The sequence below is a fragment of the Haemaphysalis longicornis genome, unplaced genomic scaffold, assembly GCF_048455015.1.
Source record: "Haemaphysalis longicornis isolate Haplotype H1 unplaced genomic scaffold, Haemaphysalis longicornis Haplotype H1 scaffold_58, whole genome shotgun sequence".
Lineage (NCBI taxonomy): Eukaryota > Metazoa > Arthropoda > Arachnida > Ixodida > Ixodidae > Haemaphysalis > Haemaphysalis longicornis.
The window spans coordinates 1,230,780-1,296,332 of record NW_027526401.1 but is presented as its reverse complement, the minus strand read 5'-3'; the positions used below and the strand labels follow the sequence as shown (position 1 = coordinate 1,296,332).

Genomic DNA, 65,553 nt, shown 5'->3' with positions numbered 1-65,553 from the left:
ACGGTCAGACAATGCCGAAATGATGCCCGTATTCTCCTCGGATTTGGGATTTTTACGTGAATTCGTTGCGCTCTCTGGAAACTTTTTTTGACTGGCTGTCATGTTGGTTTCCGGCATTCGCAAATTTCGCGTTTCATTACGTTTGACGGGACCGGTTTTTAATGTGGGAGCATCGATCAAGCATTCCGTGGCTCATTTGGCAAGATCCGCGTAGCCTGAATCGCTCTGTCAAATTCCCATCGGCTCCGTGTAACCAACACGTCAAGCCTAAATATGTCGGCAAAATTTCCATTGTTCGCGACGGTCATGTGCTGCGGACGCGGGTATTTTTTCCCATCATTCTGTGGTTTTTCCAGGGACTTTTTTGTTTAGTCTTCGTCGTATGAAGGTGATGTTTAAAAAACATTTTTGGTTTCGTTCGTTCGTTTTTGTTACTTTTTAGTTGTTTTTGCATTTTTCATTTTTTAAACATTTCTTTAGGCCACTTATTTCTATTGATGATTAAATGTGTTAACTTCGCTAATTATGCATTTTTGTGAACGCTGTTGGTGTATTTTACGGTTTTTTAATTATTCGGTTTGTTTTCAAGACTTTTATATTTTTTATTTGCCGTTTGTTGGTGGTGTATAAGAGAGATAGCTTAAATTTTGTGAGTTCACTTTTTATAAAAGTTTTAGTTTTTTAATTTAATTTTCTTCGTATAATTTACACTGATTCGACTTCGACTCTATTCGACACTTCCGACTCTATTTACATTGATGTAACGATTAAATGATTTAGCTTCGCTGAGTGGGTATTTGTGTGTCTGTGCAGAGCATTACGCAGTTGGTGCTGGAGGTTGCTCGCAAAGAATGCTTGCGCATTATTAACCATACAGCATCTAAAGCGTTCCGAACATGAGCGCCGTGTTTTTCATTGGCAGAATGTTCGTGACGAGAGCGAACGCTTGCGTCTCGAGATGTGGGGGCATGCCACAAGGAGACAACAAGGCTTTCCTGCGCCAGTTTTAGGGGCGAAGCACCTTAGGGGGCCGGGCTGTCGGCGTCTCCTGTCGTCGCCTCATGTCGTCATGGTAACTCAAGTTGCCAAACGATGGTAAAAAAACAAGCGTATAGTGGATAAAACGAGTTCGAAATAAACTAACATGATTTAAACTATTTTGAAATACAGAAATAATCAGGATTTGATTGCATTATTAACATACATTTGCTATATTCCTTCTCGAAATTAGTTTCAAACGCCACGTTTTCTTCTGTAAAGCATACTTCTCAGCATGCTGCGGCGTTTGACACGAAGGCAACTTACGGCCAGTCTGTCACCCATTTACTTGCTTAAATCCCGTTCAACGCAAGAGAGGGCGCCACTGCCTCAGCAAGCACGCGATTGCTCCTCCCACCGCGCTTCTCCGGCGTCCAATCAGCGCGCGCCGTGTGGTAAGAGAGAGACTTGCAATCTTTGAATACACTTATACAGTGAATGCTTCGCCCCTCCCCAGGTTTCGCGTTAGTAAAGACGGCCTGGGATTTTAAAGCAAAGCTTTCTACCTTTACCAGCCAACGGTTTCGTCGTGGCGTTCGCCACAAGAAACTCCCAACCAGGCTAAATAAAAACTACTGGCACCGCCAGAGATCGAAACTGGGCAAGGAGAGAAGCGGAGCGAGAGATCGTTGTATTAGCAACTAAGCTACGCCCACACGTGGAGACGGGGGAGACAGACGCTGGTTTTGATTCAGTGGCTGAGGAGGGGAGGGCGCTTTTTGGAGGCGACACATGAAACAAGAGTCAGGGGGAGGCAGTGAGAGAGATGATGCAGTAGCCGCGCGTGCCGCCCTCCTCCTCACCATTCGAAAGACGCTCCTCTCCGTTTTCGGCCTTTTGCAATTTCATCGGCCCTTTTGCAATTTCATTGGGGAATAAATTACAGTAACAGTCGGAAAGTTATGCGCAGTACGACGTCACCTCGGTGTCTCGGTATTTTTCATTTGTGTAAATTCCGTTCTTTGACTTTTTCTTCTTCTTTTGTGTTTTTTACCTTTTCTCTCGTTCATGCTTCCCGCCCCTTCCCGCCCACCCCCACCCCACCCCGATATAATATCCTGCGCACGCCATTGGTGACATGAATACTTCAGGGGACGATTTTGCGCAGCGAACCAGCACCACCTCAGAGTGCGCTGGCCTGAGCTGTTTTGTTGTTGTTGTTGTTGTTTTCACCGAACGAGGGGAGTACTCCACCCGGAACATTTTTTTAAAGCGAAGCTCTAGCTTTCAGCCTCTCACCGATGTCATCTGCAGTCCACCCAAATCGCATTGGAGGAAAGCCAATTTCTCTGACGATGATGATGATCGTGGGTGAAGTGAAGATAGATTAAATCGCTTCCCGTGGCCGGAACCGAACCTGGGTCCCTCTCGCCATGAAGCCGACGTCCACCCGACTGCGTCATTCCGGCACAGTCGGAGCAGTTTGTATTCGGAGAGGGGTGCGTGGACGTGCAAGACTGGGCAGAAGGTGCCCCCCTCCGTCTAACGCGACGATGGACCCGCCGCGGTGGCTCAGTGGCTAAGGCGAATTGTGCCACTGAGCAGGAGGACGCGGGTTCACTTCCCGGCCGCGGAGGCCGCTTTTCTGATGGAGGCGAAAAGCGAAAACGCCCGTGTGCACGAGATTTTGGCACACATTAATGATCCCCAGGTGGTCAAAATTAATCCGGCGTCCTCCACTACGGCGCGCCTCATCGCCTGCGTCGCGTCGTCGCGTTAAACCCTACAATCGATCAACGGCGACGATAGTTGAACGCTAGGGAAAACCATGGAATTCCCGTATCAGTAAAGCACTAGCAAGTGCAATCGCAGTGCAGCAAATCGTTCCGACAAGAAACAAGTGTTCGCATGAAGAGCGCACAGGCGCACTGTCTTGCGCCATACTGTCAACCTCTATCTTCTGGGTTGGTTCGTTTCGTGTTCTGCTTGACTCTGAAAAGCTTCGCGTTGCCCCATCGTTGTCGCTTCGACAGAGGTGCTGTTGGTTTTGTTTATCCACCCAACTATACTGTCGTTAGTGCGGAAACCGTTGAGTGTATTTAGCAGGCGTTTGTGGGGGGCCCTGTAAAATGCCTTGAAAAAAAAAAACGCATTTTGTTCGTTTTGATGAGCTATAGGTGGTGCAAACGTCGGTGAACGATTCGGAAACCTGGGATTCACATCATTTTTTCGTGTTGGAAGTCATGCTGGTTATAGAAAAAATTGAATTATTGACTGCGCGGAACTGCGTGATGTTACTGTAAAGAATGGGCTCCGGTAGTTTACGTCACGTGGAAGTTTTAAAAAATAGGTCTGATTCACAGTCATTGCGGTCACCAGAATCCTATAAGGTGGCCTTCCAGTCTTGAGGTGCAATGTTCTCTTGTGGCGATTGTTGGAATAATTTGAATAAAAATGATGACGACCGCGCAGATTTACGAGTCTAGCAAATATGTCACCAGGGCCGGGGAGCATCTGTTGACAGACATTCAATTGCTTTCAGATCACCGCTTGCTGATACGTTGAAGTCCAGCATTCACACGAGTATTTGGTAATGAATAATTTATAGCATGCGAGAGGGACGTCGGGGCATGGTTTTAGGCGTAAAAATATTCTCAAAATCCTCATTAATTTTATTAGCTGTTCAGATGTGGCGAGGGTTTTCTCTTCGTTAACGAGAGCTGGAGCGGGTCTAGATTTTGGAAGACTAAAAATTTGCCTGTTCATCGTGTGAATACACCATTAACGATCTGAACAGCCACGACACGTCAGTCTGCTCTTAACTGTCGCTCTGGTCAATTTATTGAGGTACAGCATTATTTTCACGCTGCTGCGTTCGAGCTGGGAAGTTCTCGACGCAAAATGGGGCATTGAGTGCGCCGTCGTTGCCATTTATCGTAGTTTTTAGCATACAGAGCTGTCACTTGGAGAGATACAATAATTTTATCGAGGTTAGCTCTTAAAACATTTGTAAAGGACTGTTTGTCACCCACAGATTTTTTTCGCGTGTACAAAAGCAATGTCTCCTCCAGTATTCATTAACGGCAGGGTTTCGCTGTGCGTACGGCAAACAAAATGTTTGAATCATATATAATACTGCACTTGCAACATTGCATTGCAATATAATATTGCACAATTTATTAAATCCTTGAAGCATGTTGTCGAGTGTCTTATAACGTATTGGACTAGCCTCGTATTAGAAATTCAAAATTTAAACAATGCGGGCTTTCTGACGGGAGGTCTGGGCATATTCCCGAAATTAGTCTATTCCATGCCTAGATAACCTTCATAAATACTCCCAAAATTGCAGCACACAGCTGAAACACGGGACTATATATATCTTTGTCTAGTGTTTATTTGCGTTACTTCGTTTTACGCCAGTACTTATGTCTTATTATGCCCCATACCAAAACTAGCCCAACTTTCTGTCCAAGTTGACATCGATTTCACCGGCAGCAGAACGGGCTGACTGCTAACGGGTGTCTAGTACAATAATATTTTCGACTGGATGGATAAATGAAGCTAGGGAATAAGAAAATTACAGTCCCTTTCTTAAGAGAAAGATAGTCGAAGCACGAAGCTTTCTACCATGCATCCTGAGTCAAACTCAAAGCCCAAAATTCAAACAAACTTCTTCGACCTTGTCGGAATGTCGCAGCCGAATAGACGTCGGCTTCATATCGCGAGGGGCCCAGGTTCGATTCCGACCACGCGGCGCGTTTTCTTTTTTTTTTTTTTTTCTTGTGGCGATTGACGTGTTCGTGTTTATAATCATCATCGTTTTGTGAAACCCATTGTGGAAAGTTGGCTTTACTGCAGCCCGTTTTGGCGCGACATATCGAACGCCATCAGTGAGGCGTAGAAGGCTTCGCTTTAAAACACGTTTTCATTCTGCTGTGAAACGAGAGGAGTCCTGCCTCGTAGGACCTCCCTATTCCCCAATAAAATAAAAAAAGCTGAATATTATGTGCCATCCGGCATTCAGACGCTTATATTATTATCCCTACGAGTAAATAATAGAATTTCATGAAAAAAAAATTGCGTAGATGGAGGCGAAAAGCAAAAACGCCCGTGTGTACGAGATTTCGGCGCACGTTAAAGATGCCCAGGTGGTCAAAATTAATCCGGGAGCCCTCCACTACGGCGCGCCTCATCCCCTGCCTTTCGTCGGCGCGTTAAACCCTACAATCAATCAAAAATTGCGTATGCGAACGCTGAAACGATTGCCTGCCGTGGTAGCGCTTAGCGGGTAAGGCGTTTTCGCATGAGGTCCCCGCTTAAATTCCCGGCAGAAGGCTATGTCTGTCACTGAGGTGACATACCTGTAAGAAACTCTCTTTGGAATTCCTGGTGGTTTAAATTAATCTGTAGAGCTCCGTTACGGCGCGTCTAACAGCCCAGAAGTAGTATCGGCGCTCTAAATGCAGCATGCCGTTTTTTTGTTCTTTCTTGAAATGTATAAATATTTAATCTACTGGAACACAGCGTCGGGCTCTAAAATAAAGCGCTGCTAAAACTACACGTTAGGTCATTTTAAAGAGCTAAATAAATAAAATTGTTATTTATTTATTTATTTATTTATTTATTTATTTATTTATTTATTTATTTATTTATTTATTTATTTATTTATTTATTTATTTGTTTGTTTTTTATTTATTTATTTATTTATTTATTTATTTATTTATTTATTTATTTATTTATTTATTTAATAAAAAAGAATGAATGAATGAATAAATGAATGAATGAAAAGGACTCGTAACATTGTCCAGATGTTTGCCATATCTTGCGTGTTAGTTGCCAAACAAGCAAATGGCATCGTTCTAAAAATGCATTCCTGAACTTTTGCAGTTGCATGTTTGCGGATAATTTTCCCAGGATCGTCGACAGAGAGCATGGTAGGGTAAATGGAGAGCCTCCTTTTTATGCTGAAAACATTCACTCTGCCGGAGATGGGTCGGTTTCGTGCCGTGAGCAGGATGCCATTCAGTGCGTGGAGAGAATCCTGGTTCATCCACTCGCACAATTGCAACAAAAGTGGAAGGAGCCCATCAACTGATCCGTTCAGTAAAGTTCGACAAATAATTAAATCTGTGCTTAACTCTTCGATCTGGAACATCCCGAATTCGAATGAACATCAAGCCAACTTAAATTTGACATCTAGTTGTCTCCCTCACTCCCAAAAAGATGTTTCTGTTAAAAGAGGTAGAAAAATAAAAAAAAAGAAAGGCAATGCAGGGCGGCCGGCCTCTCCACGGATATTCGGAAGATGGGGCGCCTCTCCGACGTCCGAGCTCTTGGGCTGTAAACGTCAAATGTCACGTGTTGAAATCGCCAATCCATGACGTTAGCGTGGCCGCCTGTCGAACCAACACCGTCTAGGCCAAGATAATCTTTTCTAATCGGGCGTAGGTGACTCTACGGTAAGTGAACGTTAAAGATAGAAACGTCAGCAAAGGCCAGGCTTGCAAGAAGGCACCGCCAGTGAATCGCCTGGCGGGGACAACGAGGTGGGTGTTAAGGGAAGGCCTCTGCCTGCGCTTAAAGGTCCCCTGCAACATTGCCGATGAACGCCTACACTCGTTCCTTCGTGCCCGAAAGGAGCAGTTCTAACACTACAGTTATCGCCACCACAGAGATGCACTGCATGATTTGCTCGTCACAGCAGATCGTTCTTTCGGCTTTCGGCAGATAGTTTCGGCTTTCACTTTGTTGCGATGTTATTTTACGGGACCATGAAGACAACATGGAAGTTTGGTTCATTGAGAGGCTGCTTTGTCATAATAATGAGGAAACTTTTGACGCTAACTCCGAACAATTAATCGATATATTAAGAAAAACGGACGGAGCAGTGCGAATCAATGCCCACGTACTCGACCAGTTCTTATGCCGTCACGAGGATTTGTTTTGTGCGATTGGCGGTCGTAACCAATGTCACCGCCAAGAAACGTAGTATTCGTAGCATTTGAATAATAACATTGAGTTTGCATACTGATAGCTCTAGTTTCAGTACTGGCCCTATTACATTGCCGACGTCGTGTTGCGCGAAATTTGAAAAAAAAAATTGAGCGTTTCTTATTTTATTTGGTGTAAACGTCCGTCGAGGTCGGAATGGAGTTGAGTGAGTTAATAGAGATTAGTCATTTTAAATTAAAGAAGGTTGTGTTTGATCGTCACGGTCTATTTAAAGGAGCCATGAAGAGAAAATGCAAGTTGGTTTTATTCTAAAGATTTCGTGTTTTATAGTGCCCCCAGCGCTTGTCCGGATACAAACGGTGCTTTATTAACTGAGAAATTAAACAATTTAGGTTAAAATTTTGATTTTCCCGCTCAATCGTGCGTTTTCGTGGTCCCAAGTGACATCACTGGAACCGACCGCTCTGCAGCCTAGAGTACCTTCATTCACGCATCCGCCGTACAGGGTAGAGACACGTATACGCTGGAGCCGCCATTTTCGGTTGCTCGCTCGCCGCCGAAGCAAGTCATTGTGTCAAAACCGCGCTAAAATTATCGCCGCAATGCGGTTTACTGAAGAAGTTTAAATCATATTGTCTGTTTCGCGTTGCTAGGTCTCGTGGGAAACGAAAAGAATAACGCGTTGAGCCCGTTGGCCCAATTGCGGCGTCACGGGACCGTTCAAAGGTTGTCTCCACCCTGTATAGCGGTGTTGGTTTGTTCCCGCGTTTCTTTACGTTCCGTAACCTAGATGGCGCCACCATACCGTGGCAAGCGTTTGGTTTGTTTTTGCCCGCATTTAAACCTGGCTTGTTTTTGTTCTGGGAGAAAATATTCGTTCACTGAAACAGTGCTCGCTCGACGGGTCACGTAAGACACCGTTGCTTGCGTCAATCGGCCAGTGTCGTCTGAGACAACCCCAAGCCCCGTAGTGCTGTGCAGCTAAACCAAGCATGCTGTGCGCAGTACGAACAGCAGAACGCATCAGTACTTCTATGTTTACATGTGCTTTCGTAACTTCCACTGTTTGTCCCATCATTCTTGTTGCTTTGTAAAGATTGTGTCCTAAATTTAAGCGCAAATCGCTCGTTCGTCTAGTTTGTAAGTTCTACCTAATTTGCGTCTGCTTCTGCCAGCCTCCGCCAATCGCAGAGCTTAGCTCATGTGACGACATAGGTTCTGTTGCGGGAAATGAGCTGGTGGGTCGCATGACCATTCCCGTTTTTCCTAATTATGTAGCTTATTTGAGCGAAGTTTACGTTAAAAGTGGTGTCAGTATGATTCTAACGAGACAATCTTTTGAATGAACCAAACTTGTGTTTTCTCTTCATGGCTCCTTTAAAGTTGTAGAATGCGTTTAGTGCTGCAACTGAAGGAAGGCCGGCCAATGACAGCGATATGGCTTGAGTGACGTCGCTAAAGCTCTCCAACAATGCCCAGACCGACAACAGAAAAAAATCGTTTGAGCGAGGCTTTAAGTGTTGCAGGAGGACTAAGTACCACTGCCGAGGCAGCAAATCACAAGTATGCATAAACACACACGTTTCCCAACTACTATCCCCTGGGGCACGGTTCGTGCATGTCAACATCATTTAGCTCATAGAAAACCTTACATACATTTGATGCAAAGCAGGAGTGCTTAAGAGGTGGTGAGTCTGTTCTGTCAATTTAAAATATACAATGCCTTAATTGTTACGAAAACAAATTAAACCATCGCACCTAGGTTAGAAACAAAACTTCATAGAAAACAGGCGAGGTTACTTACATACACGCACACGCACATACACACTTTTATTTTGACTGCACTGATCTTGAAAATGGTTCCTATTAATAACTAATCCGCTCTACATGCATATCCAAGGAAGGTGACCGCGTTCTAATAGCACAAGCACCGAAACGTTCGATTTACAAAGCCGCGTGATTGGTCGCCTTATAAGGCGCACACTACGTGACGCACCACATCATGCACTACGTCATACATTCACTGAGACGTGGCTCCGACCCGACTGACGATATGCGTTTGCTTTGGCGATATGAGTTTGTCTCTATTGTTGCCTTTTTTATTCTCAGTTCTTATAGGAGGGTTTCCGCTCCGGCGAGAGCCGCGATATGCATTTGCTGTGGCGATAAGCTTGTTCTTTTGTAAGGTGGCTTTACCACATTGCATTTTTCCTCGCGCGCGCTGACGCCATAAAATCCATCCAGGATCCTAGGCGTAGAAGTTTCTCCGAAGAGATGGCTGCGACACGCCGTAGGCAGGAACGGTGCTACTGCGCTGCTGATGGAGTTCACCCCCCAACCCCCAAACTGACACACACAAACACACTAAAGAAAATGAAGTCAACAACAGCAAAGAACTCCCAATCGATGGTTTAAACGTGAGTGGACAGCGAAGTCAAACGAGTTTACGACACAAAGCACGATTGACCGGGGCGCAACCTTGACGGCGGCAAGAAACAGGACACGAATATTTGTAATTTGTGATTTAGCACAGTTATCAGTTAATTACCTTGAAGAAACCCGCATAAGGACTACAGTTTTATCCTAGCACACGAGCGTGTTCGTGTCACAATGGCTTTGTGAGGCTGCTGGAAATGCTTAGGAGCGGCGACGTATGTGATACCTGCTGCAATTCCCGTGGTTATGTAGTCGTTTGAGCAATCCAACGTCATGTAATTTGTTTAGGGGTAATTCCGATAAAACGCGTGTTACAGCCGTTTTGTGTAATGCCGAGTTGTTTATAACTCCACGGTAAACTAATTATGGCAATGGAATGAGACTCGGTGTAGGGAGGGGGTCGTCTAAGTTGCCAGTGCGGTATGATTTTTTTTTACAAGATATCTGCTTAAGATTGAAAGCTACAGATAATACGCAAGAAAGTTGGCTTTGCCGCAAAACGTATTCTGCCTACTCTAGGCTACGCACGCCACACACGATGTAGCCGTTATGGGGTTGGGGGAAGTCGCCGGTATGCAGCTCCATTTAGGAAGCCTACATGTGCGCGCCTTCATGCCTACGTGCCTAGGCACGGAGGCGCGCTCATACGGGCTCTCTAGCTACAGCGTAAAAAGGAGGCCCTCTGGCACCGCCGAGGAGCCGCGCAGGTGGCGTCCCGGTGAACTGGCCCGCATCACTGCTGAGACTAACCACGCCACACGTCTTGACGCTGTCCGGAAGTTAACATTGATCAACAAATTGTGTGCTCTCCGGTGTTTGTCAGCATAATCGGGCTTGCCTAATTTTAATGCGAAACATCCTTTGCCTACTAATCCCAGTTTTGAAGACCTGCCTGTTTGACTTTCTGACCCTTCCATCACAAGTATGCTTCAATGCGTTATCACAGCTGCCGCGTTTGCGCAACACGCGCACGCACACGCGCGCACACCTGCGTGCGTGCGTGCGTGCGTGCGCGCGCGTGAGAGAGAGAGAGCGTACACTTGTCACCTGTATTGTTACAGCAGAGATGACTGGAAACGTTTTTCATGGAGGTGAATGGGCATGGGAGAGCATCCACGGGGTTAAGAACGCTCCACAGTGCAGCTGCTAGAGGAAAATTAAAGTACAATTCGCAGCTATATAACGAATATCTGTGTTGAGAATTTTTTTTATGGCGGTGGCGAGGAAAATTGATATAAATTCGATGCATATATGTTTCCCACCGCAGTGAGCATTGCGTACTTCTCCCTTTTTGTGTGTTCTTATAGAAGACACCTGTGGTGTTTATCCAATGATCCTCGAACTCATAAAATCTTTTGACCTTACTCTGAAAGTCCGTAATTCCTTCGAAACGGCTGTTCTGCCGCGATAAAAAAAAAGAAGGATCATCACGCAATCAATTAAACAAGCAAAACACGGAACGATAAGAGGAACGAAGAACACTAACGAGGGATAAAGGTAGCAAGAAATCAAGAGCCATGCAATTAAGCGTGAAATCAGGCGAGCAAGCCGTGGAGCTACAAAAGGCGACGCTATATGGCCACGACCGCGCGTAATCCCGGGTTCATCGGGGCCCGGCCGGCATTCTCCGTCGCCGTAGCCGGACCTAATCTCCGGCCGTGTTTGTGGCAGCCAACAGCTGCCGCTTGCTGCCTGATAGGCGCGGAAGGATGGGACACGCTCTGCTTTCGGCCCCGGTGCCCGAGCACGCGCGGTCGTGGCGGCGGCCTGGCAACTGCTCGCGCCCTGTGCGTCACCGTCGCGCCGCCGTTAATCACCGCCCACGCTCGTCTTTGCCGCTTATTTTCTTCGATCGTTTAGACGAGAGAAGCTGCGCGTCAGCGCTACGTCGCCTCGTTTCTCCTTACGCCGACCATACTCCACTGAGAGTACACGCCCCCACCTGCAGCGACCGGGATGAGAGCAGGATTTGAGGCTTCCGTTCCTAAATAGTCCTGTCCTTTTCTTCTTCCTCTGCTCGTTTCTTTTCTACCTACAAGTAGTTGCATTCCTCTCTGAACACGTCCTTTTGTCTAATTCTGGCCCTTTCTAATGGTTCGATAATACAACTGCAAGGCCTACGTGTGTTTAGACGGTGGTGCTACAGACTGCCTTTTCGGTGTGCTCCCTTTCGTTTTCGTTGCTTACCTTTTGGTGTACTGATCGTCTTCATATATCGTCTCTTCTCGCTTTCTCCTACAAACACACGTGCTGACGGAACGCACATGCGCATATTTTTTGTTCATGTTCTCTTTTCTTCATTTCTTCCTTCCTTCCTTCCTTCCTTCCTTTCTTTCTTTCTTTCTTTCTTTCTTTCTTTCTATCTTTCTTTCTTTCTTTCTGCGCCATTCCGACGCGGTCGAAGCAGTTTGGATTTCGGAAATTTGACTTCGACTTTAGTTGCATGAGAGAAAGTTTCGCGTTTTAATCACCTTCCTCTAACGAAAGGGGATTTGATTTTTTTTTTCCATTTCCTCTCGAGCACGTACGCGCAATACGTTCCCGGTTACCCTACTCTTTAATTTCCTGACATGTACAAAATCGTTCGCTGGAAGCTGGAAGCTTTTTCGCCGTGCTGCTGTCACGTTTGCTGTAGTTCAGGTATTGAACCTGTCAGGCGAAACATTTCGCTTCCGGATGAACGCCTCGGCTGTGTTCGCATTTTGTCTGGCAACTTGTTTCTCGTTTACTTTACAGCGACAATGTCAATAGTTTCTAGTGGGGAGTACTTTTTCTTGGCGTATGTTTGACATCACGATGAATGCGCGGCCAAACGCTCGTCTGAAAAACAAAATCTTTTTTGCGAGTTCGCAAGTTTTGGCGATCGAGCATTTTTCCCGTCGCACAACAGCCACTCGGTCACGGGTACTCTCAGATAACAAGTTATGTCTGCGGGGTTTTTTTTTATTTTTTTTAAGCGAAGCCGTATAGGCCTAGGGCGCCATGTATTTTCCTCTGCGTATGCGAAACGCCTTGCGGCAAAGGCAACTTTACCGCAAATGCTAAGCAGGAAACGGCTGTAACTCTTGTTTTAGCGGAACGTTTCCATAAACAATGTTACAGACAACGGCTGTAACTGACCAAAGCATTCTAAGCAAAAATTATGTTGGCCGCTAAGACTACTCCATTATTGCACCGAGTTTGATTTGATTGTCGTAATTAGTTCACAATAAATGAGTTCGTAGCTGTGCTCAAACTTCTGCGACGCCCGTGTGTCGAGTGCTAAACAGTTTAGCTGGTCATCCACCCCCGCATATTGGAATGGCTCATAACCTTTTTATTCGCGTTTTGTGCCCTGTCCTAGTGCCCAGGTGGTAGAAGAGAAAGTAATCGTGGCTTATTGATTTTGCTTATTGATGTTGATTTTGTAATTGCCCACCCATGCGGCAACACTGCCTCTTCAGAAACTTCGTGCAGCTCGCAAATGGTAGTTCATATTACGCCGCAGGGAAAGTTCTGAATAAAAAAATGTAGCTTCACCCTCCACCCCTTTCCAACTGCGTCCCTCTTTTTATGTTGAATGTTCTCCGAAGTTTCCGGATTGAGCTTCGCTTGTTCCCAACCCCGCGTCATTCCCGAAGCCTGGTCTATCCATGGCTTTGAGAAGTCACGGCGAATCGGTTGGTCGTCCAATTAAGTTGCGCCAAATGTTTTATCTAGATCGGCAGTCGTTTATCTAAGTCGCTAACGACGACTGCGCCTACACAAGCAGTATTTATTTGAAAGTTACCTCTGATTACGGTGTCTGTCCTCGCTGTTTAATTCGTGTGCATGCGGGATTTAATTGGTTACGGCTTACAAGAAGCTTTGCGTTGCTGGAAACCGAAGATTTGTTTTCCAGCTGCTTACCCTTTCGAGCTCAATTATTGCCCGTAGGGAATGTATACCTTTCCCGTTTATTTTAGCAGCGCGTTTGCGAAGAGGTGTCCTCTCGTTTTGGTGACTATACAATGCGTTGGCCTCGATCCTAGCCACGACGTCACAGAGCCCATTTCAAGCCGCGTTTGCCTATACTGAGACGGCAGGGAAACGCAGAGGTTAATATTCTACGATTTTACGTCAGTAGCTCTAAGGTATCCCTCATACGTGCACACATCCTCTGTCAGTCGAGGGGCGACATTAGGAAGCTTGTTTCAAAGGATGGCGCAGGGTAGATATGTTTGGAAGTATGTCTAGAAGCAAGTATCTACTTATTTATTGTTCTTCAGGAAAAGTGGAAGGTCCACCAGCAGGCGTAAATTGTCTCGCCTAGGGGCGGACACCGGAACGCCTGCTGGTGTAGAGGAGGCGGGATGGGGAGGAAAGAGTACAAGGAATAGGGGGATAGGGTAGAGGAGGGTTAACGTGTAACATACATAACATCGCTTGGCGGTTATGAGCAGGGTGATGATAATAGTAGTAGTTATTATTATTGAGCGAGCAGTATATTGGGCATGTCGGCAAATGTTTGCCCTCGATCCGTCCCCAAAGCGGCAGAACAGAGAACGAAAAAGTGCGTGGCTGCGATGATGTTGGCTTTGTTCCGCTGCCACTGTTGCTTGAGAGACGTCAAGTGCAAGTCAAGTCGCCGCCTGCCTCTGCCGATGCACCCGCCTCACGCCGACTCGGCGGGCCCCGTGACATACCTCCGCCGCTTTTAAGCGTTGTAAAATGGAGTGTACAGTCAGCGCTTGGCGACAAAAGAGGAAGGAATGGAAATGAGCGACGGCGACGACATGCCGACGCTGGGGGACGACAAAAGGAGCGACAGCAGCCAATGCCGCTGCTAGAGCGAGCAAACGGGACCACTGAGAGGGTACAGCGCAGTTGGCATAGTGTACGAGGAGCGTGCGAGAAACACCGCATTGAGGGCTTCTGGAGCCGGAGGAAAGCATAAGCACAAGGCGTAAGACTATATACTATTCCATCGTTCCGCATTATGTGTTTCTGTAGGTGGCTTGCTGTTTTACTGCTATGTCGGCCATGTTAATTATTTTGGTTCCCACTTTTGTAATGTTTTCAAGGTTTGTTCCAACTCATGGTTGCCGTTAGTAAATACTTTTGATTTGTTTGACGAAACTCTTCTTACCTCCTGTTTCATTGGATTGATTGACTGATTATTATGACGGCCTTCTTTGATAAGTATTTTGTACGAAACTTTCGGTTTATTTTTGGTTAATGAGTATTTATATAAAATTTGAGCACCCTTTTTCTTCTGAAAATTATATTTTACCTATGTTTGACGTATTTTCTGTGGCCTTTGTCTTAATTTTTTAGCATAATTGCAATTAGGGCAGTTACAAAAAGTCGAAGAGAACTGATGTTTCTATTGGGCTTTCGTAACATTAAACAACCATATGGAAGCGTCGCGATACAGCAACTAAACGATTGAGCACGGATTTCGTCAAGGAGATGGATACATAAAAAGTGTGTTTATTTACCAAAATCACGTGACTTTGATGAGTAAGGACACATTTTTTCTGTGCCGATTACGTGGTGCCGAATGAAAAACAATGACAGAGACTATGACGTGGTCATGTGCACTCCAGACTCAGCCACCACAAGCCTATAGATATCTCACCAATGAGGCAACGCATTTAGTTTAAGGTATTGAACGTGCACTTTTCGAATATTGGTTTCAATAATCATGGCTTTTGCACTCGCTGGATGCCTAAAGTTCTTGAAGTGCATAATCAAAACTGTTCTGCAACGACAGCGCTACTCATTAATGCTCCATGTGACCGTTCGATAAGGAGGCGCGTGAGGGTATCAGGCGTTGAAGAACCGGCCAATGGACACCGATCAGCTCGTTGGCCGTACATTGTACCATATCCCCATATACGAGCTTATGACAGTTAACTGAATGTCCCGCAAAATGGATTCGGTGCACAGCTAGCTGTTATTTTAGGTTTTGTTAGCCCGAAAGGTGTGGGAGCGAAATAAGTGGTTGCCTGCAGAGTTCATGCCGCTTGGGTACTGGTTAGAGGCATCGCCTTGTTTGCTTCGTATACTTTCTTTGCGCGTATTTGAGGAAGAAAGCGTAATTTTTGGGGATCTCTAAAATGGGTCGCCCGCGCAAAATCCGACTGTCGTCCTGAAAGTGGCTATGTTAGGCCAGGCGGGAGGCAGCCCAGTGCCGACGCATGGACTGACCCAGGGCAGACACTGCGAGAGACCTAAGTTAAGCGTTCAAGACATCAGCTACGCGAAGTATGTGCGGTCACGTGCACGACTCAGTGGTTCGACAACTAGAGGCCGGAGGAAGGCACTCATTGAATTCTTCGTAGAAATCCCAGACACGTGCTCTCGCCAAACGTATACGTTCGAGCTAATCAGAATATGATACAACTAGTGGTGTGTCTCCGTGTAGTTCGCGATAGCAGTGTCGAAAAGCCACGGGGTTCTACTTTCGCAGAGGCAGCCGAGTGCGCACATGCTATTCTTTGGACAAGAGAGAGTGAGAGAGAGAGAGCTTTTTGTCGCAGCGGAAGGCAATGTGTTGCGCCATTAGCCGTTATCTGTTCTCCGACATGCTACCGTGCGGGGAAGAGTTGGGGAAGGTTTTATGCTGACCCTGTTGCACATGTCGCCATATAAACAGTTCATGAGGGAGTACTCATCGCAATAGATAGCGTGTTCCCTGCGCAACGTCACCACGCGGCTACGCATACAGCCACACGAGGCAGATCAACACGCAAGGAAACGTAGAATACCGACCACGAGAACACACGACGGTGGTGCACGAAAGGCGAAGTTGGGAGTGGACATCGCTGTCGTGAGAAGACAGCGTCATGCGTTTCACTGATATGTCCAGGCGGGCCAAAGAGGCGCTTGCGCATAATGTGTGCCCGCCTCTGCATGCTATTCGAAAAAGGTGCTATGAATCATGTCAGGAAGCCTGCGAAAAGTGCAGTCAGCATGTTCCGCGCGACCGATGATAGATTTCAGAATGAACGCAGCGGCGGGACTGAGCGGACGAGGTCGCGCCGTTTGGCACCACTGAATAAAGGGAGGAGCAATCAAAATCTTCGGCCGGGGCTAAAGTTAAGACACGCGCTGTAACGTACGTGCCCAGTGGTTGTGTTGTGGTGCAGGAAAGGACGATGAGGAGCGGACAAGCAAATACCGATATGGGGTCTCGCAAATAGAATACATGCCCGAGAACTGCGACTGCCGCATGATTCGCTATGAATTTCAGAGTAAGCAGGGTCATTTCAGATCAGATCGAACAAAGCATGGCTGGTCGACCTCTTCAATTCGCTTGAAATTTTTTTACCTCATTCCCGCATGTATGTAATGTGCGGATTCACAAATATTTTCGGCGGAAAAAATTTTGGCCGACTGAAAAAAAATTTGGAACCCACCCGCGTGGACCCCGGCCGCTACCTGCCCATGCGCCGCGGCCAAATTTAGCGACGTCTAGCAAAAAATATACTAATCAGGCGGGAATGGTAATTTTTATGCTTAATCTGCGCCTGGTGTACATTTCGCGCCCAAAATATCGTTGGCTAGAAGAACATATATTTTTTGTAATAAATTTCCAAATCTTGCTCAGAGCGCATTTTGTTGTGTACTTCGCGGGCCAGTATTATCGTACGTAATGGAGCTAGAGCGTTAAAATTTGAGTGAGGGCTGCTCCTGGCAAGCACAAATAAGGGCCGTAAATATCGTGTCTGTGCACACTACGGTTAAAAAGTAAATGGAGCACAATTGTGAAGAAAAAACTAAAACACTCCGAGTTCAGAGGCTTATTAAAAAAAACACTTCTTCGATTTTGCTGAAATTCTCCCCAGATATTAACCTGTGAATTTACTTCAATGATCATTAAAAACATGTTGCATCATTTTGTTCCTGACGCGCCTACAGCGCGAGAAAAAAGCCTGGTCGGCCAGGTCTTCACAAGATCCTGAGACACGAAACAGTGAGAGAAACTTCCAGTGAATGTGCAGACGTTTGATAATTTTTTTGTACCAAAGGCAAACTGTTACTTATTGATAGTATTACAGAGAATTCAGAAGCAAAACTGAAATGTTTATGTGAATTTTGGAACGAAAATAAACAATCTGCGCACCGCTAAACGTGTACTCTTCGAAGAAAAAACGGAGGAACTCCAGATTCACGCGCATTTAAAAAAAAACCCTTCTTCGAGTTTTATGAAGCTTTCCACTGATATTTTCCTCCTACTTTAATTGCGTGAGCCATTAAAAAAGCTCGTATCATTTTGATCACTCAAAAGCAAAAGAGCCCTGTCAAGCATGCGCGTCACAAGGAGCTGAGACATAAAACGACGATTGTGACTTTCTGCAGATTTCCCTTATTTATTTTGTAGAAAGGGCAGAATATCTTCTGAGATAAGGAGAATAGAATAGCCAAGAAACATTAACGAAGTCAACGTTTGAAATGACAGCGTTCCATCGGCACTCCATTGATACCGTGCAGCTACTAGCTGTTTATTTACACGTCGCTTGCTGCATCAATGTTCACAGTTTCCTCAAAGGGGCACAAACAGTCCGCGCTGCACATAGTTTGCATATATCTGCTTCTCATGACTTCCTTAAACGCCACACGTGCCAGGACTGTATGCCGGGAAAGGCACGCACTGTTCGCCATTCTTCCTTTTTTGTTTCGCGATGGGAACTTCATATACGGCGTTCAGATAAGGGCGTTCACTTCATATACCTCGAGGGGAACTTCGTTCCCCTCGAGGTATATGAAGTGAACGCCCTTGATCTTCTCAGACAACACAGTTACCATGTCTTTTGCCGTCTGAATCGCATTTCTTAGTGGTTCTCTTAGGTTTTAAAGTGTCGCCTGGTGTTTGATGATTCCCCCAACTCCGTCGCAGGCATTCTTTCCGCGCCCTGTTGCGGAGAATATCCATTGCGTTTCATGAAGCTGGTGAAACGCAATGAAACTCATGAAGCTGGTGCCTGTTTTTAAAGTGACTGGCAGCTCCGTCACTCACATAAGTCACATTGGAGTACAGTGGCAGATTGTCGTCTACCCACAGCCTGATTTTTGCTAAAGCCAAGCAGGCATGCGCAGAGTCATGGCAGACGTCATCGCTTGCAACCACAAAACTATGACAAAAGAGACTGAGTAACAAGCTAAATATATACAAAAAGAATAATAAAATCAGAATACTTAAAAGGAATAATAAAAACGTGATGAAATGAAGATTAAAATGCGACCGTAGTCAAATAGTGGGGAGGTAGCGCAAGGCACTCTCCCAATGTGAGAGAACTGAAAACTTGTAACCGTTCGAACGCATGCAGCCCCTTTTCTTCCAGTCCCCTCTTTCGCTCTTTCTGTCAGCCAAGACCCCGCCGCCGCATACGGTTGAAAAAGCCTAAAAAACACTCGACTCAAACAAAAAAATGAAGATCCCACATGTGTCGTCCCGGACCCCACCGGGCTCAAGGGCGTTTGCCTTCCTGTTTGGTCGCTAATTCGGTAATTGAACCAGTGTGTCCGGAGAAGGACCGAAGAGGGGCGTGCTACCTGGAGACGTTACCCGCGCCGGGGTCGTGTGTGGCCGATGTCCGTTTTTAATACTTGCCATGTGTGCTGCCGACCGGACGGGCTTCCGTTGAACCTTTTATTTCAGGCGAACGAAAGTTACGTCCAGGCGAGTTAAAAAACAAGACTGCGTGCACCTTGTCAAATAGGTGATCTTATGAACCAAATACAGCGCATCACGGCAGCAGTGCGCACAAAAAAAAGAGCGTTGATAATGTAAGACAAAGAGTGACCGCGGTTGGGGAAATCTAGAGGAAGCTATAAAAATAGGCCCGAGAACCTTCAAATTGCGTGTTTTACCACCATACATTGCAGCGGTTTCGCCACCGCACGACTGTATCCGCGCTGTGCTTAGAATGACGCACGATATTTCTAGGGCTCACACAAGTACGTTTAGAGGAAAATATCTGTGGAATGCTTCATAAAACTCGAAGAAGCGTTTTTTTTTTTAAATGCGCGTGAATCTGGAGTTTCTCCGTTTTTTCTTCGAAGAGTACACGTTTAGCGGTGCGCAGATTGTTTATTTTCATTCCAAAATTCACATAAAAATTTCAGTTTTGCTTCTGAATTTTCTGTAATACTATCAATAAGTAACAGTTTGCCTTTGGTACAAAAAAATTATCAAACGTCTGCACATTCACTGGAAGTTGCTCTCACTGTTTCGTGTCTCAGGATCTTGTGAAGACCTGGCCGACCAGGCTTTTTTCTCGCGCTGTAGGCGCGTCAGGAACACAGTGATGCAACATGTTTTTAATGATCATTGAAGTACATTCACAGGTTAACATCTGGGGAGAATTTCAGCAAAATCGAAGGAGTGTTTTTTTTTTAATAAGCCTCTGAACTCGGAGTGTTTTAGTTTTTTCTTCACAATTGTGCGCCATTTACTTTTTAACCGTTGTGTGCACAGACACGATATTTACGGCCCTTATTTGTGCTTGTCAGGAGCAGCCCTCACTCAAATTTTAACGCTCTAGCTCCATTACTTACGATAATACTGGCCCGCAAAGTACACAACAAAATGCGCTCTGAGCAAGATTTGGAAATTTATTACAAAAAATATATGTTCTTCTAGCCAACGTTATTTTGGGCGCGAAATGTACACCAGGCGTAGATTAAGCATAAAAATTACCATTCCCGCCTGATTAGTATATTTTTTGCTAGACGTCGCTAAATTTGGCCGCGGCGCATGGGCAGGTAGCGGCCGGGGTCCACGCGGGTGGGTTCCAAATTTTTTTTCAGTCGGCCAAAATTTTTCCCGCCGAAAATATTTGTGAATCCGCACATTACATACATGCGGGAATTAGGTGAAAAAATTTTTAAGCGAATTGAAGAGGTCGACCAGCCATGCTTTGTTCGATCTTATCTGAAATGACCCAGAATGATTTCGAAAACTATACATTAAATTATCGATACACTTTCGCATGCGCAGTGGACAGCATCTATATGGTGCTGGTGATAGGTGCGCTGCTAATTTGTCCATTGTTCTCGTGGATACAGCAACGCATGTCTCACGTACAATGCTGGCGCTATGGTGGGAGGTCACTTCTGATACAAATTAATCACTTCTAGCTCCCTGACCCATCTCTTGCGACGACTGCTGTGACCTCGTGGCTAACGCTGCCAATCCCTCACAACCCACAGAAGACAGACGACTCTCCCGGAACGCGCCATTATGTAACAGTTGACGGGGCAGGACACCGTGAAGTGTCGTAGCTGTTTAAAATCTTCTCTGCACCACAACACAGACGCTGGGAACGTCCCTTGCAGCGCGTCTTAGCTTTAGCCCAGGCAAATAAATTAAGGTAAAAAACTATATTACGCCCATTGCGCGTACACTGCATCTATCGTGCGACATGTCCTTAGGACGCTGCACACGCAAAATGTCATAACTTTTTTTTTCTCGTTATGATGCTACATCTTTCTTACTTCTGCGAAGGAAAGTTGAATTTTTCTTCAACTGTGAAGTTTCTGAGGAAGCTGTATAGCTTTCCTTTGTAGCCGTATGGCTGCATTGAGGTGGATGTCAAATTTCCTTCGCAGAGACTTAATCCACCTTGGGGATTTCCCCTAAATCTGGTCGATTAACATCTTTCTTACTTTTTACCGGCCGTGCAGAGCTTTATAGCGCTCCGAAGCTGTGAGCAACATCGGCAACCCAGTCAGCGGCCACTGCATTCCGGTTGAAAAAAACGCGAAATCTGACATCTGGAGCCATTTAATGGTAACCGCACCGCTTCGGTGGAAATTTATTGAAGGCGGCCGTCAACTCCGTCGCTTTCATGCCATACGTCTGCCAGGGTGCTTTCTGGTGCCAAACTTGAGTACTACTAAGGACGACCCTCACCTTCTACGGGATAATGCCCGCGATTTGTGTATAGGTCAATAACTACGCCCGATAAAAAAAAATGTACACCGCGTGAGGTCAAGGTGGTCGTAAGCCCCGTGCTACCCGTTGTAGGCGTTGGTGGGTTTTTTGTGTGCGCGCCTGTGCATACAGTTTCACTAATCACGCATGTTCTGTATTCCGTGGAAGAAGCAGCTGCAACCTGTCACGCAGCGTTCAATCGAGCGCGGCCGGGTAAAGCGATAAAGGGCCTGCATAGAACGGTCCTTGCCCCATTCTTCTCCGCGGACAGCCATTGTCTGCAGGGCGAAACGGAGAGTGATGGAAGCCGTCTCTGCAGCTCTCTCTCTCTCCCCGATATATGAGCGCCGCAGCCGGTGTTCAGTCCTGCTATTATAAGCCGCCAGATCAAATGAAGCGCGCCTCTTGCATGCGTGGACGCAGTGTCACGCCGCGCCCGTGCATAGCGAACCGAGCACGGGTTTGCGCGCTCTCCGCACGGCTGTTTTGTGCGACAAAACACGTCGGCACAGAGGTCGCTGTAATTGAAAATCCGTTTCGAGTGCGACTAAATTTCACTTTTGAACAGCGTGAGCGTTTCTATTGATCCATGCTCATCGCAGAACGCAGCTGCGGTGTGTGGGTATACTAGTGTCATGTGGAAGGGGAGAACGACAGATCGGATGTGTATGTTCGGAGAGGAGCAAAACAAAAAAGTCTATGCCTTATGCGGCTCAGCAGGGTACACGTTATTGCGGCCAACGGAGGTTGATGACAGCAAGCGGGGTGGACGTGCACTGATCGGCCTGACAAAATTACAAAGTCGAAGTAGTTGCGGTAAATCAATAAGCGCCATAAAACTCAGAGCGGTAAAATAATACACGCTGCAATGAGGCCGTAACAACAAACCGTTCAATGCATTCCGGCTGCCGGGTACAAATGATGTGATGCACGTGATAGCGAAGGGTCGGTTGAAAGAGGAGGGGCGGGGGTTCTACGAGGGAGTTTACCGGTTGACATGCATTGTGCCGCCTGGCATCGTTGCAACTCAGGAGGGAGTCATAAAAATATACCCTCGACTTCAAATCGTCTCTCATTGGCGCAATAGATAAACTACGAAAAACAAACTGCGACTGGACAAATGGCGCGGGGAAGTTGTACCAGGCAAGCTGGCCTCCGCGTATCGCGCCCGTGGGGCTGCAGGTGACTGGCGGCGGGGAAGGGCCACTTCATGCGTGTATCACGTTTCTGGCCAGCGGGAGCATCTTCGCTGTGCGAACCGGAAAAAGTAAACGGGACGGTCGAGGTGGACCACATGGTTACCACCCTTCCGTGCGACGTTTCCGACGACAAAGAAATCAACGTCCGCAGTAAAAACGTGCACGTGATGATTGAGTGTAAAAGCACAATTGCAAAACTTCGCTTTACGTTCGTTACCCATATGTGTGGGATCCGCCATTTTTTAAGGCAAAGGCTTACGACACAGCTTATCGACATCAAATTTTGCAGGGTATATCTGAAATGGGAATCAGAGGGCGAATGCTTTCTTGCATAACGGAGATTTTCTTCAACGAACATCTGAGACTATAGCGATGTGCTGTCACGCATACATAGAAAAGTGGGTTCTTCAGTGCAGCGTAGTGAGTGTGACCCTTTTCGTCGTTAAAATAAATTATTTAGCGAAGGTTATTCCTCTACCAATCATTAAATCTCTTTGTGTAGACGACTTGCATATCGCCTTTCGATTGCGTAGCTTGCCGGTCTGTGTAAGACATGTCCAAGCTAGTGGGTTTTGGTTATAACAATGGGCGGCTGGAAATGTATGTGATTTTTCTCCCGAGTGTGCATGTGTGCGCTTCACGCGAATACGAGGTATTGGTCCCAATCCTGAAATAAAACTTAAGGATTCACTCGTTTCATTACATATAGAGTACGAATTCTTAGGCATCACATTTTGCTCATAAGTTCACATTTAGGGCATACAAAAACTCGGAATGGATTGCATCGGAACACTAAACATACTGAAAAAATCGCAATACAAATATTGGGATGCAAGCTAAGGATTTCTGGTCCGCTGGTATGGTTTCGTCTTCACTGTCAGCCCGCCAGTCTATCCTCACCTCGCTCGACCCAGCCCACAATCTGGTCCCCAGACGTGGCCCAGGTGCGTGTCATACCACCCCTGTTTTCACGTTGAGTGCAATGAGTGACGCTTGCACTGTCGTAGAGCACACGAAAGTGGAATGTACACAGCCAAAAGAGCATGCATAAATTGCCATCTCTGTGCCGGCAATTCGTTTGGGAATAGGTTCTTGAAGCTGTATGACGACAGGCCGAGAGTGGTCCGCCCTCTTTTGTCTTATTCTGTTGGAGGATAACATGTCTTGGTCGGTAGAACATGCCCGTGGGCCGTCTTCTCCACAACGCTCCTGAGCGACCAATCGAAGGGATTGAGTGTGCAAACTCGGCGAATGATGAGGCGGCCCAGCATTTGATTTGACTGATACAGGGCATCTGCGCTGGGATGCAAAACGCCGTGCACGGCTTTCGTGTTGTCCCTGCGCACATTCATTGCTTAGTCCCATCGTATTCTGGGGCTCGTCATTCGCCGAATTTGCACACTCGGTCACTTTGATTGGTGAGACGTCCCACGCGGATTTTCACCGCCTGATTTTCTTCTCTCTAGGGCCACAGTGCCGTCGAATCTGATCTGGCTTCGTTAAAATACGACAGAAGGTTTTTGTACAGCAATCTTTTACAAGAATTTCTCACGCTTAAGGACAAGCACAGAAGCTATTGCCACTATTTCACTGATGGCTCAAAAATTCCCGGTTACACTGGTTTTGCAATTATAAATTCGGCTGTTACAGTAGCAGAGAAAATAGGCGATCAGAGTAGCGTATTTAGTGCGGAAATATTTCGTATAGCCTCGGCCATTAAAGGCAAATAGCAAATACAAAAAGTCGACATTTTTCACATATTTCTTGCGACAAACTCTCTTGTCCTTTCAAAGGATGCAGGTGTAGGTGTGTTAAAAATACACTTTGCGGCCTTACATCGGCCCGGGTTAGCGTCGCTTTTGCTAAATACTAGCCGTATTGGTATTCTAGAAAATGAAACTGTGATGTTAACACTGTGAAATATCTATATATGAACCGAGCGCATTGCACAGCTTCGGGCTCAGCCTCACGCCGGAAATGTTGATAAAACGTCGTTTATCGCAATTACTTTACTGCCGGTAGCATGTTGATGTGAACCTATGCAAGCACCTTCTCATTATTCTATTGTCGTTAGCCTTGCCAACGAATGCCTCGCACAATAAACGAAGGTCACCTCAAAGCTGTTCGGGAACAAAAACCAGGTGCAAGTATATTTGCCGCTAGTCTACCAAAGAGACGGCGAATGACCTCTTTAACCGCTAACTTGCCTCAGTAAATATCAAGAAAGGCTTCGCGTAAATGCGGAAATTCTGCGCCGCCTGCATCTGCATTGACGTAATAGCATATTCACACCGATCGGCAGACGTTTTTGCAAAATGTTCGAAAAATTACGACGAATTTATCAATTTTGCGCAGTTTCTAGTTAGCGCTTACGCTCGTAGACGAAGAACTTTTCTATGCGAAAAGAATACCGTGCAAGGGCCCATCGCAATTGCCTTACTTTTGTTTCTTTGAAGGGGACCACATGCATATGGTATTGATCAATTACGCACCCCTGGTCACTATAATTTGAGATCATCGGGGGATGACTTGCTAAGGTCCTTCACCGTCATTTGAGCCCAAGGATGCGGGTTCGATTCCGGCCGCGGTGGCTGCTTTTCTGATGGAGGCGAAAGCTGAAAACGCCCTTGTGTCGAGATCCCCAGATGGTCAAAATCAATGCGGGGGAGCTTCGTGGCCCAGGTGAGGCTTCGGCACACTAAGCCACGCCATCTGATCATCCGTTCCTCTCCCGGCATCGTCAAGGGTGCATGCGGCCCGCGTGCGACGGTTGGCGGTGTGCGTTGCCAAGGGATGCGGCGTCCGCGACGGGAAGTGCGATCCCCGTAACCCTGTCGGCGGCGGGGTCTCGCAGTGGAGCCCGAGGCCAAGTACGTGGCCAACATGCACGGCAACGAGGTCCTGGGCCGCGAGCTGATGCTGGCGCTTGCCTGGCACCTGTGCGAGCGCTACCAGCGGGGTGACCCGGAGGTGACCGTTCTGCTGAACACCACCCGCATCCACATCATGCCGAGCATGAACCCCGACGGCTGGGACACCGCCGCCAAGGTACGAAGGAGGAGACTCATTCACTGTTGTCCGCGTTCACTGATTTGACGAAGTAGACCTATTGGCAGTGCTGTTTATGCGCTTACGTATACTTACTGAGTCATTCATCGATTTATTTATTTATTTATTTATTTATTTATTTATTTATTTATTTATTTATTTATTTATTTATTTAACGATTAAATTATAATATCCTTCGCAGACCTATCCCACAACACGACGCCACCGTGATGCAGTAATGCTGGCATCGGTAGTTACCAAGAAAGGCAACAATAAGAACAAACGCATGTGCCATAACGAGAACAAAATGTAACAAAATGAACATGGCCTAACGACGAAAACGACGCTGCGTACTTTGCGATAGCAGCGGCATACCGCATATATGGGCGCTTCTCAAGCTGCGGGCAATATAAGGGCAAATGCCTATACAGCTGGTCAGCTGTCCTTCGTAAAATCTGATTGAAGGGGTACGCAGAGCGTATGGCAAGTCTCGGTAGTTCCGTGTTACGGGCTAGAAGGCTGCTGCAAATCCTGGCCGAATCCCGGACGTCATAACCGGAAGCGACGCCACTTCCAGCGATGACCCCGATTTCCGTCAGCCAGCACTCGGCGTTAGATACATCTCACAAGCCGTGCTCGTCATAGTGTTTCATAATGAAATACAGGGTGTTACAAGAAAAAAGTGAGCGTATTTGAAAACGTTCCCTGCGAAAACCGCTTTACAGGAAGGTCGCATTTTGTGGTCCATTTTGTTTGACACCGCGAACGGCGATGGCACGTACAGTACGTACCTGCTCATTCAGAAAACGAGCTATTGGCAGAGCCGGTGGCCATCCAGGATAAGGCGATTATCATGGAACTGCGGTGCCCCCTGGGTCATCCAGAACAAAGCACGCGATTTTTCGTTCTGGATACCCCAGGGGGCGCAGGTTATATATAACACGTTTATTCGTGTCAGTTTCGGTTTCGACGGAACGAACAGCTAGGCGGCCGCCATGGCGGCATGACACTCCTGACGTCACAGTTCTCGTTGCACAGATGCGACACACGACCCTGCGCACGTGCCCAGTTTATGCATGTATGTCTTACCTCCGAGGCTGGCTTTGGTCGAATTCTAGCAAAACCGTAGAACTATCCACTGTCACAACTTCTGCATTTTAAAAAGCTGCAGCTCTGTTAAACTCGACGCAGTTGTGACCGGCTTTAAACATTTGCTCAGGGGTATAGCTAAGCACAATAAATTTTCCACATTGATAGAAAAAGCGCTTTCAATACAGTCATTTGACTGCATGAATTCAACCACCGCATCTCAGTTTTTATAGTACCAACAACGTCATTGACCTCAAGTGACCTGCAGGAGTTTAATAAAAAAAACGACTAACTTCACTTTGCGAGCTTCCGCTTTCACAAACAAAAATTCTTCTAACGGCTGACGAGCATCTCCACCTTGCGCGTCCTCGCATCGCAAAAACATGAACTGGCTGTTCCATTTGCATTTAGTAACACTGAAGGCTGTTTTTTTTTTTTCGTCCGGCTCATAACATAAATTGTCTGCTTTAGCCTTCATGAGTGGGGCTATGAAAGTTACTAGCGTAAAGTTTTTCATAACTGTAACAGTTTCCTTAAAGCCGCTGAGGTAGTACAGCAAAGCTTGCTTTTTATCGTGTTGTACTAGTCTACTGCATTTCACGCGAAAGAAATGAGATGGTGTACTTGCTGCGGGATCAGTCTGAGCCGGGTAGCGGAGATGGTTCCCGGCCTGCCTGGTGGCCTTCGTGGTCCGTCTAAGGTGGGACTTAAAGGGGCCCTACTGAACACAGTGCAGAACAAGAGAAGTTCTAAACTCTTTCATCTCTCCGAACGACAAACGTCTCGCTAGCAGGCACAATTTGCAGTTCGCGTCCGTCCCCATCTCTGATAGCTTCTGTTATCTTGAACAACAACCAATTAACGGAAACGCGCAATCGGACTACCACCTCGACGTTTATCATTGTAAACGATGGCCTTTTTTATCAAGTTGATGTTGCCGTGCAGCGTATATAGCTAATAGACAATTTCTCTCTTTCCTTAGTGTCTGAATGCACTGCTAAAACTATACTCATCGCTGTCACAGAACCTCACTCCAGGATTTTCTCGCCCCCAGCATATACATAGCCTTTTAAAATGTCTGATCATTTCTACGCGGAGTCAACTAGAAAACCCGCTTTCCCGCTTGATGTGTAACGTTTTGGCCGCACCCGAAAGGGTTACTAATAGAAGGCGGTAGGTCCTTCAAACTTCGATATGAAACTCCTTATATTGCCCCCCCCCCCCCCTCCCACTTCCCTACAAAAAAAATGTATTTCCAATAATGCATTTGTGTGCAGCCAACTCTGAAGTGGTTTGGTTTATAGCGCTCCATAGGGATACGTGGGTCCTTAAGGAGGTATTTAAAGGACTTTCATATTTTCGTATGCGACATCTTGTATATCCCCCGAAAAAAAATGTCCTCCTTGCAAAGCATTTCTGCGTAAGGGTGAAGTCGACTTTAAAGGCACTTCGTACATAGCGCCTCATAAATTGGACACCTGGGGTAGGTATGTATGTATTTAATAAAATGCCAGACGGAATTTCTGCTTTGGTATAAGATTGCTATATGGTGCCTAAAAGAAATGTCTTCCCTACAGTGCTTGTGTGTGTAGTAGGGAAGCCGGCGTTAACGGATTCAGTGTACAGCAGAGTGGCTTGAAGAGAGTTTTTTAGAAAATTTCCATCCGGGAGTTTCTGTAAATTTGATTAGACTCTGCGAAGCTTTGGCGGCGGTTCTCTCTAAAGCGCCTATCGAGTGTTTTTATTGCTCCGACTGAAAGGAAGTATACAGATATCTGCAGTATCTCTTGCATGATGTCACACGAGCCCGCGTACAGAACCCCGACTTCACGGTTTGTCGATTGCGCAGTCTCCTCGAGAGGACTGGGTGAGTGGGAGGACCAACGCAATGGGCGTTGACCTGAACCGGGATTTCCCGGACTTGGAGCGAATCCTGCGGGAAAACAAGGGCATCCGGCGAGTCAAACCCGACCACCTCTTCAAGGGAGAGCTGACGCACCCGGTAGGTCCACAACTGCCCCCAGGTTCTCTCTAGTTGCAGCTTCCTTAGCTTTAACAGCACCCGCGCGAGTGCGGTGCCGACCGATGCGCGTTTTGAACCGGGCCGTACACTGGTTTTCAGGGCAAACTGCAGGTCAGTGTTGGTGGAAGTCGCTTATGCGAGAATAGAATAATAGCCGCTAAACAACGCTCTCTGAAGCCAAGCGCCGGTAAACGTCGGACATCTTTCGCCGATAATATGAAACGCACAATATTCCTAAATACTCATGCAGTTGTACTGCGCCACGACGCTTATCCACTATATATTCGCTGGAAACAACGTATCAAATGACACAATGCAAGCATGACACTGCGCAGTGCCCTGCCCAGACGATTTAGTTTTGTGTCAAAGAGCACTACGCTGTTCCTCGACATTCTCCGCGTAGTTACAGCGACTGTTCATTTTGTTGCGCTGTGGTGAAGCAATGCAGTGTAAGGAAGCAAACATCCTAGTTCAGCTGTATAGCTTTGACCGTAGTGTTCAGCAGCCAGTAAAATAGTAAACTTTGGACTGGCGCGTCGCAGGTACAACCAGAGACACAGGCCGTGATGGAGTGGATCTTAGCGCTGCCGTTCGTTCTGTCCGCCAACTTTCATGGTGGCGCTCTTGTCGCGAACTACCCGTTCGACGACACGCTCGACGGCTCACAGAAGAAGTACACATCATCGCCCGACGATGCAACCTTCAGGTACGCATTGTCCCCAGCGGCTCCTACGGCTGGTGAAGCGGTGCGACCATTCGCAGTTTGTTTTCAAAGCAGTGGAATGCAGCATTGTAGGACTCACATGCGCCTCCGTTGCTAACGAACTCGTCTGGGTGACCTCGGCTGTAATTGGAAATCATTGATAAAAGCGCGTAGTTTCGCGATGTAGGCCATTTGCAGACCCTCCGCAAAGGAATGTGCGCAATGTTCATTTGTGTCAGATATTTACAAGGACCGAGGCCACGGGTGTAAGGAATATGACCAACAGATTGAATCCCTCGCTACAATTTTGCAGCTGCGCGTCGAGTTACACCGGCGAAAGCTATCAAATGCAGAGAACGGGATGCATCAAAATAGCCTCGCCATCCGCGCAACAATCCGCTAAAATGCCCTCAAGTGCGTATTCGCTTATTTTTTTCTGAGGGGATGCCTGTTGTCAGGCGTAAAAAACCCAGTTAAGTTCAGGCATCATTGGATCGATCTCTACCTTTGACTGACTTCGGCTCCTGCATACGCTGGGGTAGGTTAAAGGGAAATCACAGGCTGCGGCCTGCTCCAAGGAAGAAGCCGGCGAATTCGACATCAAGTTCCTTTGACGAGTTTCAGATTTAGTGGCGCCGAGGTTTCAGCAAAAAAAAAAAAAAAAATCGGTGTTAGGGCAGTGCGCTCGTTATTAACCTTGTTTATCTTTTATCCTGGGGGGCAAGTTTCTCTGAGTATCATTCCGTAAAACGATGTCGCAATGCTTCCAATATATATCTTGCGGGTTTTTTTTTTTGTTTTTTTTTTTGCATTTGGCATTCAGCTATAAGTTCCGTGGCTTCTACCTGAAGGTCCCGACTTTGCTAATCATGATTTTTATTGATTGATTGATTGTAGGGTTTAACGCGCCGACGCAACGCAGGCGATGAGGCGCGCCGTAGTGGAGGGCTCCGGATTAATTTTGACCACCTGGGGATCTTTAACGTGCGCCGAAATCTCGTACACACGGGCGTTTTTGCTGTTCTCCTCCATCAGAAAAGCGGCCGCCGCGGCCGGGAATCGAACCCGCGACCTTGTGCTCAGCAGCGCAACGCCTTAGCCACTGAGCCACCGCGGCGGGTGTCATGATTTTTATTGCCTACTTAATTATGCCAAGTGGTTTGTGTACGACAGTATTTTATGCAATGCAAGCTAGGAAAATCACTACAGCCCGAGCAGGAAGTCCCACGACAAGTATATGATCTCTAACGAGATAAATTATGAGCAGTGAATCGTGGTCATACCAGAACGTTATTTTTTAATAACGTTTAATAAACGTTGGCCTTGAGAAATTCGTGGCGCTTCAATATAACAGTCTGTACGCGCACGGGTGTTCGAACTATAGTAGACTCTCGATAAACGGAACTTCAAGGGACCGAAAAAATTAGTTCCGTTTAACAGGAGTTCTGTTTACTGAGATAGATGTGTGAAAGTGCAAATTTATGTTCGTAGACCCTCTTAATACCATTTCATGGAACTATAAGCACTAGAAGGTGAATGTCGCTGATAGTTTTTTCAGAAAGCAAGAAAACTTCAAGAGGTTTAGGCACAGAATTCACAAAGTTGATTTGGCAACAATGAGTCGCTGTGCACTACAAAATGCATCAATTATTTTTGTTTGAGTCATTGCAACTGAATCTTCATGGAGGCTATAGGCCTCAACTTCGCGAGTGTTTACGAGCCACAGAATTTATAAGACGGCAACGCGGTAATGAAGCGCGAATAGCACCACGATGGCACGAACGAGGCGGCAGGAGCTGAGCCCTCTAATCTCGGTGTCTTGAATCGAGACCGAACGACTGGAACAAGAACTGCGATGTTGCATTTGTTGCGGTAACACGGCTCACCACTAACGAGACGAGTCTTACGAGGTCAACGAGGCAAAAAAAAAAAAAAAAAAACATGGAGGAAGAAAAAAACAAAAATGAAACAGCCGGAACCGTAAAAAGCTGATTCTCATGCCAGTGGGTTTCGCAAGAAGTTCCATTTCTGGTTCCATTTACACGGTGCCGCGGAAATATTAGTTCCAATTACCGAGAGCTTTTTTACGTTATCTGAATACAAAACCAACCAACTCACAGGCTACTGTTCCGTTTAAAGGAGCCATGAAGACAAAATACAAGTTTGTGTTATTCGAAAAATTTAGTGTTTTATAGTGCCCCCAGCGCTTGTCCGAATGCAAAAGATGCTTTGTTCACTGAGAAATTAATCCATTTAAGTTAAAAGTTTACATTTTCCCGCTAAATCGTGTGTTTCTGTGGCCCGCAATGACATCACAGACCGCACTGCAGCCTAGGGCCCCTTGATTCACGCGTCCGCCGTACAGGGTGGAGACACGTATACGCTGGCGCCGCCATTTTGGGTCGCTCGATCGCCGCCGAAGCAAGTCATTGTATCAAAACCGCGCTACAATTATCGCCGCAACGCGGTTAACTGGCGAAGATTGAATCATCTTATCTGTTTCGCGTTGCTGGGTCGCGTGGCAAACAAAAAGAACGAGTCGTTGAGCACGTTGACCAATTGCAGCGGCACGGGACCGTTCAAAGGGTGTCTACACCCTGTACAGCAGCGTTGGCATCATAGAGTTAATACTACTGACTCTAGAGCAAAAGCTGCCCGGCCAGCCCGTGCATTGAAACCGTGCTACACCCGAGCGCTGACATGATGCCACCCTCACAGCGTTGCCCGCTGCCTTTTTGCCTACTAGAGTTGGCGGCAGTAGTCGGTATTCACCTAGTAACCAACGCATTCCATCATGGCAGACTGTTCTGTTGGTTCTGACTGCAGCGATTTCGGTGTGTGGCGGTGTGTGAGGATGTGATGAGTAAGTGTATGCTACATGAGTGAGTGCACGTGGCAGGAGCGGCGAAGTGTCTGCACCGACGCGCGGTGACACCACAGAACAGCGACGCACAGCAAGGACGCACTGGGAGGTGAGCGGTGGTGTTTTTCGACGCGAAGGCAAGGGGCTAGGCCTATCGGGAGCTGGAGACACTGCGGGCCACCAGTAAACGCAGGTGTTACAGGGTGGCGCCACCGGACACACGGAGCGTCCAGCTTCCGCTGCTCCACAGGAGAGGGCGCTAGTGGACAACATGCAGGTCAATGGGCAAATTGCCAAGTGTGCCAGTTGCGGGTGGCTCTCCGTGGAGAATGATGGCCCTGCTGAAGAAACGGAGCCGAGCAAGGAAGTGACGTGTGGGATGTGCCGGAGACTACAAAGAATCGAAAATGCCAGCCAAGAAGTGGTGAGGGAGATGTCCTCCCGGCTGGACGGCATATGTGAGGAGATGCAACGGGCCGCAGAAGATAAGACCCGGATAGCTCAGCTCATGCAGAGAGTCCAATGTTTGGAAGAGGAGAAAGTGGTAGACGCAGCCAAATTGGTAGAACTGGGACACAAAATTGCTGAGCTGGAGGGAAAAATTGCTCAGCTGGAGGACAAACACCCGGCGGCTGACAGACACCCGAGCTCAGATAAAGACTCCTGCGGTTCAAACTCAGGAAGCCAGCAGGGTAAGACTCCGCCAGTGACAGAAGGAAACGGAAACCCGGAAATCCCGGAAGCAAGAGGCGCTGGAGGCAAAGACGGGACGCTGGACTCACGAGTCCAAGTTCCGATCAGCGGGACGTCCGTAGAAAAGACAGCGCCGGCAGCGAGAGTGTCAGCTGAGGAGGGGACGAGTCACACCTCGGCACAGCAGTCAAGCCACAGGCCCCCCGAAGGCCTCCTGCGAGAAGTCTTGGTAGTTGGTGACGGAAATGTTGGCAGGGTGGCAGCTACACTGGTAAGAGATATTGGGATCCCAGATAGTGTAGAATTTCTCTACAGGAGAGAAGCGACGGCGAAGCAGGCCCACGAGTTCGTCACACTGTACGAAATGCAGGCCCGGGACGTAGCCAGGTCATACGTGCTACACGTGGGCCTAAACGAGGTGCTACGCGGAGAGGCGGAACAGTTGACACCCAGGTTGGAGGAAATGTGGAAGGGAAAGGAGGCCAGTCTCGTAGTCTGCTCAATACCTGAGGTCACGACCAAGGGTAGAGAGGTGCAGGCGAAGACCGTTCTGGTTAACGAGGAACTTCATGCGTGGTGCAGGAGATCTGGGGCCCGTTTCCTTGACTTGGCAAAGGTGTTAAGCCCAAACTGCTTTACAAGGGACGGGGTGCGGTACTCGCATGAAGGCGTGCAGCGGGTGGCCAGGGCGATGGCGGAGGCGGTAGCTCCTTTTTTAGGGAAGCAGCGCCCACCAGTGACACCCGCACCCAAAGACCGAAAAGGAGGCCGCTACCCCAGGAAGCAAGCCCTGTGGAGGGCCGTGGAGACGCTCGTGGAAGGCCTAAGACAGAACTACACCCCCACGGCGAACAGGAAGTGGCAGCAATGACGGGCGGCGTGGAGGGGGCAAGACCGGACATGGCGGTGGAAAGCACGGAGACCGGACGCCCAATGACCCGAAGGAAGTCCAGGAGGGGGAGGAAGACAAACGGGAGCGAGAAAATCGCTTTCCTTAACATGAATGGGGGCAGGACGGAACGGAAGTGGGAAGAGATATACAGGGCAATGGAAGGGGAGAAGTTGAGTGTATACGCGGTTGTGGAGACTCATTTCCGGGAAGCGGAGGGCCCACCAGGGCACACAGGTCTGTGCTGGGAGAGTTGCAACAGAGATGTAGGGGGGCGAAAAGGGGGTGGGGTCGGAGTCCTGTTCACACCGGACGGTGGATGGATGCGGGCCAGACCGGATTGCCAAGAACACCTGTGGCTGACTGGCATACTCGCGGGACAGAAGACGGCGATGGGCGTGGCATATATGTGGACTGGAGAAGGGGCAAGAAAGAAGAACGAAGACCTCTGGAGGTGTTTACAGGATGACATTAAATCGTTCTGGAAGGATCATCGCATTCTCGTCGTGGGAGATTTTAATGCACACGTGGACTGCCTGGACGGTACCACGGATTTCAATGGTCAAAAGCTGATGGACATGGGAGAGAACCTGGGACTCGTTCTAGGTAACCTTGAGCCCAAATGTGTGGGACAGACCACATGGTCCACAGCAGGACGAAGCTCCACCATCGACTACGCAGTGATGTCTCCTGTACTGCGGGACAGGCTCACCAGAATGATCATTGATGAGCAGGGGGATCACAGCATAGGGAGCGACCACAACAGGCTTTTACTAGAATTCGGTGGGCGCCGAGGGAGATCCGCGGAGGACGTGGGGGCAAAGAATGGCCGCCGCCTATCGGACAGCGAAGTTGAGCGTATGGCGGAACGCCTGGAAGCGTCACCGGTAGATGAATGCACACGCCTCGTCGAAATGGTACGTGAAGAGCTGGAAAAAAAGCCAAGACGGAAAGGCCGACGGCAGAAGTACAGATTGAAAAGGTGGTGGGATAAGGAGGTCCAACGCGCGGTGAGTGAAAGAAAAGAGGCTTGCCGGGCGCATCGACAGGCGGTCAGGATGCGGCAGCCGGAGGCTGTCCGGGAGCACTGCTGGAAAAGGTACATGGCGAAGAAACATCGGGCAGCAGCCGTAATCCAGGAGAAGATCAGGGCAGTTGACCGCCAGTTCCTGGATGAGCTAAAGAGGAGTGGCCGGGACGCGCCTAGAAAATTCTGGCGGCATCTGCAGCGGGCATACCAACATGCACCACCTAAACAAGACCTGCGTCACCCTGAGTCTGATCAACTGCTATCAGAGGACGAGGGATGTGATTTGATGGCGGAGCAGATCAGAAAAGCTTTCCGGCGCAGAGACACAGCTGATTTGCCCTGTACCAGTGAAGAAGAAGAAGAAGAGAGTACAGAGCTTGAAGAGTGGCTGGGCCCTGTCGGAGAATTGGAACTTAAGAACATCATAAGGCACATCCAGGCAGGGACTGCGACAGGATTGGACGAGTTCCCAGCAGCGCTGCTGAAGAAAATAGGCCCTCAACAACGACGGGCACTGCAAGAAATGTTGAGTGCCATATTGAGGACTGGGACAGTACCCAAGGAGTGGAGGCAAGGAAAGATGGTGTTCCTGTACAAGGGGGCGGGAGACCGGTGCAGCTGGACTTCGTACAGGCCCATTACGGTGACCCCGGTGCTGTATCGGGCTTTCGCTCAGGTGCTCCGCGGTCGTATACAGGCCTGGGCGGAAAGGAGTGGCATCCTGGGAGAGCTACAGAACGGGTTCCGTAGGGGAAGGCGCCTAGAAGACAACCTGTTTGTCATCACCCAATGTATAGAGATGGCACGCACGCAGGGCAGAGAACTATGGATGGCGTTCTTGGACATCGAAAAAGCGTACGACTGCGTCGACCACTCCACTCTGTGGAATCAGCTGCGACACAAGGGCCTGCCAAAAGAGGTTGTTGAGCGACTCCAGGGGCTGTACTCGGGAGCGGAGGTGATGGTGGAATGGCAGGGCAGGCGGTCGAGTCCAGTGCCCCTTGAGCGAGGTCTTCGTCAGGGCTGCCCGCTGTCCCCATTGCTGTTCATGTTGCTCCTGTGTGACCTTGAGACGGACCTAGAAACCTGCGGCCTCGGCTTTGACGTGTCGTACATGGATGGAGGGAAATCGGTGCGCCAGACGTTACCCGGCCTGATGTATGCGGACGACGTCGTGTTGACAGCCGGCACCAAATCGGAGCTGCAGAGCTTAATGGACGTATGCTCCAGGCATGCGGATGGCCTCGGACTCCGGTTCAGCGCGCGGAAATGTGCGGTGCTGCGGTGGGGCGTCACGGGTGTGCCGAACCAGAATGACCCACTGACCATTCAGCGACAGGTGATCCCGTACGCGACATCGTACCAGTACCTGGGAGTGATCATCGGAACGGCGGCCGGCTATATGGAGGAGCACGAACGAAAGCTGAAGAAGAAAGCACTGCGGGGACAGAGTATACTCAGATGCAGGGCACTATGGGCCTTCAACCGAATGGAAGTGGTACGTAGCCTCTGGAAGGCGGTGACGGTTCCTGGGCTGACATTCGCGAACTCAGTGATCTGCCTGTCAAATGCAACACGGGAGTACATGGAGCGCAGACAGCGGGAGGTAGGTCGGATGGCCCTGGGGGCACACAGAGCGACGACAAATGAGGCCGTTCAGGGCGACCTTGGGTGGTCGTCGTTCGAGGCTCGGGAGGCAGTGGCGAAGCTGGGCTTTGAGATCAGGTCTTGGGCCCTCGGAGGGGACCGATGGGTACACCGGGTGCAGATGTGCATGCTGTACACTGGGGTGACGTCCCGGTGGAACCGGCGAACGAGGGCTCTGGCCACTAAGTATGAAGTGCCGCTGCCAACCCTGAACGACCTCAAGGGAACGAGCTTGGGACCGAAGGCACTGCGTGAGCGGGTGTGCGCGGCTGAGACTCGCATGTGGGAGCAGAGAGCTCGGAGCAAGCCGGCACTACGGACGTACAGTGCGCACAAGACAACGATCAGCCGGGAGGGTTTCTATGACAACAGTCGTGGGAGTTCCCTGCTGTTCGAGGCACGCTCTGGAACTTTAAGGACCGCTGTGTGGTGGGCGAAGTGTGGCAGGGAGGGGGAAGTGAGGTGCTCGGCGTGCGGAGAGGAGGAGGAGTCTTTGGAACACGTCGTGATAGAGTGTAAGGCGATCCAGCCCCACCAGCCTAGTGGAACTACACTAGAGCGGGCGCTGGGCTTTGGATTCAGCAAACCGCCAGGTGGCGGGCCGCAGGCCAGTGAGGCGAATGGTGGAGGAGACGATGCAGCGGTGGACATTGAGTCACAGGCAGAGACCACCGAGCGGACGAAGCGTCGTCTCGAAAACTGGTTTGCAGTAGGGAAAAAGAGGTGTGGCGTCGTAGGCTAGGACCCGTGCGGAACATTTTTCCGAACGTTGTGCTCCGCCCGTTTCAAAGGGAACAGCCATCAAGACATCATCATCATCATCATCAGCCACCGTTGCTGTGAGTGCGCCGTGAAAACTTTGCTGTGCAGAAACGTTGTGTGAAGTTTTTCCTGTGGTAGGTAGCGAACTTTTGTGCCATGCTGCCGCGTTAGATGCAGTTTTTCATTCTCCGCAACTGAGAAGGGTAGCGCCTAGATTAGCGGGTACTTCGTACGCTCGGAGAGGTAGCTTTTGCGGGTGCGTCAGGGGAGTCCGGTCGTCGCTTCGGAGTTGAGCGGACGTGTTTTTTCGTGCTCCTGTGCTTCGGAGGGGCTTCATTTCGGCGGCCCGTTGCAAGCGCGGGCCGTTGGACGTCGCCTGGCTTTCGTTCTGCTGGTGTGGGCGGTCGAGTGCCAGCTCCCTCCCCCCTTCCCAGTACCCGTCTCCAAAGCGGTCGGGACCGCCGCACCATGCTCGCCTCCGCGCTTCACTGTTCCCTTCGAGGTTTCTCGTCCCCCGGACGCAGCATTACGCCAGCCAACAGTGTTTGTGGTGTGTTGTGTGCGACGGAATCGACCACAGTGGAACTACTCTTCTCTACTGTTTTCTCACCTTTCTAATCTTTACTTTTCTTTCTCCTATCCTATTTCCCCAACTATTCCCGCTTGCGGACTGTGTTAAATGCAGGTGAGCTCCCATGAGAGCTTAATAATATCCCCAGTCCATTTATTTTCCTGCTTCCTTTACAAAGAAATCACTTCCCCCTGATTGCTTTTTTCCCCTGATTTTTTTCCTGGTGGCTTCCCCTGTATTCGCGCATGCGCTGTTTCTGTATATATCATTTTGTGTGTGCTAAAAGAGTTCAGTTGATATGCAGCACTAGTCCTGTGTTTTCTTTGTTGTCCCGTCTGTACAGTGCTATTTTAACATGTTTCACACGCCTCCCCCCCCTGTAGGCGTCAGCTGATTGTTTTCGCAGTCTATTGAGGTGCTCTTTACAACTACTTGCTTTTCTAGCGAATGGAAGTTCGAACTGGACAACGCTTCCAAGAAATGCATGTAAATGGAAATCGTATTTGTGACTGCACTTTATGCTAAACAAACATGCTTTCTGTGCCTGTTCCTGTGCCTGTCTACGAGGCCCCTGCAGCACGTGTGTCAACTTTTTTCTCCAGTTGAAATGCTTTTAGGTAGTTGCCCTTGCATTAGCTTAGTTTCAATAACCGTAAAATACCCAAGCCTAATATTACTGAAACTCTCCCAAGAGATTTTCCGTTTTTCTAGGTACGCTTACAGGATTTGTCATTGATTGTATGCTTGGGGACGTCACACAAGGTACATGATTAATGTTGTCAGGTTACATTAGGTCGCAATAATTCTATTTAATAGCAGCTTAAACAAAATCTCGACAAAAGCAAACCAGAGACTAGAAGATATCATGTAGAATGCGCATTTCCATTCTGGGTTTGTGGAACTATAGCTTTCAGTACTTCCAACTACAAAGAAAGTAGTGCAAGTGTTCATTAGTCGCTGCAGGGCTCTTTACCTTTTAAAATTTCATGCCCCCTCTCCCAGAATAAAGAAAGAGGAAAATTGTGTGAGGAACTAACTACTTCCAGCGAAGCTATGGCAGGTTTAAAGCCAATAAACAGACAGGGTTAAAAGCCAAAAAACCTTTTTGAAGAACAAACAATTTCATGATAAAAAACCTAAGCACTGGAGAAGAGGAGAAGAACGAAATAAAGAAATACAAGCAGAGGCAGCATAAAAGAGCAAAAAATGAACAAAGCAAATGCAATTCTACGAGGCAGTTAGTCACGAAACTTCCACGAAGGAGCAGACACTTCAGGAGAAATTTTAAAAAATTAGAAATTATGTAGCCTATTTACATTATGTACACAGAAAATCAGACATATTTCAGTGGTTTTAGACAAGATGGAGCTGAGGTAGCCAAATCAGTTCTTGCCTTGAAGAAGCAGATTGCAGTGATTAAGAGAGAAAAACAGTCACAGGTGGTGTAGGGGTGTTACCAGCATGCAGCATCCTTCGTTTGCCCATTTTGTCATTTTGCCGGCTTCTTTTATGCCTATCTTTTTTTCGCCCATGGTGCTGTCTTTGTACTGGCCATTTCCTCGCCATGTTTTTTTTTCTCCCGAATTTTTTATCCTTTATTTTATGCCAGTCCTTTCCTTTCCTTTCAAGTTTACTGTTCCCATTTCCACATGTAGCACAGTCAGCTGGACAGTTCTTCTTCTTTCCTTGGTTAACCTCCCTAGCTTTCTTCTACAGTTTCTTCCTTTCTTTGAAGTCGCACATTAGGTCATCTTAGCCTTGCTCTTACCATCACAAACTTCCCTAGAGGTCTGGTGGTATTACTGGTGGTGAAATAAAATTTGTTGGATAGGAATTGCTTGTACATATGACCCTCTTGCTTTTTCTGTGTTTATTTTTGCTTCTGATACACGGACTGATGGCATTGCGATGGCCCATTATTTTTGATGAAAATAAGAATGCTGATGACCACAATCTGAATGAGCATTAGCCAGAACTTTCATAATCAGCTACAGCATTACTGGAACCCAGCTTCGGTAGTGCAACTTCGTCATCATCCTTGTTGCTGTGAGCACGCTGGAATGGAAGCGTGGAAATTCTACAAGGTCTGGTGTGGCACCTTTGTGGCCACCGGTTTGATGTTGGCATAAATGAGAAGGCTGTGCTACACTTATCGAATTCCTTCGTTCTATCGCGTATCGCATTCGCATATCGCATTCCTTCCTTTTATCTAGTGTATACAGCTGAAGAACGTCTCCAGATGGCCCTGGCTGAACCAATACGTGCAGATGTAACTGTGGCAAATAATAAAATTGAGAGTTCAATTTATTGTCGGCTTTCTTAATGACTGCCATGTGCAATGCACATTACTGCAATGCACAATACTCTATATTAGCGATTGATAGTCTCATGCTAGGCAGTCTGATTCACCTGCTATAGTTATGTTTGGCAGCTGTTTCAAAATTAACCACTATGATTGAACTAATGAGCGGCAATAACAATTTATAGGTGCACTCAAATTAATTTACTTTTCGAGGGAGACGTATATCCTTCGTCGACTTCGCCTTGCACAAAATACGTGACGGTCCCATCGCGACCCAAGAAAGCGCATATGTGTGTTACCTCAACATTCTTCCTAGGCGGTCTCTGTTGACAGACAGATTTCCGGCCGAACCCGCAGGCATTTCAGGCAAAACCGCCTGCAGGTGGGGTGGTCCTGATAATTGGGCGTGAACAGAAGCGGCCGTTTCCGTTCATTGGCGAAGGCACCCAGGGAAGGACAGAATAATTTTTCTTAACGCCCGACCACACGGGTGCCCATCTCACATGAACGAAGTTTACTCCTCCCCCACCTCCTCTGTGCAGGTATATACATGGGCCATATGAGAGCAGAGGTGCAAGTATACGTCATTAAACAACGTCGCTGATCCGCCGAATTTAAGAAATGTGTCATGCAAAGCATCAAATATATTCTCGAAAATTTCAGATTGCGTGTTTCAGCGATCGAAGGAGCATGCACCAATCGCACACACCCATACAGGAGATTTCTGCACCTACATTCGGGATTACCTTTCGGCTTCGCCTTGTCCTCCTCTAGAAAACCACCTTATCGTGCAAATAAAGTTACCATTATTATTATTAGTGGGCGGTTATTTTATCTCTGACTCAAGAAAAAAACGTTCAGTGAAAGTATAACAGCACCCGTAAACAAGAGCGTAGTTATACGCTAGGCATGGTAAAATGGTTCGTACATTTGTTTGTTTTTAATTTACAAATCATATATGCTTAAAAGGAGCCGATGTGCCCAGACATGTTTCGCGTAACATATGACCGGCTGACGGCGAGTTCAAATCGGCAGCAGGCACTACGGACATGTAGAGAAGGTGTCCTTGAAGATAGGCGGCGGCGGCTTTATACCGTATCGTCGGCAGTCTTCGCAAGCGTGTCTTCGCAAGCAACGAAGTGACACAGCAGACACTAAGGCGTGTTAGAGTGAACCTTTGTAAATTAGCCCCACACGACTGACGCTCCTCACAATATACCGAAACTGAATTTGGCGCCTCATCCCGACGTCTTCTTTTTGCTTATAATTTAATTTATTTTTGTTCGTCAAGCATGAATACTTCAAGAAAACTAATAAAAAGCATACAAACTCGTAAAAAAACTCAGTTATTGCCATAAACGTTGCCTAATTTTAGCTTAGGGCCCTAGATTTGTGCCTCATTTTTAAGAATAATTGTTAGCGTAATCTTAAACTACTGATCTGGCAACTACAGCGTGGCATCATGGCGGCATTCGTGTTTAGACACATTTTTGAGCCAGCTTTACCCAACGGTTCTATAAACGTTGAGCTTTACCCGCCTGGTTGGCATCGAGGTGCTCACGCGTTTGTTTACGTAAAACCTAGATGGCGCCACCATACCGTGGCAGTACAAGGGGATATGGGCTGGTCCTCCCTGTTCTGTGGGCTGGTCGTCTTTCGAGGCGAGGGAGGCGCAGAGCAAGATAAAGTTTAAGGAGCGACTTCGTGACATGGAGGACGAAAAATGGGCCGCGAGGGTGTTTAAGTACCTGTATTTGAGGAGCGTGGACACGCGGTGGAGACGGAGGACCAGACAGCTGACCAAGCGGTACGGAAAGTCGGTAGGGGAAAGCGGGGTTTACACAACAGTTAAAAAGCAGGTAAAGGCAGCAGAGACGACGAAGTGGGCACAGAGAATGGAAGCGAAAAAAAACCCTGGAGACTTATAGGGCAGAGAAACGGGAAATTAAGAAGGAGGGATTCTATGGCAATACGAGAGGCAGTGCGTTGCTCTTCGAGGCACGAGCAGGGTGCCTAAGAACCCGGGTATACACGGGTAGCTACAGGCAGCAGGATGAAACGTGTGCATGCTGCGGCAGTGATCGGGAAACTATAGACCATATTGTCAGGAGCTGCACAGAGATACGGCCACCACGGGGTGAGGGGGAAGCGACGCTGGCGGAGGCTTTGGGATTTGGGGCGAGGGGGAACCTCAACTTTAAGGCCATAGAGGTGACGAAGAGGCGACTGGAGTGGTGGTGGAGGAAAAGTAGGGAAGGGATGGGTACGCAGGCGGAGTAATCATGCGGACGAGAATTTAGAACAGCGAGGGGAGAAAATAAGGGGGGTGGGGGCGATTAGTTTAAAACAGAAAAGAGGGAGAGGTGGGAGGGAGGACGCAAATCTATAGGTTAGCTGGGAGTAGGGCAAGTAAACGCAATAACACAGGCAAGTCGGTTGCTGACAACCGACGCCCCGATTTAAAGGGAAAGCCACTAATCATCATCATCATCATCATGCCGTTTTGTGCCTTTGGTTTGTTTTTGACCTTCTTTAACCTGACTTGTTTTTGTTCTGGGAGAAAATAGTTGCCTGAAACATAGTGCTCGCTCGACAAATATGGTCGCGTAAGACACCGCAGCGTCAATCAATCGGCCAGTATCGTCTGAGACGACCCCGAAGCTCCGCAGTTCTTTGCAGCTAAACAAGCATAGTGCGCGCAGTACCAACAGCAGTACGCATCGGGCCTTCTATGTTTACATGTGCTTTCGTAACTTACAGTATTTGTCCCACCATTCTTACGGCTTTAAAAAGAATGTGCCCTACATTTAAGCACAAATAGCTCGTTCAGCAAGCTTATAAACTCTGCCTAATTTGCGTTTGCTTTTGCCGCCCTCCGCCAATCGCAGAGCTGTCTCATGTGACATCATAGGTTCTGTTGCGGGAAATGAGCTAGTGGGTCGTATGGTCATTTCCTTTTTTTCCTAATTATGTAGCTTATTTGAGCGAAGTTTACGTTAAAAGTGCTGTCAGTATGATTCTAACGAGGCAATCTTTTTAATGAACCAAACTTGTGTTTTCTCTTCATGGCTCCTTTAAGCGTCAATTCCATTTAAGCGATTTCCGTTTATCGAGATTATTGGGGGTAATAGATACTCCGCTCAGCGTATAAAATTGCTGTTGAAGGTTTATAATGTAAGGTTTTCAAAATACTTTACTGCAACGACCCCGGGTAATCCGAAAATCAGTTTCTGGGCCACAAAGATTACGTTTGTAAGTACCAGGAGTACACAGGCCAGTCCGTGAAAAAAAAAAAAAAAAGCATCTTTAGGAAAGCTTCGGAAATAGGGCTGTTCCTAGCAACGAAATACGACTCATTATATCCGGTAGGCCCGTGATAACTCAGACTTGAAGGGACCCCAGGATTTTGTTTGAATTATCGGGAGTTTGAATTATCAAAAGTCTTCATAAATATGACTCGGGGCAACATACCAATTTGTTTTGTAATGAAACATTCACATATATTTAGTAATACAATATTCACACACAATACCGAAGTGCTATTCATACATTTAATAAAAATTCACGAATGGATGACTGCTTTGTCTTTGCTTGAGAGTTCAGAACAAAGTTTTCGATGCCAGTAAGAGCAGGTAGTTCATTGCTAGTTTTCTGCACTAGCTGTTGGCGCGCGCGGTTTCGCTTTGGCAAGTGTATTTGTGTCTGTTAGTGATACAAGGATGCAAATGTGCCGCTATAAGCGGCAAATGCGGCAGATATTTTCCGGCAAAGACAAGCAAAAAGTACGAATTATCCGAATTTACGCAATGGAGCAGTTTGAATTAAGAGGCTTTGAAAACGTAGCGGGCCAACCAAAATTTTGAAATTTGTTTAAATTAACCAAAATTTTGAATTATCCGAATTTGAATTATCGCGAGTCTGCTGTAACTGAAAAGTCTGCGAATTCAGGGTAGTATTGGCCACCGGAGCAGCGTACGAATTCTCGAAATAGACAAAGATGACGCTGCAAATATTGACTGGGTAAAATAAGGCCTAGTTGCAAGTAAATTTCTAACGTAATATAAATAATAGGAAAACCTTAAGTAATCCGGAACCCTCAAAATAATAGCCGCAGTGATTATATCAAGAATCGAGCAGCGCTTCCAGTACACTCTATAAGGCGTCAGTCACGCTGGAAACTTGAAGTCATCAGTAGAGCAGCCAGGCGGAACTTGGCTAGTCTGCTCAAGTTTAAATATTGTCACGAAGTGAAGGAGGAAATGAATTTCCTGTAGCAATGAACGTTCATTGGAGCTAACTTGTGCTCCGCAATAAACTTAAAGAAAACACAAGCGGCGTAGAAACAGTCAGCGAAGTGACGTGCACAGCGTCGGCGAATCGAATGCCGCGGTGTTTGGTCTGCGAGCATCGTCCTGCGCTATACTTTCTAGAACCGCCGAATCAGATCGAGAATACTGGCGATCAGAGAACCTTCTGCTGTAGTGACGACAGGGCGGAAGAACCTCTACATAAAATAAGATAGCCTGTGTGGCATACAAAGGAAAGAGGAGAGAACATGCGATTCGCTTCGAGAACAGATAATACAGCCGGGCGCAGCCAGACGCCGGCAACGAAACAAAAAACAATGTATGTTTCGCGGCAATATAGTACTGCGAAGGGAGATTGAGCAGTCCCAAGAAGCGAATCACCAGTGGCTAAGAACCTCCAAGGAAAGGGTTTTCATTAACCGAGAAGAGCAAGGAGGTGCCAACCGTCCATTCTCGTCAAGCAATCCTAAAGGCAAAGATCGCCTTGGGAGAGGTCTAGACGATACGACACGAAGGAAGAAATTTCAGGGAAGCTTGCACTTACCCGCAAGACTTGAATGGCGGAGCTGTTGCAGGTGATAATTGCCAGACCATGGTTAAGTTTCAGTAACACCGTTTATTTGCATAGTTTATTGCATAGTAATCGTCGTCACATGCATCGAAGAGGTCGTCGTCCTCTTAGCGGCGGGTGGTGGATGCAAAGTCGTCCTCAGCACTGTCAACTTCCACCAGCACTTCTTGATGGACTCGAGGAAGCGCTAGCGGAATCTGCAAGTCATCTCGGAAAGGGTTGACACACTCGTAGCCATGTCTCCAATTAACCATAATGGCTTCTAGAGAATGCGTCGGCCGCGGTGACCTCTCCCAAGAAGGGTGCATTTTCCACTTTAGCATTAGCGCTGGAGTGTTTTCTTTCTTTTGCTAAAGCCACTGCGCGAGCCGGGGACTCGGCGGTCGCCGCGAGGTTTCGGCACTGTCGCGTTAATTGCGTATTTCTTTGTTTTTCGTTACTCATAATGTTAGTATACTTGCACCTCAACCGTAACGCAAAGTAGGTAAGGGTTGAGGCATTTGCTTTTTTGGTTTTTTATGAACTCCGAAATAATGGATTATTATCTTGCTGTACCGCGTGTGCTTTGCAACAATAACGCAAAATGTTTTTGGGCTGCAAATTATTTGTCGACGCAGATATTAGCATAGGAAAAATAATTTTCCTGAATTCGGGTGTGAATGTTCGCGAGTAGAAATTAAAAGCGAGTAGAAAGAGAAAAGCTCGTTCCGTTTAATCGCATGCGCCTTCAAAGGACGTCTCACATATCAGACACCTGATTAATTCTAATGTATGAATCTATGTACCAACGCAATTTGTGCAAGTTGCTCAACAGCAAAAAAAAAAAAAAAAAAAAGATCGGGATGTGCCAAGTGCGAACAAGTATCCTGCAAGCGGAAGGAAATAAAAATGCCCTGTGACAAATTGAACAGATGACCCTTTGATGTCGAAAAGGCGGCCCATGGGACCTGAAAGGCTTCCGGAACCGACGTCCCCCAACAACACGTTTCATCCCGTGAAATAGCCAGGGCACCGGGCTGGTCGAGCGGCGCAAGGAGAAGACGATGCGTCCGTAGCAGACGACAAGACGAACACTGGCAAAAGCTAAGTCATTAGCGACGCTGCAGTTGACCCGAGCCTGCTCGATACGTACTAACGCACATTGTTTCACAAGTCGAAAGAAAATTTTACCCGGCTATTTCCTTCGAGTGAGAAATGCGGCACGAGCGCCACGAAAAAAGCACGCGTCCGAGCGGGGCGAGCCCACCCCGGCCCATAAACGAGCCTCGTCCACACGGGGGAACCACAGCGCCTTCCGGCCCGCTTGAGAGTGCGTGCAGACGACAATTACGTTTCTTGGAGCCCATGCTGGGTCGTTTTGTGAGGGCTCCCCTCTTTTTTTTTTTTTTTTACTTCCTGGTTCGGCGAATTTCAACGGCGAAAAGCTGGCCACTTTGGGAAACCGTCGCGAGCGGCTAGACCGTGTGTGAAGGCCCTGGTTCTCGCGCCGTGGGGGAGAGAACAAGAGAGAAGGAATTGTCTTCAAGTCTGCTAAGCCACGTGGTGTCAGTTTTTGGAAACTCGACGCCGTGTCCCGAAATCCTGGCCATGGCACGCGCTCACGAGCTCTCGGCATTTTCTTGGTATTTTTCCCGGCATTGGCAAACTTACGGTAAATCATCGTGCTGGTGCTTCTTGAGCCCATAGAAATTGTCTGTGTTCTTTGAAGGATTCTTTGCTTCAGACGTCGGCCTTTCTATTGCCTGATGCTTGTACTGTGCGCATATGCCTTGTTTTCTTGCCATGTAATTCTGCAGATGGCATTTTCTTCTGGTGTTTCTCTTTCACGTATTTCTTGTTCTGCTGCCCTCTTTTCCTGTAAATGGTACTCCCTTGCATCTGGTGTTCCTCTAGCGCGTCGGTTGTGTTCAGCTTCCCAACGCATTCAATCTGTTCTTTCGGAAGATTTATTCTTCAGAGGAACCTTTGCGTACCATCTGAATATGAAATTCACATTCATCCGTGTTCGCACTCTCTGCACGATGAGTCTTGCGCCATTTTGTTGGTGATGCTGGCTGCTGTCACATGATAATCACTTAAATTCAAACCCGGTCCGGCTTCACAGGAGGTGCAGACATTTCATGCTCTGTGTCCTATTAATCTGCGTGCTGCGAGTCTTTAGTGTCATCTCATTAGTGCAAATCGGGGTATCTTCCCGCTCCTGTGGCCGCACCCGAAAGACACCCCAAATCCGACGTGTGCGGGCTCAAAAGGGCTGAAGCATTTCATGCGTCCATAGTCCCGACTGTTCCGGTAATGCAGGTCTACGGTTAGCAGTATGTGATTGAGTCCTTCGTGCGCAGGCATCTGGCCCACACGTATGCGTCGAGTCACCCGCGCATGAAGGAAGGCGAGTCGTGTGGCGGGGATGCCTTCCGAGACACCGGGGGAATCACCAACGGAGCCGCCTGGTACGCCGTCGCAGGAGGTGCGTATCTTTTGGCCGTTGGTCGCAGCCGGGTAGGGCAAGAAACGCACAAGACATGAGTGCGAGCCCTTATCTCACGTACCTCAGTCTGTTCAAGCAGGGCTAAACAGCCAACAACAGGTTCGCGAATAACACTTTTGCGCTTTATTTAAAAAACGCGAAAAAATTGGCGCAGCGTGCACTAGTGGTGCAAGGCTGGAGAATCAGCGGAGCTGGGGGTCGACCTAGCTTCTTCCGGTTTTGCTAAGTTTTGCTAGGCTTTGCTAAGATTTGTTAGGTTTTGCGATGTTCTTGCTAGGCTAGGCTAAGAGTTGAGGGGTGAGGCCAAGTTCAGCCGGATTTTACAAGGCCGTTCCGGTCAGTCCCCCACACTAACCGCGGATCCCAGGGGGGAAGAAGCTACGTCTACCCCCAGCTCCACTGTTTCTCCAGCTTCTCACCACTATTGCAAGCTGTGCCAATTTTTCTTTTCGTTTTAGTAGCCCAAGAAAGATTATAGCCTTCAAAACGGTATAGTAAGGGGTGCGCATACGCATACGCCCCTTGTGCTCGCACTCGAGCAGGTGTGAAAGCCGGCTTCACTGTTACAATACCCTATCTGCGGTGGTGCACCCTTTACAGGTGGCACTGTTTTTTTTTTTCTTGGTATTTTTTTGCTAATGCCACAGGACCAAGCTCAAGCTTAAACAGCTTCGCTGTTCAAAGGTCACTGTGTCACACCAGCATTGCTTTTTCCGGTTGAGCTTTGAGAATGTTTTGGTATCAAAGGAGGTTGGAAGTTTCATCGATGTGAGTTTTTTTTTAATGCTGATAACTAGTGAGCCATTCTTTTATTTTGAATGGGAGTAACACGGGGTCAACGTTTTCACGTTTTAGGCGAAGGTTATATGACTATGGTGCCATATATTTTTCATGCCCGCGAATGAAAACTTCCAAGGCTTCACGTGTCTTCGAAGCTCAAGGCTGGTGTGTGCGTTAATTAGCACTTGGTCGCCACCAAGTCGCACGCCATTCAAAACATACATTAAGCTTATGTCTCATCTCTTTTACACGTATCTTGAGTAGATTAGTTAATAATATGCACAGTTTTCAAGGTCAAACATGACTTCGACCTGAAGGTTATTGGTCCCATCACTTGAGCATTTCGAGTAAATTAGTTAATTATAGGCACCGTTTTCAATATTAATAAAGTCAAAGTAAAAGTGTGTGCGCTTATGTCTTTCTTAAGTATGACCTCCGTCAACGCTCAAATGAAACAGCATTTGCTCATACGTTTCACCTAAATTATCACCTCTATGTCGTGCACATCAACCTTTAGTGAAATGACTCATGATTTCTTTTTTTGTTTTGTTTTCATGGCGCCGTTGGTGCGGAATTTTGGGGTTAAAATGTTGATGTCGAAATCGAGGCCTCTTTTTTCTCTTTAGTAAGGCTCGTGTTCTTACACCGCACATCGCAGGAATGCAGGACTTCAACTACCTTGGTTCGAACGACTTCGAGATTACGGTTGAACTCGGCTGTCGCAAGTTCCCGATGGCCTACGAGCTCCAGAAAGAGTGGGAGGACAACAAGCAGGCGCTTGTCAATTTCCTTTGGCAAGTACGTACGTGCGACGCTCTTGTTGCGGCACAAAAAATAAAGCAATGGTCCACACTCGTGTGTGGACCTGTTTACTAAGAACCTCGCAAATCCTAATCAACGTCTCTCAGGCTCATGTTTCACACATTATGGCCTGTTCTCGCTGAAACGTCGTTTTCATGTGTCAGCGCATTTATTTCAATAGGCGGTTCGTTTATTATAGCGCGTAGACTGCCCCCTTCATATATGAGAGAAGAGACGCAAAAACTCCATATTGACTATGGCCCCAGAGGAAAAGGCCGCCAGCTTTTGCAGGCGGGAACCGTTGTCACCAGCAGAGTGTCGCAGCTACTTGGTGTCGCTGACATCGAGTAGTGATTGTTCCTTTCCAAAGTCGGCTCCGAGGAAAGGTATGCTAGGTATGCTAGCAGATGCTAGCATGCTAGCAGATAAGTATGCTATCAGATAAGTATGCTATTTCATCTGAATCCTGAAGGGCCCTCGGTGCGAACGAGGCGAAATACAAACAAAACATTCGGTATGATGTGTTTCGTCGGCCAGACGCTAAGCCACTCATGTTCTAAACACCAATCTTGAAATGTATCGAAAATTGGTTTTAAAAAAGCACTAAGAGTGACATACTATACCTCTAATACGTCAACACTTCTGACGGATGTGGGAGATATTCATAATCTGTGTTGCAGCCCGAAGCACACACTCGAAAGACATGGGCACAATGTTGTAACATGAGGACTAGACTTGGAAGTAGCGGTGTGCGAATAGTGATTGTTGCTTTCGAAGGGTATGAGAAGTGAATAAGGATTTGGTTCAGATCGTTCCGAATCGAAGCGGATATTGAGCGATTTACAGTACGAATTTCTGAAACTGTGTGTGTGTGTGTGTGTGTGTGTGTGTGATGTGAGAGAGAGAGAGAGAGAGAGAGAGAGAGAGAGAGAGAGAGAGAGAGAGAGAGAGAGAGAGAGAGAGAGAGAGGAGAGAGAGAGAGAGAGAGAGAGAGAGAGAGAGAGAGAGAGAGAGAGAGAGAGAGAGATATTCGCCGCCATGCTACTCGGCGGTGAAAGGAGCAGAGTTGCATACAAGAAACTTTTAAGTTTTTTTTACTGGAAATTTAGTTTATACAGCATGCTTAAATAACTGGCCCGTAACTGCAGAAAAATACTGGGCTCCTATAAAAAGGTTAGCAAAATTCTCCTGTTGCACTAGCACAAAAGCGCTATCCTACTGCTTTTGGCTTCATTTATGGTGCTATATTTTATATAGGCCATTTTTTGTCTTATGTGGTGAGATCGACTGCAACTGTTTCAGTGCACTAGTGTAGTTATGGTATAGCTACGTACTCTGACAACCTGTGGGAATAACACAGTTTTTTTATGAAAAAGAAATGTAAATGGCAGTTTTATGAAGTTCCATCTCATCTCCAGGAAGGAAACTCGGAGTATGAGGCAATGCAACGGATGAAAAATTAGCTTTGTTTATAAACCCTTTCAGGCAAGCCTTCATGGGGTTGGTATCATCCTTCCTTTACGCACCTCTGCTTGTGGGTCTCGTTCCCCGTGCTAACAGCACATATGTGCTGTTAGTACACGGGAAGACACCCGCGAAATTTCTATTAATTTATTAGCGAAATTTACTAATTTATGCACTTGTATTAGGCATGAAATGTCCTTCGCACAACCTATACTCAAGATTTTTGTGTGTGCGGTGCAGTTAAATTTTGAAAGTAAAATTTTACTTTCAAAAATTACTTGCACCTAATTTCATTCCTAATACAAGCGCATAAATTAGTTCAGGCGAAAATCGACACAACTACATGATAATAAAGGTGCAGGGTTGGTCGGTGGGGTGAGCAAACCCGCTTCGCCTGGGCGCAGTGCCAACGCCCTTTTATTAATAAGCCTAATAATCGTTTCTGGGAGTGCAAAGCCAGGCAAGATTACCGTCTTTTTGCTGTGCTATGCATAAAAAAGAAGCATTGCAGGTAAGAGAAAACATCAACTTCGCGCATCATTTGATTAGGAAACCGAGTACTATGTCAGTACGAAGATAAGCTTCCTTGACTTGGGGGTGTTGACCCGGGCAGCTTTAGCGCGGCCACGTTATCGCGATGCCAAAAGACAAGCGCGAGGGTCGAGTTGGCCCAATGCCAAGGTGGTAGGACTAGGGAGCGCACCCCAAGAGCGCCTTCCTTTTGCCGTTTAGCCGCACGTCACTGGTGCATTGCGGGACAGCCCGTTGCTGCTAGTGGGGAAAGTCAAGTGCATGTTTGCGGCGGTCGGCCGTAAGCGCTCAAAGTGCAATATATCCAGTGCTCAGCTAGTTCTAACTCATTGCTGATTGATTGTAGGGTTTAACGCGCCGACGCAGCGCGGGCGATGAGGCGCGCCGTAGTGGAGGGCTCCGGATTAATTTTGACCACCTGGGGATCTTTAGCGTGTGCCGAAATGCCGTACACACGGGCGTTTTTGCTTTTCGCCTCCATCAGAAAAGCGTCCGCCGCGGCCGGGAATCGAACCCGCGCCCTCGTGCTCAGCAGCACAACGCCTTAGCCACTGAGCCACCGCGGCGGATAGTTCTCATTGCAAAGAATATATTTTGTATGTTTTTTTTAGCGGGGTATTTCTTGTTTTTAACAAGGCATTATTTGATGTGTCCGAGTTTTTTTTTTTTCTCTCTTTTTGGATTTTCGAACTTGGAAATATTTTTGAAATTTGAATTGTGCTATTCCATGAGAAGCCTAATCGAATATTTCGTTATCCGCTTCAGTATTCGAAAGTTTCTATTTTTTGCACACCCCCATACTTGGAAGCCCTCGTATTTAAAATATTACGAATTTCATTAATTCGAACTTCCGGTTTATTCGAACTGACGCTGCGGTCTCGGCGAAGTTATGTGCATTTAAATAGCTTTCGTTAAATCGAACAAATTTTCAGGCCCCTTTGAGTTCGAATGAATGAGATTGGACTGTATAAGCACCCCTTTCTAATCTGCGCCATCATCCTCTTTTTATGCTGCCCTATTCTTCTCATTAGCCCTAAATACCAGGTTTATTTTTTTAGTCCAAGCACGTGAAGCCCAGCTGATTTTTTTTTTCTTCAGCATATCCAGCGTGGGTGACACTCCTGTTACCTAAGCTAAAATCCTACCTCACATGATGCGATTGTTATGATGCGATTATTTCTATCAACGCAGGTTACGGGCACATGAGCCAAAGCTAACCTAAGGTGACGTAACTGAACTAGTCTGTCGAGGCTATACATTTCTGCTCGCACGCAGAATCCGTGTGACATTTTCATGGTATGTCCTACAGTAATGATGCAGCATTTTCAAGATGGGCATTTTTTGTAGATTCGCCAAGCCTTCTTTTTTTAGAGTGAACTTCAGAAAGTACATATTGTACAGTTGGCGTTTATGGTTTCAAGAAAATGGCTACGTTTTTGTTTACAGGCGCACATTGGAATCAAGGGTCTGGTCACTGACAGTTTATCGGGTGAGCCAATCGTCGACGCGGACGTGGAAGTAACGAACGTCACCGACGGAGAGCCCAGGCTGATCCGTCACAACGTCCTCACCAGTGAGTGCGCAAGTGGCACCGTAACTAGAGCTCATGATGATCCTGACGACTTCGTTCATACGGGGCGTCGAGCAGTGTCCCTGTAGAGTTGTGGGTGACTTAAAGACTTGCTTGTTGTCTATATAAACTCGGAGCTTTCCACTATGGTGGCATCTACACAGTCATTCAGTCAACTTGGAACAAGAATTAAAATAAGAAATGTGGAATTTTTGAACAACTAAGTAAATAAATATAATTATTCGAGGTGGCGTGGACTATCCCTTCACGTGTTTACATTTTTTGCTAGTTTAAAAAATTGTTTAAGGTAAAGGACGAACGTTTTAGCGTGGGTAATGTTGAAATTTTGCAATAACAAAATTGGAGGGCATCGAAACAAACATTGAAGGCAAAGGCCTCTAGGCTTTTTGTTGTGTTTGAAATTTTTTTTGGAAACATTATCTTACTTTTAAATGCCAGTGGTTTTATTTAAACTAGTTTGTTCATAAAGCAAATTAAATATAGGCCAGGTGGTTAATACCACACTGAATGAATATTCATTACTTTGGCACCGCAAAATTTAAAAGTAATATTGTTTTATCCAAGGTACATAAGACATCCTGTATGACCGCAATGCTGCTGCGTGATCATGAAACACCGGGATGAAGTATTACTGCACGTACATATGGTGGAGGCTTTCGAAGTGCACTCGATGTCTTTGTCAAATTGCTCAGCAACCGCAGAACCAGAGGGTGATTATTTCATGCTTTTTTCTCTTTTTGTCTCGTTAATTACCTCAAGACATAGCAGCGCGTTTGCGACACTGCACTTTGGGTAGCTGATATATTTAGGCAGGTGGCAGGGGGAACGTGTAGTAATCCAGGGGACATTCTCATCTGGTTAATGTTTAAGCCACATTGTGTCAGAGTTAATTTGCAAGTGCTAGGCGCGAAAGCAATACAGCACTTGTACATGAGAATATTGGCTTGCACCCTGTTGAAAAGCCAGTGTTCTTTGTCGGCCCTGTGTTGGAATGAACATTAGACTCACTGCTTAGCACATTTTTCTTCAGTTCTTTTCAACTCTTACGTTTAACCCTACTTTTCGTGACGATTATGCCCAATCGCTGGGTACACAAAGAAAGGAATGTGCTTCTTCCTACTTCCGAAGTCCAAACAGGCGTAGTCAATGTGGTGCGACCTAAATGTTTTGTCGTGCAAGGCATCAGCCTCGCAACAGCTCTAGCAGTAGCACCAAAAGCACAACACAGTATGGTGGGAGTAACATAATGAAGATTGTAGATGCCATTACAATCCGCTTGAGCAACATAAAATGGTTGAGGTGTGGAAACATTTGAATTCTAAGTGTAATTTAAGTCATGATGTAACAATTCTGTTTGACCTTAAAATAGATACATTGTATACTAGTGTGCGAACAATTCGAAACACCGAATACGGATCTCACAGTCTTGAGTCATGACACTGCCCTAAACAATGCCTTCTGTTTTGTTTACTTATTTGTTTTGTTGCCAGCGTCTGGCCACGCCCGGCTGCCTTATCTGTTTCTTTGATAGACCACGGCTGGCATAAGCAATTACTTTTTCGGAGCCGTTCTGCTTCTGGACGAGGACAGCACCCAAGCCTATATGTCACTGGAGTCTGGTTGCATTTCTGTCTCGACGAGGAGATGGGGCTGAGCTGAATTTATGTCTATCCTAGAATTACAGAAATTGTATTGAGGTACCTGGTAATTTAATCTATACAGAGGACAAGTTACTGGTTGTTAAGGCAGGTGGCGAAATGTGAAGTCACGCCAACAAAATATAAGCCACAGAAATTCGCAGCCACTGGTGATTCTGCATAACAAAATGCGTCTGACCATCAGTTTCCCAGCTCGGCCTAGTTGTGCGCATTCGTCTCTACTTGACTGAGTATGGTTGATTAGTGAAAAAGACTGATTTTCCGCACTGACATGGTGCAACCACTTCTGGTTTTTCTCCCTAAAACGCAGGCACTAAAAGTAGGGGTGGGTGCTTACAATAAAGGCCTGTTTGCATTTCGTAGTTCTGTGTGTGTTTTTGCGTGTGTGTGCGCGTGCGTCTGCGTGTGTGCGTGCGTGCGTGCGTGCGCAGGTGTGTGTGTGTGTGCGTGTGTGTGTGTGTGTGTGTGTGTGTGTGTGTGTGTGTGTGTGTGTGTGTGTGTGTGTGTGTGTGTGTGTGTGTGTGAGAGAGAGAGAGAGAGAGAGAGAGAGAGAGAGAGAGAGAGAGAGAGAGAGAGAGAGAGAGAGAGAGAGAGAGAGAGAGAGAGAGAGAGAGAGAGAGAGAGAGAGAGAGAGAGAGAGAGAGTATGGTCCTCAAAAAGTAGGTACGGCAGCTTAGAATTAAGGGTGCCTCAATCGGCGTAAATGCTGAACTCTGTGTACTAGACAAAAAGAATGGGTACTGCAGGCGTCAAGTATTTTCCCATGATGATGAGGCAGCACCTCGCCTCTCCGACTGATCTCGTTGTGGAGAGGGAAGAGACACATTCTGTTCCCTGTGTGCAGGCGAGAATGGCGAATACTGGCGGCTGCTGATCCCCGGCACGTACGACGTGCGAGTCTACCGGGACGGCTACCTACCCGAAAAGAAGAGAGTCGTCGTTGAGGAAAGGCCTCGCAAGGAGGCGCAGCGTGTGGACTTCCACCTCAAGCCAGTTGCCGCCAGAGCTATGGTGAGCTTTCACTCCTACTTCTTATTTGCATTCCATGTAATAGAACGAAATTAGGTGCTGGAGGAACGAAAGATGCACAAAGTAAACGGGACACGATGCCTCTCCGTGGTTCCTTCGTTCCTCCTGCGCTTAATTTCTCCATGACTGACCAACTCTCCCAAGAAACCACAATCGTGGGGCATGACTGTGATGAAGCGTACCGACATTTTTACCGCCGTTTGAACCCTGGGCTGTGCGGTGAATGACGTCTAACAGATTGATTCAATTTTGTGGCACACACACAGGGCCCAGCAACTCAGCCCACGATAAAAATGAAGGAAACTAGCAAAGTGAATAAGAATAATTTATTAACCAAAAACATTGCATATATACGCTCGTGATGCAAAAATATATCTAAATTGGCTATGGATACTATCAATAGTTCTACGATGGCGCATTAGTCTTTTTTTTTTACTTGCCCTGCCCGTTGCATGCAGTGCTCGTGATCCCATGCGCCTGTGTGTATCCTCCGAGAAACGCAACGAGGCTTACATCTGCTCTAACGATAGTATACCATCTCTTCACGCCCTCCCTTCCCCTAAGCAGTATGAGAGAATGAAAGCTTTTCCAAAATTTCACTTAGTGCTAGGCCGTAGGAGTTTTGAACCGAACATGGCAAATTCTATACACTAAACGAAAATATAGTTTTCGCCCATGTTTCATATTCCGGCAAGTTGTCGTACATGCATTTTCTTTGGTCGTCACAATGGAGGTTCATTGACGGAAACACCATGCATAGTTTTTTGTCATAGTAAATAAATAATCTACTGGCTTCAACACTTTGATTCGATGACACTGTCCAGTGCTAGTGTCATGTTTTAGCCGGACTTCAAGTTCCAGGAACACATAGTTCACTTGTGAAGGGCAAAAGATGCTTTAATTTTCTTAATGGACCCTGTCCATTCAAAGAGTACTCCAACTTCATGATAATAATTTGAAGACATTCGAACAAATTTCAATATTATACGGGAAAGCTGATTCAGAGGCTATTATGGGTAAGTTTGATTGCATTCAGCATGTTTTTTCAGTAGTGTTTACGTTGTTTCTTCAGCTTTTCCTTGACTTTTAGATTGTTCCTGTATGGTTGCGCTGCAGTGGCCACTTTGGTCGGCGGTTTACCAGAAACGAACACTTCCCTTTTCTTCACAACCACTCCAAAGTACCATTCATGTCTTTAACATAGCTTACTACCATAACACTTGCTGGCCGCCGTTTTAAGAAAGTAATAAATCGATATTTTATGATGGCCAGTTATTGATAGTGCTATAGTGATAGTTCATTGATGCCAGAATATTGATTGGTAATAGAAGATTGAACAGCCTAATTAACTGCCGATAGTATCGATTGTTTGTGTATAGCTTTCCACATATGAACACAGGAGTATTGCAACATATTCACGGGTTTGCAAATGTGTTTGTACTAAGGGTATGTGGACAGTGATTTTTTGCTTTTGAAGTGAATACGGAGCGAATAAGGATTTTGTTTGAATAATTTCAAATTCAAGTAAATATTTTCGAATCGAAGCAGCTATTTAGTGATTTCAGATAACGAAACTGAAATTTATAATTTGTGATACATGCTTCAGTAACTAACCTGTAAAAAAATAAAGGGTTCATTCAAAAGGGATCCCAATTTTTTCTGTCGAACAAAACAAACACAGAACATTTATTCTGCTGCTTTTTGCTTTATTTGTGATATTATAGTGCATATGCGACAGCTTTCAAATAATGTGGTGACCGCAACCTCAAGTGCTTGTAAGTGTTAGTGTAATTATGGTATAATGTATATTCTGACAGGCTATGGGATTGAAAAAATTCCCATATAAAAAATCAATGTAAATAGCACTTCCATAAACTTTAATGTCAACTCTAGGAGAAAAACTCTGCTTATGGGTCAACGCAAAGCATGAAAAATTAGCCTGATTTATAAAGCCTATCAGGCAGGCCCTCACAGAGTGATGGTATCATTACCGCTTTCCAACATTCTGCTCACGGGTCCTTTTCTGTGTGGTAGCGACCCCAAAACACATGCGCTGCACGCAGAAGAATCTTAAATGTGGATTCTTCGAAGGTAATTTTATACCTAATATAAACGTCTAGAAGTAGTGGAGACCGAAATTAAGGCAAGTGGGATTTTTTATCTGGGTATTAAGCTGGAATTTTTTATCTGGAAAGTTTTGACTGGGGCAGCTTAAGGGCGACCGCGTTATCGGGATGCAAAAAGGGAAGCTTGAGGGTGGAGTCGGCCCAATGCTAACGTCATTAAAGACGCTCCCAAAAGCGCTTTCGTCTTGGTGCTTAGCCGTACGTCACCGGTAAATTGCGGGAAAGCCCACTGCCGCTAGCGGAGAAAGCCGGTGCATGTTTGCGGACGTCGATCGTACGCGCTCAAAGTATAATACTTCCGGTTTCCAAATAGTTCTAGCACGTTGCAAAGAATGTGTTTTGCAAGTGCTTTAGCCCGGCATCCCTGGTTTTCAACTATAGGCATAAGTTTATGTTTCAGAGCTTATTTAATCTGCCGACTTCCGTTTTCTAACTTCGAAATGTTCCAAAAAATACCAGAAAATTTCAAAAAGTGCTATTATATTCGAAATAGAATTGATTATTGTGTTATTCACTTTGATATTCGAAGGCTTTGACTATTCGCACGCTCCTAGTTCGTACAGCTGCAATTTGTCAGTGATCGTAACGGAATCTTCGACCTATTATGGGCTACGTTGTATCAAGGCTCGGTGACAATCGTATAGGTAAAAGGGAGGCACACTGTTTCCCGAGTACGGTTAGAAATTAGACGAAAAGAAAACGAAGTTCGTCGCTGCTCAAACTTTCTGCGCGTGATTTGTAAAGCATCGCTGCTACAATCTGAAAGTTTGTTCCCTAAAGGTAACCTCTTCGCTCTGACAGCAGGCGTGTCAGGGAGCAACCTTTACAGGACACGCGTTGTTTGGATGATGCGTCGGCGAAAAGAAAAAAAAAACAGAAACAAAGGAGAAGCACGAGCATCGGCAGAAACACCAAACAACAACGTGGCGACGACTTAGTGCGCTTTTCTGGAACCTACGTCCAACAGCTATACTGTTTGCCAGATAGTGGACCGAAAGGCGAACTACACGGCCGGGGTGCCCGGCAAGCGCTTACGAGTACCGAGCATGCATAGCATGGGAAACAGCGTTTATTACTACTGCTTGAAATGTTCATTCGCAATATTCTACCTTCTACCCACTGTATCTCAAGGTCACGTTTTTGCACTTTTGCCATTTTTGCGGACCGAACATGTGGCTGCCTAGCCCTTGACTAGCTGGCTCCAAAGCTGGCGAGTGGACCACGCTTCGCACGGAAGCCATTCACAACGCGTACGGTATTGGAATATCTCTATTTCTAAGGACCCAGTAGCTAAGTTTTTCCGCTGACATACTGGAGCACTTAGGTTAGATTTAAGCCATTGCTGTGGCTTCCCACTTGATGGGAGTATACAGAGGGTGCCAGCGTACAGAATATTTTGTGAACACTAATTAAAGGAATAAGGAGGCACTCCTCGCGTTTTTTCGGCCAGTAGAATTCACGGTAACGTATAACAAAGCAAGTGGACGAGGGGGAAAAAGTTGTCGGCTGGGCACTTTGTTCGTCAGTCTCTCTGTACAGTCCATTTTGCGTTTCACGTTACGATTGAACCCGCAACTAGCCCCATGCTCCCCCTTGGTAGGAAAATCCCAAAGTAGTTAATTTGAGGGAATCAGCAGCATTTATGAAAATTTTGATGGGAATATATATATATATATATATATATATATATATATATATATATATATATATATATATATATATATATATATATATATATATATATATATATGGTAAGCAGAGACAAAGACACACGAGAAAAATATTCAAAAAATAAAAGTTTACTGACGTTCCAGGCAGAGGACTTCGTTTCTTCAGAGCACAGAATAAGTTGGTTTCAGGGTTATATATTTAGAGAATGCAGCAAGGGCGAGGACAGGGCAAGGGAAGGGAGAGTTTGTACAATGGGATCATGGTTGGTGGGCCGCGGAAAAAAATGAGAAAAGTGGAAGAGCGAAAAGAAGATAACAAGAAATCACAGCCACGCGGTACGAACATGCGAAAAAAGACGGGGAATTACCTTGTTAAAATTTTTTTTCGTTGTTTCTTTTTTTCGTTCTTTTTTCGGTGTTTTGTACTAGTGTACTAGTACTAGTACTTGTACTAGTGAACGCCTTTTATTTGATATTTTTACTACGACCACAACAGTGCGGAATTTTGGGGTGAATATGGGCCGGACAGGAGATTTTTCCAAATTGGACAAATGCTTTCTCGCACATTTCTTATTTTTTTTAGTGTCAATATATTTTTCAAGAACTGTCCACAATGATGAAATTCAGTAAAAAAATGCTTGATTGGCTGAGAGAGTGTGCTTTTACGTGTTAAAATAGTTTGAAAATGCGCAATATCGTGTATTTTCTGAATGACGTAACGAGTGCAAGAAAAAAAAATTCCCCCGCACCTCCCCGAAGGGAATCGTGCAGAAATGCGAATGCATTGGGTGCACCGATGAGTGTGTTGCGAGTAATGGCGTAATTAATGACGAGAGTGTGAACGTAATCATCTATTCATCAGCACCTGTTTGTGTTATCGTTGTACCTGACGGCCACAATCACTGCCTTGTGATCGCTAAAGTGCACGGTCAAAGGGTCTTTGAGAAGCATACGCGCGTCACAGTTTCGTGTAAAGACCAGATCAATGCAACTCCCGTGAGTGGGAGTGGGGCACGTGTCGAAGCCGGCAGAGAGACAATGCATAGAGTGCCTGGTCTGCATGTACTCGACCAGCCACTCGCCACTCTTCTTGCGCACGTCAACGTTGAAGTCGCCAACCAAGACTATGGGGTCAGAGGGTTTGGAGCGCACGCGCACACTTTCCATAGCCGCGTCCAGCTGCGCGGCAACGGCGTCTCGAGCGAGGTTGGGCGCGAGGTACACGGTCACCACAAAGACTCCGTCTCCGGTGTAGGCAAGGGTGTACAAGTCCTTGTACGGAGACGTGTCTCGAACGGGAGACGGGGCAACGGCGTGCGATATCAAGTTCCCATACACGTTAGACACGAGACTAACACCGCAGTACTCGCCGTCCTTGCCGCTTCGAGCAAACTAGTACAGCTCGCTTCAAGCGCATGCGTTCGGCATTGAGCGCGGAGAGATAACACCTGCGGGCGCACGCCGACGGAGCACGACAACCCCCGACTAAGAAATGCATTCGCATTTACGACGACGACGACGACGACGAAGGCAGAACTACGAGGCGCGCGCTCACGTGCGCTCGCGCTGGAGGAATGCAGGCGCACGCCGCTCGATGGACGCGAGACAACCCCCGACTAATAAATGCATTCGCATTTAAAAGCAAACATGTTTATAGTATGCGGCACAGGGCAGCTCAGTGCCTGAACATGATGTCCACGAAAATGGTGTCGATTGAAAAGAGTGATTTCTTAATGGTTTTTTTGCACACCTAAATTTATTCTCTAAACCCTGGAGATAAAAGGGAGGCTACAAAAATAAATATTTTTTTTTGGACAATGATACTTTGAAGGAGCGTTGGGGGCCATGCAAGGATGAGCCACAATTTTTACTGAAGAAATCTGTGATCGCCGACATTACGGCTTGGACGTTTGGCATGGAGTGATCCGGCTGGTAGCACCTTCGAAAATCTGTGCATGCAATTCTTGCGGCTATTCTTCAAATGTAATGTCTGCACTGACACTGTTCTTCTCCGCGCAGGAGATGCTGCTGGAGTCTGAAGCCTACATGGACGGGAGCCAGGAACAAAGGCTGCCAGTGAAGCGATTCCAGCCCATGTGAACAAGGGTCTTGCCCCACATAGCACGTGCGAAGCCAAAGATTTGTCCGAACATTACATATTTAACGGTTATATGCTTGCAGAATTGTAAAATGCCACCTAGTGCGCGACTGGGCCCAGTGAAGAAATGCGGAATGATTGAAGAGCTCTCAAAACATATCAGAACAACCTCCAGGGCTTAGTAACCCAGTCCAACAACAACCATTGCCGCTGCACAAAACAGCACATTCAGAAAAAAAAATACTATTAAAAAAACGCAAAAGGTGGCAGCGTGAAATGATGGGCACGAACACTTGGATGTGGTTTGTCCCGCGATAAAAAACATAAACACTGCGCATCGCAGTCGTGTGCATGACCAATGGACTTTGTTGAACTTTTGAGGCGGCCAAGAAATGCTTTGAGCATGTGACTTAATAGATGTTTCTCCTGAGGGATGTGTATATATTCTAATAAGCCACCTCCTATCGTAGTTTGAGACCTCGGTTTTTTGAACCAATTGAAAAATAATTCGAAAAATTGAGTTGCCTACATCAGAACAAATGATGCCGACAATATGTGCTCACGAATAAAGAAAATTAAAACAAGTAAACGTTCCAACACTTCAGGATGTGTTTTCACTTCTGTGCAGTGGCTGAACCTGAATACAACCGTGCTACTTTTCTTCCTAACTTATTTGCAGTAATTTTAACGTTTAGAATTGGGGAAAGCCTTGCTTCGTCGGGAGCGGAAAGCACTGTGGGGTCGACGTTCGCGCATGAGCTGGCCGGAACGTGCGCTTAACATTTCGGGGTTCCCAGCTATTATAATGCGAAAAACACTGGTCAATTATGTTGATAAAAGATCAACATTGCTGCGTAAAACTCGAACCAGAGTCCTCTGGAATGCTAACAGAGCACAAAACCCTGGGCCACCAAAGCTTTTTTTTTTTTGTCTTTATTGTGGACCATTAAATCCCGACGTTTCTAGCTGACGAAAGGCGAATCTGGTGAAAGGACCGTGACCTTTGACTTCGCAACATTCGTTAGAGACATGTACTGATCGAGTAGTACAGGACAAACTTGAGCCTGGTAAATCGACCAGTAGCAGTAGTACGGCCCTGCTAATAGAGGGGCTAAAAGGGCCGATGAGCCAAGCCTCTCAGCCATATAGTAACCGAAACAGGTAGAAAATGATAATGATGATGATGATGATGATAAGACACATGCCCACCAGTGGACACGTGGAGCTGTAGGCACCAACCGTACAACGCGCTACCTTCTACGCAACACTTGTTCTACGAATTTCATTGAGGCCGTGCATGCGGTGATGGACTCTGAACCGTCTGTATGAATAGCAGCCGTGAAACATGACGGCGCATGCAATACCGGCATAATCGTTCCACAGTGCAACACTGATGCTTTCGCATTAGCTACATCATAAGGGAAGCTTAGGTATTCTAGAATTTTTTTCAGAAGCAGGTCCCCAAGAAAATTTCATGAGGTGCGAAACAGCGCCAGAAAAAAAAAAAAAAAAAAAATTCCCGGGCCATCTCAACTAACGTGAAACCTGGGGATGGGCGAAGCATGCAGTTTATAAGTGTATTCTTGGCGCCCTGGCGTTTTAAGCCCACGGAAATGAAACCGTTGGGTGGTAGAGGTATACAGCTTTGCTGTAAAAGTCTCGTGTCTTTGAAGCACGAAGCGTTCTAGCACGGAGCGTTGGAAGGCGAGTGTCCCGGTGTGTTCTATTATAGTACGCGTTTTTGGCCACGCATAGAAAACGTTCTAGCGCGAGGCGTTGGAAAACTAGTGTCCCGGTGTTTTAGTACCATGCCTACATGATACTACGACGACATGAGACGCCGGCGACATGAGACGCCGACAGCCCGAGGCCCCTAAGGGGCTTCGCCCCTAAAACCATCCGGACTTTCACGAAGCACCGAAGCTGGTCCAAGCTATCCATGGTGCCACTGCTCAAACTCCAGGCATGACTGCTGAAGAGGTAGTGTTTCGCCTAATAGGCTTGTGGGTGGTAGCATGCTTTTGCGCGCGTTATCTCTGACGTACACGAGTTTACATCCCGAAGTGTACAAGGATAAGACAAGTCGAACGCGTGTTATATTTTATTTACGCGATGTACGTACACTGTGGCGGCACCCAGGCAGGTTTCTTGGCGTCGATCTTTCGCGTCGCTATAATGAAGCCGATTTCAGCTCACGGAGAGTTTACAGCTGCAGAAAAACATTCCGCAACAGCAGTGCCAGTAAACGAGCGGTATGTGTGGCCTACCAAATCGCCCGACCACTCGAAGCGGTGAGCAAGTTTATACATGGAAACATTTTGCAACAACAACAAACAAAAAAAATCCCGGGCACATTTTAGGCAAAACATGTCTGTGTACAATAGAGAAAAACAATGATATATTAATTAGAAATTCACATATATATTAATTAGAAATGCACGTTAATGGAACTAACGAAAGAGTATACGTTTATTACCTGCCAGCGGCATCCCGCCGTCAACTTCGTCCAGCTCACTCGCGCTAGATTCAAATCAAGCTGGCCTTGCACTTATCACGTAGCGTTGTGGAAAGTTCTGGGGTACCACTTTTAAGGCTTTAAGAACTACCGTACGTTCCTAGGTAGAGAAACTTTCTAAAAGCAAAGCGCAGCTTGAAAGCACACTCCAAAAACCAACGCACAGAAAACCGCCTTCTAGAACTTCTGTAACACAGAAAGTCGTAGACGCTGCAAGTCTACTCGGGCACAGCCGTAGAAAATATGCATTTGGGTTTCAGTCGCCGAGGCTATTGCAGCTAGCTGAACGTTAAACGCGGTGATCTCCTATGCGCCAAAATGTGGCGCCCAGAAGCCGCGCTGAACGCCGGTATTCTGTTTAATTGAACACGCAGGAGTACAGGTGCCGTCAAAAGTAGTTGGAACACGGTCTGGTACATTTACAGGAATTTATTCTGCTGGAAACTGCCTGGCTGCATTGGTATGCATTTAAATGAGTCTTCCCTAATAGAAAAAGCTTACTAAACCGGTAATGTCTGCCGTAAAGCCAGTAAGACAATGATTTTGTGATATTCACAAATCCTTGTTCCCATTACTTATGACGGCACCTGTACATAAAATTACCCTCTGTACTCCTATAAAACATCAATCTACGCCGATTCATTGACGCTATCCCAAGCCTAGATTATGCAAAACTAGCCGCACTCAAGTTCCAGAGCCAATGGTCGGAAGCTAGAGTGCGGCTATTGTTTCATGGTATACAACGAGTGACCTAAATTATCAGTACCGATGTAACCCCGGACATGCGGGGATGCAAGGTAACAAGGAAGACCACAGAATCGTCCACGTGCAAGACAGTCTCGGCGAGCTCCGAGCAGGACTCTACAGTCCGCTAATGCAGACTCGAAAGGTTACACCGACAGAGGTGGTGCCACTCATGGAGGAAGAAAAAGTTAGGAGACGGCGCTACCGCAGAAACGTGAAGCCTGTACATAAAAAGTAAAATCGAAGTCGGCCCAGGCGTCACTGCACCACGTGACCCCATCGCGCCGCCGCCGCGAGCTCTTCAATTTCGTCTGCTCGAAACTACTCTGCTGCCCGTTGTCGCGAAGCCTGATATATGTTGGTTTTTTTCCCACGGCTTTTGTCTCTCACACATACGCGGCACTCCTGCCCGCACGCGAGCATGAGATCACCGAGCAGACAAATGCAGGAAGGACGGGGAAAAGCTACCGCCAACCAAACACTGGAGAAGCGCCGGAGTCGAAGAGACCGCCGCCGCCGCCGCCGGCCCACCCGACCATGGAGGTCACGTGCTGGGCCGACTTCGGCGGCATGAGAAAGAGAAACGGCGGAGGGAGCGGCTTCAACGGAGCTGGGCTTGCAAAGGCTAGCTGCGTGACGTCATGCCGTCTCCTAACTTTTTCTTCCTCCATGGTGCCACTGGCCAGGCGGAGGCAGAGCGGAAGGCCCTGCACGAAACGAAGGGGAACCCGACCTGTACTCCCCGTACTCGGAGTGTGGTTCTACCACATAAGGACCGGCACTGCTCACATTACGGACCGGCGAATCCACACAGCCCTAGCTGCCAGTAGGGCGACACGGGGACACTGTGGAGTGCGAAGTTCAGGGCTGCTCAGCATTCGCTGGGAGCGATGTTTGAAGATTGCCTGCTTTTCCTGGCTTAGATCCACTAAGCTGGCCTACTACAAAGCTCCACCTCGCGGAAAGAACGTGTTTCACGCCCGGCTTGACTTTCAGCTTATTCTTCTCACCCTGAGCTCCGTCTTACCATCCACCGATACGTTCCCGCTCCAAAGCAACGTACCGTCCAAGGCTTAGAGGGCCATCACATGAA

General features: G+C 47.0%; 1 protein-coding gene across 1 annotated transcript; it reads left to right on the top strand.

Annotated features, from left to right (window-relative positions):
• The first annotated feature begins 25,302 nt into the window (after window positions 1-25,302).
• LOC144140992 (carboxypeptidase E-like) lies at window positions 25,303-61,803 on the top strand. The gene is made up of 8 exons (XM_077672478.1): window positions 25,303-25,515; window positions 28,454-28,606; window positions 29,170-29,333; window positions 47,308-47,432; window positions 48,892-49,031; window positions 52,476-52,602; window positions 55,123-55,289; window positions 61,123-61,803. Exons 1-8 carry the CDS (start codon window positions 25,351-25,353, stop codon window positions 61,201-61,203), a joined length of 1,122 nt encoding a protein of 373 aa, XP_077528604.1. The 5' UTR covers window positions 25,303-25,350; the 3' UTR covers window positions 61,204-61,803.
• Window positions 61,804-65,553: the final 3,750 nt, after the last annotated feature.

Bases quoted from the DNA above. Each gene is read 5' to 3' on its own strand.
- LOC144140992 (XM_077672478.1), top strand. From the start codon at position 25,351: ATGCACGGCAACGAGGTCCTGGGCCGCGAGCTGATGCTGGCGCTTGCC. The intron at 25,516-28,453 runs GTACGAAGGAGG...TCGATTGCGCAG, and splicing joins GCTGGGACACCGCCGCCAAG to TCTCCTCGAGAGGACTGGGT. The intron at 28,607-29,169 runs GTAGGTCCACAA...GGCGCGTCGCAG, and splicing joins AGGGAGAGCTGACGCACCCG to GTACAACCAGAGACACAGGC.